The sequence below is a fragment of the Mesocricetus auratus genome, unplaced genomic scaffold (genome assembly GCF_017639785.1).
Source record: "Mesocricetus auratus isolate SY011 unplaced genomic scaffold, BCM_Maur_2.0 Super-Scaffold_100018, whole genome shotgun sequence".
NCBI classification, from domain to species: Eukaryota; Metazoa; Chordata; class Mammalia; order Rodentia; family Cricetidae; genus Mesocricetus; species Mesocricetus auratus.
The window spans coordinates 5,358,343-5,430,431 of NW_024429199.1; positions in this window are offsets into that span (position 1 = coordinate 5,358,343).

Sequence of the window (72,089 nt, forward strand, 5' to 3'; positions counted from 1 at the left end):
TTGTCTTAGTTAGGTTTTTTTTTTTTTTTTGGTTTATCGAGACAGGGTTTCTCTGTGGCTTTGGAGGCTGTCCTGGAACTCACTTTGTAGACCAGGCTGGCCTCGAACTCACAGAGATCCGCCTGCCTCTGCCCCCCGAGTGCTGGGATTAAAGGCATGCGCCACCAACGCCCAGCTTAGTTAGGGTTTTATTTCTATGAAAAGATAGTATGACCACAGCAACTCTTATAAAGAAAATACTTGATTGAAGTGGTAGCTTGCAGTTCCAAAGGTTCAGTTTCTTATCCCTATTACAGGGAGCATGGCAACATGCAGGCAGGTATGGTGCTAGCTGAATCTTGACCAGAAGGCAGCAGGAAGTCGACTGACTGTCACTGAGGGAAGCTTGAGGAAAGCAGACCTCAAAGCCCACCTGTACAATGACATACTTCTTCCAACAAGGTCACACCTCCTAATAGTGCACTCCCCTTGGGGGCCATATTCTTTCAAATAACCCTGTCTGTATTCATCAAACTTACTGAAACCCTATTCTCTAGGAACTTTAAAATAGACACCCTGGCACAAACATGGTATGAATTCTGAGTCACTGCTTCATTTTTTTTTATGAGAACGATGCATGCAGGAACTGGAGAACAATACTAAGTGCATTTCCTCTTAATGCTTTCCTTGAGTTTCTCAAATCTATGTAGACACTCCACTTGATTTCTGATGAACTAGCAGGTAGACAGCCCAAATTATACATGAATGGTCAAACTCTTACCTTTATAGTACACCTGGAAATAAGCACTTAGGTACAACCTTAACAGGATAAAAACCTCCCGTGTGGTTTCAGTGACAATACTGAAACATTCACCCTACTGTCCTCAGCACAAAAATCAGCACAGCCGAGGACCAGGATCACCATGCTCTCTCTGAATTTCTCTCAAGGAGTATTTAAAATATACTTACTGTATGGGAGTGTGGCCTTTGATCACTTTATGTGGAACATTTTCATGGTGACCTTCCCACAAATAACTTTTTTCTCTTTCTTTTGTGTTCTTTCCAGGACACTTAGATACACTGAATTACAGAGTAAATTTTAGCCTGCAAATCAAAATATCTTTCAACTGTATCAAACTGCAACTTAACATTTCAAATATAATCATATTTTAACTTAATCCACACTATTTCATCACTGGTCTCTGTGTCTCTTATCTTTTGAAATAAAAGCACTTGCAGCCTATTTTCCAAGTCATATACTTGGGGTAATCTATTTTTTAGTTCTTTCAAGATGCCAACAAGTTCCACTTTCCCTATTTGCTAAATATGTTCCCAATGTTGTGTTCTCTGTTCTGACCAGAATGCCTTGGGTCAGACTACCTTATGTCTTATTTAGAATACTATAAATCTTTCTAATTCACTCAACTGATCCAAGTCTATCAGAGTATCCATTGTACAGCTTCCAATGTGTGCTCTAATACATAAACTTTTTGAGGCAAAGTCTGAAAATGTTGGTGTGTAGACAAAGATGCTGACAGTCTCTCTCGTTATCATGTGTCCAACTCAAAAGATAATTCACCCAGTCTTTCAAAGTCCCTGCAATTTTCTAAGAGTAGTGTGGTTCCTTGATTAGTAGATTCAGTACAGATATTGCTTTTCTTGCCTGGACCATCTTAATTACATTGCCAGTTTTAATGGATTCTAATTAAACGGAGTTAGAGTATCATCTCTTAAAACCTTTAAATGCTTTTATTTGCTATGATTGTGTAAGTTGAGTGGGTGTGGGTGTCTTGGTACATGGGTGGAGGGTGGGGATCCGAGGACCACTCTGTGCAGTCTGCTCTTTCTTTCCATTCCTATGTGTAGTCTTACAGTGGAATCTGGTTTAATGGCCTGGATTACTTTCTAAAGAAGTTTGTTCTAGAGTTCTGGATTGTGTGCTTCATTCAAATACTGCCACTGAGTCCATACTATGCATACATTTAATTAAACGTTTTGCAAATTCTTGAATGTTCCTGACAATTGCTGCAAGGTTTTTTGGCGGTGATGAACCTAGCAATTGTTTAATTCTCCATGGTTGCTGAGAATGTTTTAGCTCTTTAAATTAAGAAAGTAAATGGATAAATAAATAAAATGAAAGGAGAAAGTTATTTTGAGATGAAATGATGGAGAAGAATTCAAGAAATGGTATATTGTGGTGTAATGTATTCAGTTTTATTTTTGGTATTCATGAATAAAGATCCTTTTCCCTATAGTTTTCCAGAATAGTACATAAGCACTAATTGTGTACTTGGCAATAATCAAATATAAAGTTGTTATGTTACTATTTTTTAAATAAAAACTAAAATTTATGACATGTAAGTAACAAGATAATGCGTGAATGAATGATGGGGAATGTTTCTCTTACTGGATGATAAATGGAAGTAGCCAGGCAGAGAGTATAGGTGGGGCTACCAGAGGAGGAGAAGGCTGGAAAAGGCAGAGAGAAGCTGTCAGAGAGACTCCATGCTGTTGGAGGAGTAACATGCCAGATTAAGAGTAAGCCACAGCCTCATGGCAAATACATAGTTTAACAGAAATGGGTTAATAATTAAGATAGACAGGATCCAAGCACCCCAGATCCCAGGTCTTCACTAACAAGACCAGGGGGCCAGCAGGTCCAGGGGTCCAGCAGGACCAGCGGGTCCAGCGGGACCAGCGGGACCAGGTAACATAGGCCCTGCATCCAGGCCTGCATTCCAGTGCCTGGGAACTGCTATAGAGCCTCCCATCCTGGCAGGAGCATCACTTCACCCAAAGAGACCAGGGTCCAGGTGGAAGAATATGCATCCCAGATTCCTAGGCTTCTTCTCCACCCACAGGACCAGAACTATCAGAGTATTGGAATTGCTTGCACTCACCAAAGGTGAACTCTGGTCCCCTAACCACCAGACCAGTAAGAGGCTCTTTCTGCATCCACTAGAAGAAGAGATGGGAAAGAGACAATACAAAAACACACTTAGCAACAGAAAAACAAATATGACAGTGCCAGTTTCTAGAGACTCCACACGAGTAAGAGTCCAACATTACAATGCAAATGAAGCAGAAGAGAATGACCTTAGAAACAACTTCATGAAAATGATAGAGGCCTAAAAGAGGATATAGAAACATCCCTCAAAGAAATGGAAGAAAAAAACAACCAAGAAATGCAAGAAATGGAAGACAAACAAACCAAAAAATCCAAGAAATGGAAGAAAAAACAAACCAAAAATGCAAGAAATGGAGGAAGAAAACAAACAAAAAATGCAAGACATAGAAGAAAAAACAATCCAAAAAATTCATAAAATGCAACAAGTGGATGAAAAGATAAACCAAAAATTGCAAGAAACATTTCAAACAGTGCAAGGTTTGAAAACTGAAATAGAGACAATAAAAAAACACAATCTGAAGGAAGGGTGGAAATCGAAAAGCTGGGCAAAAACACAATCTGAAGGAAGGGTGGAAATCGAAAAGCTGGGCAAACAGTCAGGTAATATAGAAACAAGTATTACCTACAGAATACAAGAGATGGAAGAGAGAATCTCAGGTGGTGAAGATACACTAGGAGAAATAGATTCAACAACCAAAGAAAATCTTAATTCCAACAAATCCTTAACACAAAACATCCAGGAAATATGGGATAACATGAAAAGACCAAACCTAAGAATAATAGGTATAGAAGAAGGAGAAGAAAACCACCTCAAAGGGGTAGAAAACATATTCAACAAAAATATAGAAGAAAACTTTCCCAACCTAAAGAAAGACATGTCAATGAAGGTACAAGAAGCTTACAGAACAACAAATAGAGTGGACCACAAAATGAAGTCCCCTTGCCACATAATAATCAAGAGCCCAAATATACAGAATATAGAAAGAATATTAAGAGAAGCTAAGGGGAAAAGGCCAAATAACATATAAAGGCAAACCTATCAGAATTACACCTGCCTTCTCCATGGAAACTCTGAAAGCCAGAAGATCCTGGATAGATATTCTACCAACACTAAGAGACCATGGATGCCAGCCCAGACAACTATACATGGCAAAGCTCTCTCAATCAGTATAGATGGAGAAAAAAAGATATTCCATGACAAAACTAGATACAAGCAATACATATCCACTACCCCAGCCCTACAGAAAGTTCTGGAAGGAAACGTCCAACCAAAGGAAGTTAACTACAATCAGAAAAACAAAGGCATTTGATAATCCCACCTTACCAAGAGCCAAAAGAAAACAGGGGTGGAATTCCACACATAATTCCACCACCACCAACCATTCTAAATCAAAGAAGAATAAGCAATAAATGGACATTAATATCCCTCAATATTAATGGCCTTAACTTACCCATAAAAAGACACATGCCAACAGAATGGATTTGAAGACATAGCCCATCCTTCTGCTACATACAAGAAACACACCTCACCCTCAAAGACAGAATTACTTGAGAGTTAAAGGTTGGGAAAATTTTTCCAATCGAATGGACTCAAGAAAAAAGCGGCGGGAGCAATCCAAATGTCTAACAAATTAGACTTTAAAATAAAATCAATCAAAAGAGAAGAAGGTTATCATTACATACTCATCACAGGCAAATCCACCAAGATGACGTTTCAATTCAACATCTATGCGCCAAATAAGAAGGCATCCACATTCACTAAAGAAACATTACTAAAACTCAAATCACATATAAAGTCCCACTTATAGTGGGAGACTTCAACACCCCACTCTCATCACTAGACAGGAATACCAGACAGAAACTCAACAAAGAAACAAAGGGTCTAATAGAAGTTATGATCTAACTGGGATTAACACACATCTATAGAGCATTCCATCCACATAAAAAAGAATATACCTTCTTCTCACCACCACATGGAACCTTCTCAAAAATCGACCAAATACTTGTCAACATATCAAACCTCAGAAGGTACAAAAAAATTGGAATAACTCCATGCATCTTATCAGACCACCATGCTTTAAAATTAGAATTCAGCAACAACAAAATTGCAGAAACCGGACAAACTCATGGAAATTGAATAATGCACAACTGCCCCATTCCTGGGTCAAAGAAGAAATAAAAAAAAGAAATTAAAGACTTCCTAGAATTCAATAAGAATGAAGACACAACATACCCAAACCTATGGGACACTTTGAAAGCACTGCTATGGGGGAATTTCATAGCACTAAGTGCCCACATGAAGAAACTGGAGAATAGTTATACTAAAGAATAAGCAGCACACCTGAAAGCTCTAGAACACAAAGAAGCAAACTCCCCCAGGAGGAGTAGACACCAGGAAATAATCAAACTGAGGGCTGAAATCAATAAAGTAGAAACTAGGAAAACAATACAATCAATGCAACAAAGAGTTGGTTCTTTGAGAAAATCAACGAGATGCACAAAGCTTTGTCCAAACTTACCAAACATCAGAGTGTGAACATGCAAATTAAAAGAATCAGAAATGAAAAAGGAGACATAACAATGGACTCTGAGTAAATTCAGAGAATCATCAGGTCATACTTTGAAAACTTGTACTCCACAAAATTTGAAATTTAAAGGAAATGGACAATTTACTAGATAGCTATCACTGGCTAAAATTAAATCAAGAAAAGATAAGCAACTTAAATAGACCTATAACCAATATGGAAATAGAAGCAGTCATCAAAAGTCACCCAAGCAAAAAAAAAACCCAGGTCCAGATGCCTTCAGTGCAGAATTCTACCAGAAATTCAAAGAGCAGCTTTGCCAATTCTTCTCAAAGTATTTCATGCAATAGAAGCCCAAGGGTCTTTGCCAAACTCTACAACGTTTCAATTACCTTGATCCCCAAGTCACACAAAGACACAACTAAGAAAAAGAACTTCAGACCAATATCCCTCATGAACATTGATGCAACAATCTCAATAAGGTACTGGCAAACTGGATCCAAGAACACATCAAAACAATCAATCACCACGATCATGTAGGTTTCATCCCAGGGATGCAGGGATGGTCCAACATAAGAAAATCCATCAATGTAATCCACCATGTAAACAAGCTGAGAAACAAAAATCTCATGATCATCTCACTAAAAGCAGAAAAAGCCTTTGATGAAATCTAACAATCCTTTCTGATAAAGGTCTTGGAGAGATCTGGGATAACAGGAACATACCTAAACATAATAAAAGTATATAGAGCAAACCAACAGCCAACATCAAACTAAATGGACAGAAACTCAACACAATTCCTCTAAAATCAGAAACTAGACAAGGCTGTACACTCTCTCCAAACCTTTTCAATATTGTACTTGAAGTTCTAGCCAGAGCCATACGACAACAAAAGGAGATCAAGGGGATACAAGTTGGAAAGGAAGAGATAAAACTTTCACTATTTGCAGATGATATGATAGTTTACATAAATGACCCAAAGAATCTACCAGAGAACTCTTACAGTTGATTAACACCTTCAGCAAAGTGGCAGGCTACAAGATCAACTCAAGAAAATCAGTAGCCCTAGTATATACAGATGATAAAAGGGCTGAGAAAGAAATCAGAGAGATATTACCCTTTACAATTGCCACAAACAACATATAATACCTTGGGGTAATGCTATCCAAACAAGTGAAAGACCTCTATTGCAAGAACTATGTGTCTTTATAGAAAGAAATTAAAGAAGACACCAGGAAATGGAAAGATCTCCCATGCTCTTGGATAAGTAAGATCAAAGTAGTAAAAATGGCAATTCTGACAAAAGCAATGTACAGATTCAATGCATTCCTCATTTAAATACCAACACAATTCCTCACAGACCTTTAAAGAACAATAATCAATTTTTATGGAAAAAAAAGACCCAGGATAGCCAAAACAAACTTAGTCAACAAAGCAACATCTAGAGGCATCACCATCCATGACCTCAAGCTCTATTTTAGAGCTTTCATCCTGAAAACAGTTTGGTATTGGCACAAAAATGTACAGGTAGACCAATGGAATCAAGATGAACACCCTGATATTAGCCCATACATGTATGAACATCTGATCTTCAACAAAGAAGCTAAAAATATAAATGGAAAAAAGAAAGCATCTTTAACAAATGGTGCTGGCATAACTGGATACTGGCATGTATTAGAAAGCAGTTAGTCCCATGTCTATCGCCATGCACAAAACTTATGCCCAAAGGGAACAAAGACCTCAACATAAATTCAGCCACACTGAACCTCTAGAAAGAGAAAGTGGGTGGTACCCTTGAACGAATTGGTACAGGCGACAGCTTCCTAAACATAACACCAACAGTACAGACAGTGAGGTCAAAAATTAATAAATGGGACATCCTGAAACTGAGAAGCTTCTGTAAGGCAAAGGATATAGTCAGCAAGACAAAAAGGTAGCCCACAGAATGGGACAACATATTCACTAACCCCTCATCTGACAGAGGGCTGATCTCCAAAATTTACAAAGAACTCAAGAAGCAAGTCTCCAAAACACCAAGGGATCCAATTAAAAAGTGGGCTACAGAACTAAATAGAGAATTCTCAATAGAGGAGTCTAAAATGGCTGAGAGGCACTTGAGAAAGTGATCAACATCCTTAGCCATCAGGGAAATGCAAATCAAAACAACTCCGAGATACCATCTTACTCATGTCAGAATGGCTAAAATCAAAAACACCAAGGACAATTTTTGCTGGAGAGGTTTTGGTGAAAGGGGAACACTCCTCCACTGCTGGTGGGAGTGCCAACTTGTACAGCCACTTTGGAAATCAGTATGGAGATTCTTTAGAAAAATGGGAATAAACCTATCCTAATACCCAGCAACTCCACTCTTAGGCATACATCCAAAAGATTTCCATTCATACAACAAGGAAGTCTGTTCCACTATGTTCATAGCATCATTATTTGTAATAGCCAGAACATGGAAGCAACCTAGATACCCCTCAACTGAAGATTGGATAGAAAAATGTGGTACATTTACACAATGCAGTACTATTTAGCAGAAAAATACAATGGAATCCTCAAATTTGCAGGCAAATGGATGGCACTAGAATAATCCATCCTGAGTGAGTTAACCCAGTCACAAAAAGAGAATCATGGCATGTACTCTCTCATATATGGATTTTAGACATAGATTTGGGGAGTTCCAGCCTACAATCCCATGGCCAGAGAGTCTGGGAAATAGAACCTTCATTCAATGGCTGATGGAAGCAGAGGCAGACTCCCACAGCTAAACACTGAGCTGAACTCAAGAAATCCAGTGACAGAGAGGGAGGACTGATGAGCAAAGGGGTTAAGACTGGGCTTGTTTAATCCCCAGAAACAGCTGACCTGACAAAGATTAGCTCTTGAATCCCAGACTGATCGCTGGGAATCCATCATCGGACTGATCAAGACCCCCTGAATGTGGGTGTCAGTGAGGAGGCCTAGGTAATCTATTGAGCCTTGGGTAGTAGATCATTATTTATCTTGGCTCTGCAAATGGACTTTGGGTGCCCAGCCAACAATGAGAGTTGTACTACCTGGACTCTTGGGGGAGGGTCTAGGCCCTGCCCTGGTTGAAATGACAGACTATGGACACCCTCATGGAGGGTCTCACACTCCCTGGGGAAATGAGGGGATATTGGAGGAGTTGGTAGGAGGGCGTGTGAGGATTGGAGGGAAAGGGAGAGGGACCTGGAATTGACATGTGAAGCAATCTTGTTTCTAATTAAATGTAAATTTAAAAATAAACTAAAAATAATTCAGAGAGAGCTAGCCAGTAAGAATTCTAAGCCATTGGCCAAGCAATTTATAATTATTTTAAATGTCTGTGTGTTCATTCGGGGGCTAATTGGCTACAGAACCAGGTTAGAAAGAAATCTAATCTACAAGTGAATGTTTGTACTTCTACTTTAATTAAATTTATTTATATAAAGCACTAAAGAGATATAATTATTCAATTGAAGAAAATATTTCACACTAATGTTTTGGGATAAGCCGTTTTCTAAAATATTTTTAAAAAGTAAAACAAACAAACAATTCTTCAAGACAGTCTCTTCTTTTCTTGTCAGTTCCACTTAAACTTTGTTAATAGCCCTCTTCAGGAAGACAACCAGCTGTATGGGCTTGTATTTCTCCCTTAATTTTGAAAATTGATATACTGAAGGTAGGTTCTTCTGAGGTTGATATTTTTATCAAACTCAATACTCTATAACGCAGCAATCAAAACAAATGGCCAAGAATCAAGAATGGGAGAATCTGAAACACTTGTCTAAAGATTGAGTCTCTCATGCTGGAAAACAGAAGCCTGAAAACTCCTCAGTAGCCTGTAATGCTGTTTCAGACATTTTGGAATACAAAGAGCAATTTAGCTTCATGATCTGTGATGTGACATGCCATCTGTTTTCCCTCCCTGCACCTCATTTCATTGCATTCCTGGTGTATGATGAATCCTGTTCTCAGTTTACAGGTATGTGGACTATTTTGGGTCATGTCTAGGAATTTAACATTCTAGAAAAAGCAGAAATGTCTTTTTTTTTTTTCGAATTTAACATTCTAGTAAAAAGAGAATTTTTTGGGGGGTTTTCTTGGTGTTTTTTGTTTGTTTTTTGTTTTTTTTTTGTTTTTTTTTTTTTTTTTGGTTTTTCGAGGCAGGGTTTCTCTGTAGCTTTGGAGGCTGTCCTGGAACTGGCTCTTGTAGACCAGGCTGGTCTTGAACCCACAGAGATCCACCTGCCTCTGCCTCCTGAGTGCTGGAACTAAAGGCATGTGCCACCAACGCCTGGCAAGCAGAAGCGTTTTAAAGAGCCTCTTCATCAGACGACTTTGGAGACTCAGAATCCTCCCTAGGGAACAGTTACTACTCAAGGTAACTTTATTCACATGCATACATGCATTTGTCTAGGTATTGCATTTGTTGAATTTGACCTTTCTTTGCATGAAGAAAATTAAAAGTTAAGGACTTCAAGCAAAGAATGTACTTAAATAATGATCTACATTTTATTTGTGAGCACATGTAAAAAAATCAACATTCTATTACCTATTGAGGATGGTATTTAAGTTTAGGTAGTCTGATATTCCATGACTCTTTAAAATTATGGGTTGTAAGTGTTCACGGACTGAACTTTTCAACTGTAAACCATTTTTATTAAATAAGATAAAGCAGTACAATCTTTGGAGAATTTCTGCACATATTTTGCATAATGATTCATGATACTTCTGAGGCTTCTCTGGTAAGTTAATGGGCACTGAAAACAATGCCCAAGCAAACAGGTGATCTGAACACTAAAAGGCAGAATTTAACTGGAATGAATTAAATATTCCTCAAAGTGAATAAGTTGTTTTATATTGGGCTAGCCATTTGATAAGCCATTAAATGTCTCTAGTGACATTCTTGAAAATTCAGCAAAAACGTCACAATGATTCAATGACACTTGTTTATGGGGGAACTTGCTACATGACTGGCAATCTCTGCCTAGGTTGGATAAAAACAGGTACAGTGTAACAGGAACAGTGTAAAAATGACTGTATACAGCAAAGCATTTGAACCTTAATTTTAATGATTGAGTTGCTAGAGAAAAGCAAAAAATATGGAAGCATGGGATAAAAGATACTTGTGTTAGTGTGACTAAGAGAAAAATAAGAGGCTGCGAGACAAAAGAACCTTTTCACCATCAACAGGAGCAATCCTTGATAAGGAATTAAGATATTTAGCTCTTCCTGAAAATGTTGCATCATCATTGTTCTAAGTCAAGGCAATTGGCATTTTTCTAAGTCAAGGATGGGTGAGACAGAGTAATGGGGTAAAAAGAAATAAAAATAAGTGTATACATGTGGGAAACTGTCAGTTTTTCTAAGATGCAAAAGTAAAACAGGAATTAGAAGAATGGTATGCAAATGACATAAAGACAAACATGAAGGAAGACAGAGAAATAATGAAGTTTTATAAGTAAAACTTGTTTGCAGGGCAAACATAAAGTCAATATGAGAACTTATTAGAAGAACAGTTTTATTATTTTCTTTCATTTTTGTTTTTTATCTAAATGATCACATCTCCATATATACTCTACCACCTCCTTGGAATCATAAGCAATTTGCATTTATATCAAGAATTTGGGTACTCTGTTTTACTCAATATAGCAAAGATTACAACAAAAAATAAAATGGCCCAGTCTCCAGAGTAGGGATAATACCCATGTCAAGGGTTTGTAATGAGGCAGTATAAATGTTGGCCTCTAAAACAGCTGGTACATAATTCATATTGTGCAGACACTTGTGAAAATGACACAAATGGTATCATGAGAGATGATGATCTTTTACCAATATAGTCAAGAAAGAAGAGAAAGAAGGCATTTAGCATTTGTTTTGTAAAGGGTTAAATAACGCTCAGTGGAGTTGGATGGTATCATTCAGAATTCCCAGCAAAGCTGCCTCTCTGACTCTACTCCCTGGAAACTCTGCAGAAACTTGTAGCAAATACAACTTTCTTCCTTCTTGGGTGCCTTCTCAGTACCTCCTTACAACTCATTCCAGTTTTTTTATGTCAGCTGCCAGTACATGGAGACACTCACTGCCTGGAAACACAGTGGCCAGACCAGCCCAGGAATGCAATCTTCATTCTCCTTTCTGTTCTCCACTGCAAATTTTCATTCCTTCCTATCAGCTTCTACTATATAGAAACATATTCTACCTAGGATCCCCAGTGGCCACATCTTGCAGGGACTCAGAAGCATGCCCTACTAGGCAACCCACAGCCACCATACTTTCCTAAGGCCAGAGAGATCAACAGAAACAAAGGAATAGAACATCCACCCATCAAAGACAGGACCAGGTTTGGACACCTAGAATCACAGTCATTCCAAACCCACAAATCTAGATGTCAATACAAAAACACAATCATTAACGCCCAAGGTGGTATGTATGCACCAGAACACCCCAACTCTACCAGAGTAGGCCTTGAGAAACACTCATATATTGCTGTTGGGAGTGTAAACCAGTGCAGCCACTATGGAAATCAGTGAGGCTATTGCTCAGGAAGATGAGAATTGATCTACCTTAAGATCCAGCTTTACCACTCTTAGGAATAAACCCAAATGACTCTTCCCATTCCTTGGCAAGCTAGGAATGCATCTACCTCAAGATCCAGCTATACTGCTCTTGAACATATACCCTCAGGACTCTACATCCTACTACAGAGACACATATTCAACTATGTTCATTGCTGCTCAGTTAATAATGGCCAGAGATTGGTCTAGATGACCATCAATTGCATGAATATATAAGGACAATGTGGTACATTTATCCATTTTTAAAACAAAATCACTAAACATGCAGATAAATTGATGGAGCTAAGTGAGGTAACTCAGACTCAATAATTGAATATAGTTTATATTTGCTTATATGGGACTGTCAGATTTAAGTTTTCTATAAGTATGCCACAGCACATATAACCACATGTATGTGTACAGCAATAAACTAGTGGGGAGGGAATTGTTCCCTCCAAAGGGGAAATAGATATATAATTATCAGTTGGGTGGTCTGGAATGGGAAAATTAAATGGAGATGGGGATGAAAGAGAGGGTAAGGTAGGGAATATGGGTGGGGAGGGAGAGCTAAAACTTAGAGCCATTTCAGGAGTCAGATAGAAATCTACTATAATAGAAGCATCTTAAATATGCATAAATAAAAAACAGAATTGGAATTGCTATGGAGTTAGGCAGGATCTGGTATGAACTGGGAGAAGGTAAAGAGTGATAAGAATATTTTGTATTAAAAATGTCTGTAATCACACATATGATATGTATGTATATGTAAAGTCACTTGATTTTTGCATTTTGACCCATTGTGAGTCTATTCAATCAAATAATTTTTCTGATTAAACAACGTGAAACTAAAGGTTACAAAATTGACTTATAGTCTAGCTAATAACATGTAAATAACAAAGGGCAAAAAGTTGTATATTTATTCAGTTGAGTCTTCCTCCAAATGCCTCCATCAGCCTTCATTTTCTCAGTTCTCACTGCATACCTTTGCCTATGAGTCAACCCATGTTTCCTTGAATTATCACCACATTTCCCTGACCACCATTTATGGAGCTCTCCTTTTACTTCATCTTAAACTGCTCATTATACAAATTTATTATATAATTTCTTATCTAAATCCATTGCTTCATTTAATGAAGCCTCAATGTATAGAGCAGCTTCCTCCAACATTTAGTTTTCATCACTTCTCTGTCTTTTTTGATCTCCCCTTTATTCTATCCAAGAGAGTTTTCTTACTTTGTTTGAATTTTGCACTTTGGGAATTAATGCTTCATCAAGCACTCTTGACCCTCAAAGATCAAATTACATTGTACACTGTAAATGTTTCAATATACACACTGATTTTTGTCAAATGGAAGTTCTACTAAACAATGTTCAATTTTTCGAGCTATGATGTACTCAAATATCCTCATCCATTTTTCTGTTTACCAAAAGGTACACTCACTGGATTTCCCATTTGTAGTTCGCACATTCAAGAAGATGTGTAATTATAGCACATTCTTAATGCTGCTGATGTGAGAAACATTGGAAAATCCAGGTAAAACACACAGAACACTTCATGATTCTGGGTAACATGATGCTGCCATTGCTATTCTAGCTAATAAGATGACGTCCATGCAGTCATGCAGGAACTTTACTAGAATGATTTTTCTCAGGGTTTGCACCTATGTTTTCTGGTCAATTCCATCTTATTCTTCTAAGTTTACAGTGGGAAACCATTTTTCCCATGTCTATGTCTGCAACCCTAACTCAGCTGCCTTCAACAGTCAAGCAGGAAATTTAAATTTGTGAAGCAGTTCCATATGATGCAATGACAGCTCTAATAGAATTCGCCCATACAATCATACACTCACACACCACTGCTGATCCACAGGCAGGCTAACATCTGACTCTTCTTTTTCAGTTTTACTCAGAAACCTAGACTTCCCCTTTATTTTTAACACTCATTAAATTTTCAAATATTTGTTGACTGCCTAGTTCTCTTTGAACATACTCTAAATTCATATAATAATGCTACACTATTTTACTTTGTGTCTCTATTTCCCAAAATAAAGCTTTGCATCTGGTATTTCTGGATCAAGCACAGCAGATACAGGCTGATGGATGCCCTCACATGACTCTAGCTTGTACTTATTTGGGAGCCACAATTGGCTGCTTTTGAATAAATCCCTGGCACCGTAAACTGGCAAAAGTTAGGTGTGAGGACCAAGGACCAAGTTGGATGGAGAGGACATCTGTTAGTACGGTGTGGAAATTGATGGTGTTTGACTGGGTACCAGTACTGTCACCAATGTGGTGGTCCCCATTTTACTTAATCTTGGATGAAGATTCTAGAATTCAAACTGTTTTGTAAAACCACTTTGTGTATCTGAGTGCAAATTGACATGAGTGGGTTAAGCAAAGTTGATGCCAGAACCTTGACAATGTGAGAAGGAGGAATTCTCAGCTCTACTGTGATAGTATGACTTTCGTTTCAGCAATTGGCAGCCTAGAGCAGGCACCACAACAAGAATGCCAGTGTGAGGAGACAAGGCAGAGCCCCTAAGGGGCCATCACAGTGTGCAGCAGAGAATGTCAAGCTGGTTCAGCAGAAACTTTCCAGACTACTTGTCTTCTGGGCTTGAAATTTCTTATGAGACTTCTAGAATAGGCCCAGAGATAAGTTGCAGTGTTTGAGGATTTAGGTTGGGTTGAGGTTTTAGAAACTATGTATAAGGGCAGGGCAAAATAAATAAAGTTTTGAAACATCAATATCTCGGGTTTATTTTCAGGTTAGAGGAGCATTATAATTATTATTTGAAATTATACATAATACTTTATCTTTTATGAAAATTTAGTAGTATGTGGTTATTATTTTCAAAATGAATTTTATGAGACTGGAAACTAATAGTATGTATTGTTTGGATAATTTAGTATGCAACCAAATTTTCTCTATATGGAATTAGATAAACATATTCATATACATATACAAATAAGTTACATAGCTATATATAGATATATACCACACATTGTGTTTATATAGGCAAGTAAAATTATTAGCCATAAAGTGTTGCCAGATTCATTTTATAAAAAAGGAATTTGACGCTTTTGATATGCCTTGACTTCTGCATAAAAGTAGATATTGGGTTATGGATTACAACAACCAGTCCATATAAAACTATGTTTCCGTTCTCAAAGGTAAACTTTTTCCAGGTAATAGAGAGGGAATAGAAACTCCTCAGCCTGGGAGACGGAAGAATAGTGTTTGTGTTTTGTTTTGTTTGATGAGTTGAGAAGCTGGAGTCACTGTGGAGCTGCTTGAGAACTAAAGACATTATATGAAATAACAGCTGAAATAACAGCATCTGCAATAACCTCTGTTTTCCCCTCTCTAAAGAAATTATTCAAGTGCATTTTATAATTATACTGGTGTTTACTGACTCAAGCATTATTGCTACCAGACAGACATTACCACCGTAATTTTGGTAGCAGTAAATAGTGGAAAGGGGAGATTTCACAAACACCAGGAACCTCAAGAGTAGAGCAGGAAATGTCCACAGAGGTGCCAGCCCAGCTCAGCAAACATTTTCTCTGTTTACACGGAATTAAAGTGCTTATTTACCTCAGTGGAATTAAGCCCATAATCCCAGTAACAGTAATTTTGTGTACTGTTAACATTTTCCAATTTTGGAAACTGTTTTTTTTTTTTTTTTTTGGTTTTACGAGACAGGGTTTCTCTGTATTGTTTTGGAGGCTGTCAGTCCAGCCTGGCCTTGAACTCACAGAGAACAGCCTGCCTCTGCCTCCCGAGTGCTGGGAATAAAGGCATGCACCACCACCACCCAGCGGAAACTGGGTTTTAACATATATTTTAAAACTTCCAGATGCATGTACATATCCTCATACACGCCAATTGAAAACCTTTACAAGGCAAGAAAAAAGTGGCAATTTGAGTTATTATCAAAAAAGTTGTTCTGGCTCTGCTATTTAAACACTATGCAAGTAGAATAAATGTATTGACAGATGTATAACTAGTCTGGAAGTAGTTCTAATTCTGCCTTTTCCTTGTGTGTATAAGCATTTATCTACAGTGATTTTTACTATATAAACATTATGAGCGAACATCAAACAAATAAGCACTAATAAATCTGAATAAAATAATTTTAGTCTAAAATACTACAGTGATTATAATTTCTGCGAATAAGTGCCATGTGGCCAACTGTTAGAGAATCACTCTGATGTTCCATAGCATCTCAGCCATTGTTTCTGCTTGAGTGCTGTTGGCTGTCCATTTGGGGGATGCATTGGATGTAGTGCGGTGATGGTGAACACTCTCTGGTTCTAGATCTTCAAATCCTGCTAGTTTCAAGTTGATATTTCTGGCTGACTCTGCAAATTGGTAGGTAGGGTTAGGACTGATGAAGAGTGCCAAGAAGGCTTGCCCTCTTCTAGGCTACATGTGTACTATACCACGGACCAACGGCACCAAATATAGACATTACTAAGGTGTTAAGAAAAACTGAAGCAGAAAAGAATGCACTATTACAAACCATGCAAGAACAGTTCAATTTTCTCCTTTACAAACGTAATCTGGAAGATATAATTCATACATCAAGCATTTCAGAGTGTGCATGTGTTGGTGGACAGGGGAAGATTCCTAGGACTCACTATCCACCTAATTCATCTTCCCAGGCAGTGAGAGTCTCTGTTTCAAAACTAACAAGGTGTCTTGTCTGAGCAACCCCGGCCTTTAAATGCACCTGCACACACATGTGACATCACACACACAATTAGCCTGTTATGTTAATATAATTTTGATATCATGTTAATTATGTTGAGCCCTCAATAAACAATGATGCTTTGGGCAATTACACATATGCTCAATGCTCTCATCAACTTTATTCTGTGGGTGATTCCTGTTTCACAAAAAAAGGAAACCCATCAGTTCTATGACTTGTATACCTTGAAATGGCAAGTAAGGACATATTAATTGGGCTCAAAGATTATCATGCAAAAATACATGATCAAAATTTATTTAAATTTAAAAATTGTCTTAAATTAAAAAAAATAGAGAAATGGAAATCAAGCAAACAACACGAAAAATGAAAATAAAACAGCACTGACAACAGAAAACCACCACCACCATGATGTTGCACTTGGTCTCTTGTCTATGACACCACAGAATAGAGTATAAGTTTTCATAGTTGTTGGAATTAGGGGAATTCCAAGTCTGATTTATCTCAGGCAGATTAACTAATGCAACAGCTATCCCTGGAATTCTTGTACATGGACTCAAGCATTACACTGGACATCTTGCTATTAGCAATTAGAATAACATCTTGCAGTTTTGCTTTTAGATGTGAATTTTTAAAATTTAAGTAGTTTTTATAAAATTTGCTTTTCTTACATTCAAACACTGTGAGTCTGGGACAAACTCCTTTTCTCTTTTTGCATGGAGTGATCACTGCATGGTCTTAGAAAAATGTCTACCAACAGTAACTTACAAACAAATGAGATGGCTAGTTCTCTGTAAAATGTATAACCCCACATCTTAGCCACAGCAGCCTTGCCCCACCCAGCCTGTCATAATCTCTATTTCTTCCACATAACAGAATCGCTCATGCATTGCAGTTATAAATTTGAGATTTCTACTGATTCTATGTTGAAGTATAAGATTGATTTTTGATTTTTGGATCTATTGTCAAGTGGTTTGTAGGAACACTATCCATGCTTGATATTAGAGAGATCTCATTTTTATACTTTAAACTGTTTTGGCAACTTTCTCTGTCTTCACTAAAATATACATCACATCTTTTCACACAAACCTGTAGGTATTTTGAGACTATGGATACATGGCATCACTTTTCCCCTTACAGCTCTTGTTCATTCAGCAATGTGTGAGCCCTGTGAGTTATAGTTCACATTCCCTTTATTCTTGAAGCTATCTTCTAGTTTGAAATGAATTTTTCTCTCATGTACCAACATCTTAGAAACACTAAAAAACACACATTTTTCTGCATTTTCCAAAGTAATCCACACATTAATATTTTTGTGCATAGTTTTTACTTTTCTGGATTTCTGATGAACTTAGACATTGAAAATCCCCCATAGAAACAAGAAAAAATCAGATACAAATGATTGTGAATAAGGGATGGAATCATCAGAACCCAGTTAAAAAAAGGTATTGGCAGTAATGCAAACTCTAGTTTCTAATGAGTTTAATAGGTCTTCATGAAAGGAAACAATGTGCTTTTCTGAAGTGCACTAGCTACCAATCTTCAATAAATACTAAACTGGAAGCGGAGACTTATGCATAAGAAGACCTCTCTTGAGTTGTTGAGCAGAGATATCCAAAACATATAGCCTACTGCTATTCCCATAGTTACCCCCTAGACATGGAAGGTAAGTCTCTACTTCTGAAGATACCATGCACTTCAAAAACATGGCCCAGAGAAGCATGAGCTGGAAATGACCTGAATATTCCCTCTCTAATGACTAGCTTTCATGGGACCAGACTGATAGCTGAGAGGCCAGCATGGAACTAATCTAGACCCCCTGAATGTGGGTGTCACTGAGGAGGCCTCAGCATCCTTTGGGGTCTCAGGCAATATATCAGCATTTAGCCCTGTCATCCAGATGGACTTTGGGAGCCTATTCCACTGGAGGAATGCTGTCTCCACCTGGACACATGGGGGAGGGCCTAGGCCCTTTCCCAGATCATATGACAGACTTTTGAGATCCCCCATTTAGGACCTCACCCTCCTTGGAGAGTGGAGTGGGGATTGGAGGAGGGGTTGGGAGAGAGCTGAAGGGGGATGGGAGAGGAAGGGTGGGAGAGGGAGCTGGGATTGACATGTGACACAAACTTGTTCTTAATTTAAATTACATTAAAAATTAAAAATAAATAAATAAAAGTAAAGAAGTGACTGGCAAAAACACAATGTCTTGTGGCTGGAAGGATGGTCCTGTGGCTGTGAGCAAGTGTTCTTGCAGGCGAGGAGGACTGGCTCAGCCCCAAACTCACTCCTCACAATTGTCTGTAACTCAAGTTGCAAGACAGTGATCCGATGTCTGCTTCTGACTTCCTTTGGCACCAGGCACACACAGATACATATGCAGGCCAAACACCCAAACACACACAGTTTTTTTTCAAGTTGAAAACAGTTTCCACAAAGACACGTTCATTTTAAGACAGAGTTAGGTGTTTAGCAATTGTTCTAAGTGAATGAGCAAATTTTCTGAGCCTGTGTAATGTCAGTTCCAATTTTTCATACAGACCCACAGGGCTATGCAAAGTGCTGTCTCAACTCCTTTCTTATGGGATTCTTTATTGCATGTACCTCACTGTATTTCTGGAGTATCTCAGGTGCTTATTAATACATATTTTAAAAACTTCAGGACAGTAGCCTTATTTATTACTAATAAGTTAGTGCTGAATTTGTTTCTTTAAAATTGTGTACATCTGTAAGAGTTATGTCATGCAAGTAAAATATGATAGAAAAATTTATGAACTATAAGAGGTCTTTTTATATGAGCATATGAACAGTGTACAAAATATGCAATAAGTTAATAGGGTTTACCCAAAGTTCATAGAATAATGGAGTTTTAGTTGCCTTTTTATGCACGTTTACTTACTTTATTTAATGTGTGAGTTTTTTTCCTGCATGTATATGCACCATATATCTGCCTGGAATCCACAGAGGTCACAAGAAGCTCTTGAACTCACTGTAACTGAAGTTATATATGCTTAGAAACCACCATGTGCTATTAGGAACCATACTCAGGTCCTCTTCAAGACTAATAAGTGCTTTATCTCTCCATCCCCTTGTTTATTCCTTTTATCTTTCAATATTTCCAATCTGTATAAAATGTTTGCCTTGTTTGTACATTAAAGAACAAATATATAGACATATGTTGAACAACTGGTCAAAAGAAAATCAAGAATAAGATGTATCTGGAGTGAACAGACCATTTCATTAATTTTATAGGCATTTATTTAGAAAACTGTATAGTAATGCAATAGACAGAATACACATCAACTGGGTGAAGGAATAAACTAATGCCTAACATATATCTTAATCAACATCATTGATACCCTTTCTTATTAACAATAATTTGTGCCTTAAAGGTAAAACATATATTGACATATAAAAATTAGCTATCTATGATGCAGATGCAATTAATAGGTTCATATACAATTTTGACATTTGTACCTTGACATCAGAGTTTACTGAGTTTGAAAATTCATTGATTTAAACATTAGATATATTTTCTATTTTGTGCTTTCCTTCATTGTATGCCAGATAGAGTAGTGATGTGACTATGTTGTCATCTGATTATGTGGTCAGTTGTTTACTAACTTGAATTTACCCCAATATTTCCTCAGTTTTATACTTAGGTTTTTATTTGTCCTTATATATCAAAAAGCACAATGACTTTGCTCTCCTATGTTAGCCTAAGAATTTTCCTCTTCTTATCATAAAGAAAATTTGTTAAATCCTGAGCTGTGACTATAGTTCAATGTAGAAATGTTTGCCTAACACAAATCAGGATCTAGGTTCAATTTCCAGTGTCAGGGAAAAAAATTTTAAATTGCTTTTCACAAAACTAAAAGTCAATGTCTACTTAAAAGAGGATGGGGAAAAAGACATTTCCAGAGCCCAGGTGTTAATAATTACTATTCTAAAACTCATCAGAATATCTGGTTTCTTAAAAATTGATTAGGAAGATTGTACTCACAGTTAATAAAATTTCATCAGGTCCAACATCTGAATGTTTCCATAGTACATTCATTCTCAAAATAAACCCATATAAAGAACCTGTCAGGTGACTTACCCTAAAATCAAGGATATTAAATTTGCATGTGTCTATTTTTTACCACAACACAAACACAGTTTGAAAAGTAATTAGTAATGGCTATGATCAGATTGCTCCACAATGGTTCTGGGATCTTATTACAACATCTATGCTTCATACACACTAGTGTTAAAATATCCAAATGTGCCCGTTTACTTTGCTTATTATTTTAAACTTATTGTTATCCCAAAGGACACATATGATTAATAACATGAGGCTGCCATTAGATTTTCCGTAGAAGAGCTTAGAATCGGCAAATGATCTTCAAAGATGTAAAGAAAGGCCATCTCTTCCATCATGTTTTTTTTTCTTCCTCTAGGTACCCCATTTATGTCAACTGACTTTATGTAAGTTTAATTTAAAAGAACCCCAAATTTCAGAATCAGAAACATCTTTAGACAGTTTTTAAATCAAGCCCTTTATTCTATTCAAATGTCATCCTACTCTGTGTTATTACTGTAAGAGACACTGCGGCCAGATCTAACATCATTATGACAATGCAGCTTTTTCTTGGCAATTTGAACTGCAGAAGTTGCTCCTTGTAAATAGGCACTATAGTATCATTTCCTGTCATCTTCATATCACTAGTTTAAATTCTATCTTTTGGAGTCATGTGGAATAAGGTATATTACACTGGCTAAGATAACCTTGCCCAACTTTGTCTGGACCAACTGGTACACACAGATCATGGGGATTAGGATCCTCTATTACTTACTATATGCTTAGAAAATATTGGAAGGAGTCTCATCATAATTCCTAAAACTTGGCATGTAATAAAATTTCATTTTTGATGGGTTAGGGAGATAGCTCAGTAAAGTGTTTGTCATGCAAGAACAAAACCCTGAGTTTGATTTCTCGTTACTAATTGGTGAACATATGTCATAACTGCCTCCCTGACCCATTCTTTTCTTTCTTTTGGTGCTTACATAATGCCATTAGGAACCTCTTTGGAAAACATGAGTTTTGTACTTGCTGCTGTGGTAAGAAAGTTGGTTTCTCCCCTCTTAACAATCCCAATTATTCTTACAAAGTACTGCTAGCTTCACACACCATATAATGGATTAAACTATCAAGAGTTATTCATCTTAAAATTGAAATGTAGATATTTTGACCCAAATATCAATTTCTCTTTTTTTATCAAAGTCCCTGATGATTACTAATTCTACTGCCTGATTTTATGGTAAAATATTACTGATATTAGATAAACCGTAACACTTCTGACAAGATCAAAATTTGGGAAACTAAAGAAGACCTTTTTAATATGAAAGTGAAATAATTTTTATGATAACAGAAAACTATTGTTAATTGAGAAATAGGCGAAGCAAGCATTGTCCTTTCTTATGTACTTACAATATAAAGTGCAGCCTTGCACTCATGCACAGAGAGAAAAAGGACATAAGCATAAACACACAACGCTTGGAACCACGTTCACAAATGGAAACCAGCACATTGGTAAACAGTGTTTAAATTCAAACAGGCTTGGTAAATATATGACTTTAGGCAGCGTTAATTTTATCATTATGATATCCATGGGAAATAAACATAAAGGGCATGATTTTGATGTCCTGACTTTTGTCTTTCTCTTTCATTCTGGTACATGGAGAAATCCAGCTATCCAAAGTCTCTGTGTGAAAACCCTGACTGCTCATGATTTAAAAAAGCTCACTTCTTTCCTGTCAAGGCATAAAATAGCTCAAGACATCTTTCTCCTCCACACTTCTCGTTTGGTATTTTTACCCTCCTTTCCTGTTCCAAATGAGACAGTCCCTCTCTTAGTCTACCCTTTTTCAATCCCCTACCTTCAGTCCATCTATCTCCCAGAGTTTAAAAAACATAGCAAACAGATGACTCTCAAATCTACCTGAGCTGTCTTTAGTCGTCAGTTCTGTAAGTCACAATGTAACCTAGACCATTTTACCTGAAAAATCCAGTAGTCTGCCAAACTCCCTGACTCTTCTACAGAAATTCTCTATGTCTTTTTTTCAGAGCTCTGCTTTGCCCAATTTAAATTTAGACTTAAAATTTTTATATTCATATTTAATAAGAAGTACATATGTGTTAGATGTTGGGAATATGTCAGGCTAATCTGAAATCATCTCATTTGAGTTATTTGTATGAAATGAAGTTGAAAATGTTCTCAAATTCGTGGGTAAGTTCACCCAGAAATGTTGCTGTAAAAATGCAATGAATCAATGAGTTCACTAGACCCCAAATAAATGACAAATGGGTGTATTATTGTGGAACATCTTACACAGATAATAATAGAGAACCGCCGCACCTTCCTGCTCCAGAAGATGTGGTCCCCACCCTACTGATCTGATCTGTGATTCAAGAGAGAGAGAGAGAGAGAGCAAGTGAGCAAGAGCCCACCCAGGCTTCTCTTGCTTCTCATTCAGTCCACACCCGAAGCCACGCCTAAAGGGGTGTAGTCACTAGCACAAATTCACTGGCAAGGAGATGCTACTACAATGCAATATACTGTGTGTAAAAACATAAGGCAGTAATTAATATATAAAAGGAGTGTCACAAAAATAGTAAGTAAATATATTCAATAGAAGATGGCTTAGATATAGAATTTCTAATATTCTTTTATTCTATGAAATTTTGTACATGTCTACAACATATTTTGTTCATTTCTACCTCTGATATCTCCTGTTTATTCCTCCTCCTCTTCCTTCTCCTTCTCTGGGAATCCCTACCACATATCTTTCAAACTTTATGCTCTCTCTCTCTCTCATTGTCTCTCTCTCTCAGTGGCAGTGGTAAATTTTTGCTAAATTACATAGATTCAGTTCTGAAAGGAATACACAATTGATAATCCTATTTCCACTGTCATTTATATATGTATATATACATATATACATATTATATGTTAATATATACATACATACATATTCCATCAATTTCAGTTAGTGCTGTCCATTGATACATGGGTGTGGGATCATCCATTAGAATATGGGAAACCTGATAACAGTCAGACTTCCAAGGAAAAATTATGCCTCTTCTGATGCCAATAGCCATCAATTGTCCACAGCTCCTCAGGTATGGGGGGAGTGTTGTGTGCACCCTTTACAGATATACTAGAGTTTTGTCTACATTGATATTCTGCAGGTTAAAATGTCCAGAAGACAGCATTTCATAGCTTACATCTTCATCTTTGGCGCCTACATTCTGCCCCCTCTTCCTTAACACTTGCTGAACCAAAGGGGGTTAGTAAGTTGATAAACATTTCCCAATTTGGGTGGAAAATTCTCAGTCATATATTCTCTGGATACTGCCTGGTTATGAGGCATTGCATTAACTGCTATCTACTGTAAAAAGATTTTTTTCTTACTAAGGCTCAGAAAAGCATAGATCTATGCACGTAAACAATCACTTAGAAGGCAGTTTGATAACATGTCACATTGTTGAAAATAACAATAATATGTTTCCCATTAATTTCTGTAACATCCCAGGACTTGGTCTTTTGACCAGGTTTACAGTAGCATACATGGATGCCCTGTTGCAAAACAAGGCTTAACATCCAATCAGAAAGTGACTGGCTACTCCCAAGTCAGTTGTTTCACTGTTGAATCAGATGGTACATCTACATGGAAGGTCTATATTGTAACAAGAAAGATCCACTGCCGGGTAAGTCCACTAGTATCCTTCATCCCTTAGCAGTATGTATATTAACTTCTGGAATCGTGAAAGCTATCCAACAGGGAGGAAGTTTCCAAGTCACCTTAAGATTGATTTTTTTTATGTCTTTCAATAAAAGAATCTTAAATTTTTAGCAATCATGTCTTACCATGTAGTTATGATGGGTCATCAAAAGTAATAGTAATGACTTGTCTTGTATTGGAGATCTCTGTGTCTATCTGACCAGTAACTTATAGGGCGGTATCTTATTTCTAGCACTGGAATTTTTGTTTAATAACGTATATCTTATGAGAGTAGTATTGTCAACACATTCAGGGTACTCTTGTTCAAACAGAAATTCAAATTTTTCTTTTCCCCTTGACCTGCATTGAATGCCACTTTTGAGCTTTTAGGTAAAACCTTTAAAGACCAAAAGGCTATTAAATGTGTATATATAGAGATTGGTGCACTTTATAGTTACCTACTTTGTGGACTAGAAATGTTAGTAAACAGAATGGAGACATGGAGCTTGGTGAACAAGCTATTGACTTTCAATATCCTTATTTACTCACACTGAGCTTTCATGTTCCTTGATCCGTGAAAGCAAGTGAGAAGCTATATAAATTATGCACCATCACTGTCCCGCCTCATGCTAGGGTTTCTAAAAAGCCTTGCAAATCTGTGATAAAAGTGGAAGTGCCAAGTAAGCTCTTACTGTGATTGGCAAGAGTTTGCACACTGATTGTCTCCTTTCTGTTCCTTCTAGACATAGAGGAAGACCACTTCCCAGTCAGAGAATCTGAGAGTGTTACTTTCAGGACATGTCACTTAAACCACATTATAGATTTGTAAAGGCTTGACAAAAATGACCTTCCTCGGGACAAAGATATCGGGGATATATTAATGGCTCATTTTATCTACTTTATGACAGAGAAATATTTCAAAGAATAGGTTGATCAAAGATAACATGGAAATAGAAAGAAAACCTTGCTTAAAATAAGAATATTTATTATCAGATAACGTGCTTTGAGTGACTGGTTTAGTCATTTCTTTGTCATTTGGAATTTGTTAGAGGCTTACTGAGAAGGAGAAGCAGGTAGATTTGTCTGCAGGGCAGCACCTAGAACAAGAGATAGAACCAGTCTTCCTCCTTACATTGCAATAATACTTCAAGACTGCTAAAATCTAATTTGAAAAAATAGTTCTAAAATATTAGTTTATTTTTATCTTCTTAGTGATATCTGGTATATATGTCCAGTAGAGACAGACCTCAAGTTACAGGATAGATAAAATATTGTATTTTAATCCCTCTTTTTTATGAAAAGTGATTTATTTATAGCACACACCCCACAATTATCCCTGCCAGTTTGAATTACTGAGGACTCAGCATGATTGTTTACAATGCAAGAGTAAGAGAGCAATTACAGAGATTAGCACGAAACTATTCTTTACTGAGTTTCCCACCAGCTTGGGAAAGCTACCTGAGAGGAGGGAGAGGAAGAATCTGAGAAATGATTAAGGAGGTCATGGTGACTAAGTACCACAAAGATATCTACTTAAGAAGGAAGTCTGGGCTCTGGAAAACTACTGGAAGTGTTCCCTCTTTACTCATAACATAGTCCAACATGGTCATTTAATAAATGAATCAAAGGATCAGTTAAGTGGCTCAAACTAGATCTTCAAAGTTATAATTAAACAACAAACCAACTTCATATGTATAGATTTATTTACTCATATGTATTTTTATATCAGGTTGTGTCATAGACGCTTCATATCTATTTGTTCAACCCATCTTCTCAAAGATTCAATTAATTCTGTATTATATGTATGAAGGGGTATTACATTGTAAACTTCCTGAAAGTCATTTGACACAATGGCTTAAATGAGATTTAAGTTAAGGTTCATTTCTAGTGCCTTCTAAAAAAGATTATAGTGAAGCTGGGAAGAATATATACTTTCCAAGGAAAATTAAACCTTCATAATTGAGAAAAAAAATTTAGTGAGTAAGTGTAGCTCATATAATACTTTGGAAAGCTGATTTTCAGTTTAGATAAAATTTGGTTAAATGAGAAAACACACCAGCATGGATGACTACCTAGTTATTTTCCTTGAAGGGGCAATTATAAAGGAAACCCTGACTTACCGCTAATACACTTTAATGTGAGGTTTGGTAGGTGGGCGCAGCGTGGGAAGCTGGAGTGTTCCACTGAGAATCTTCAATGCAGCTTGTCTCTACTCAAGAGCCTCAAACAGGGAACTGGAGCAAACTGGGCATTTCTATATCTCTACATCACCAAGTCTTTAATAAAAGAGGAGCCCAGTGACTTTGAGCATTAAAGCAACTCCTGTTCTGAAGCTATGCATGAGTAGTTAGAGAAAAACAAAACAAAACAGAAGAGTAGAAAGACTAGTAGTGTGCAGAAAGAGAGAGGTGATAAAGAGGGAGATGTGAGGAGAGGCAGGGAGATGGCAAGGCTGAGAACAAGCAGGGAAAGGGAAGGAGGCAGAAGGGGAGGAAGAGGACAAAGGGAGATAGAGACCTGAAAACCATTTTCTCACACTGATTTTAGCAGAAGCTACAGTACCTACATAAACAGAATAATACCCCAAACCCTAGAACAAACAAAAGCAAACACACACACACACACACACACACACACACACACACACTTCCTCAGTTTTTTTTCAGAGTGACTAAATAGAATACTTAGTGACACTGTCATAGTTGACTGGGTTATGTGCCCTTTTCCACAGAACTGACCCTTGGAAAAAGTGTACACACAGGGAAGGCAACCACACACAGGAAATTCTCTTCCTTCATTAACCTGAATGGCTAAGTAGATAAGAACCAAATATTGTGGCTCAAGCTATGAATGAATAAGTCAAATACAACCTAGGTACATAAAAGAAGCTTGTATAAGCAGAACTTAAGGTTTAGTTTTGGTAAGGATTACAATTATAAGAGATAAACATCTAAAACTTATCCTTTCAACCAAGGATAAAACCCATCTTCAAACTTTTCCTCAAAATATTGTTGGCAACTCTTTTTTTTTTATGTTCAGGGAAAAGAGACATTATGTCATCATTCATCAAAATGGACTATTTTGTAATCATGGTTTTCCAAAGCATGTTATAGATTTTGAAAACTATCTTTCTCATGAATTACTTAAGTTGACTGGGATAGTAAATCACAAACTGCTGTTTACTTACCTCTATAATATTCCAGGTAAGGGTCCAAACTGAACTCTTAGTTATGTAAGGTGTGCTAAAACTTATGTAGGACTACTGAAAAGACCAACATATTTTGTTACCAGCAGATGTATCCTGCAACGCAGGCTCCAATAAGATATACTAATGAAAACTAGTCTAAAATTTACCTACTTCCCTGATTTTGTTGATGGTAGTCAGGGGATGGGTACTAACTATTGATTTATGCTCATCTCTGAGAAGAATGAAACTTTCTCAGTTTTCATACAGTGTTGATCAAATTTAGGGCAGTTTCAGAAATGTTACTTAAACATTTTCTACAATAGTCATTAAAAATGTCAGGCATGGTACTGTTTGCCTGTGAATCCTGGCACTGGAGAGCCTGTGGCAAAAGGACTGCAGGATATTCCAAATCTCTTACTTCAAAAACCCAAGGCATCAGCAATAACGATAAGAAAAAGCAGAAGGAGAAAGAGTAGAAAGAAGAGAAGTTGGAGGAAGACAGGGAGGAGGAGGAAGAGGAGGAAGAGGAAGAAAAAGCATAGCATCATAGGTGTTTGATTACAGAACTAAGAGTTAAGAGAATTGCTATGAAATTGGACTTCCCAATAAGCCTAATGACACAAACTGAGAAACTAGGAATAGTCTTCAGAAAGGAGCTGCGGAGCAAAAGAACTCAGGGGGCTATCACTATAAGGTATTGCTTACCCCCCCAATACTCAGACTCAACCTGACACTGACCTTGAAGAACATACAATATGGATGCATTTCATGTTTCTGAAATATATGGGGTTCATCTTTAGAATATATTTTGTGGCATCAAGAATGATATTGTTTATCGCCTCCTTGTGTCTCTACCCACCGTCTCGTTTTCTCTATAACCTCTGTGTTTTCTGGATTCTGAATAAGAAACCAACATGGCTGAACATTAGCTATATGCCATGACTAAAATAATCTAACCAGATTATATCCTATTCTTATTTAAATTTACCATGCCAAATACTAGTCAGAGGGAATGTTTCTAGTAGGAACTAATTATTTTCTGCAGGGAAATGTTTTAATTGGGAAATCGCAGACCCCTATAGGAAGTATCAGTGTGTTCTTTTTCTCCAGTAAAGCAAGTGCCAAAAGTGCTAATAGATGTAAATACCAATTGAAATCATGCATGTTCTAGAGGGGAGAATAGGAATTTTCAACCCTCAAACCAAGTGTACACAAATTCTGTAGAGTTCTCTTGGCTCTAGATTTATCTTTGCATTCTACTTTTTCTCTCTTAGTTCACCATGATAAAAGCACACACATCTTGAAACTACTACCCTTTAGTGAAGGATAGAGTTCCTCAATATCCACTAGCATTCCTTGGAAGCTTTTGTTACTTACCCTGCCTTTAACCAACTTCAAGAATGAGAGGAGCATCCTCCATGTAAAACTTCTAATCCTCCCCAATTCTGTATATTCATAAGGAATGACAATGCCCACAGAAAATGTATTCTTGAGAGTGCCTTAATTCTATCATTTGAGTTCTGTAGTCTTAGTTAGATTCTCCGGTATGTGACAGAATTCCAGAAGCAAACAATTTTGGGGGAGGAACAATGTGTTTTGCCCTCCAGTATCAGAGGTGGGCCTGAAGTGATGCTGAAATATCATGAAAGGAGGAAAATGCAGAGAAGAGTAGGTCACCTTGGGTAACCAGACAGCAGAGAAAATGAAAGGCATGAACCAAAGGCAACATTCACTCTTCATACCCTTTCTTCTAGTGACACAATTCCACCACCTTAGTTCTACCACCACCTTAGCTCTCCCACCTCCTGATAAAGCCCTACTAACATGAACCCATGAAGGGATTAATTAATTTATTATGTTTTAGCCCTTGTGATCCATTGGCTTCTCAGCAGCTGTGGAGCAAGCCTTCAATACGGTACTTTAGGGATATCTGTTCTTATCGAAACAGTGTTCAAAGAGAAAGCCGAGGGTTGGAAAGGGGAAAGAGTCTAGCCTAGAATATTAAAAATAGGTACATCTAAATTTTCTACTACTCTGTATTTTATTATCTTAGCTTAAAGTGTTTTGTTTTATTCATTGAGTGTCTATTCTACGGTGTTGCTGAGAAAGGAAATTATCTATATGCAGAGGGTTTCATATAGCTCCAGCTATCCTCCAACTTATAGCTAAGAATGGCATGTACTTCTGCTAGTCATTATCTAGCATCTTCTAGTATCATCTAGCATCTTCATGTCACTGTCTCTGATAGGCTGATGTTCTAGGCATGCACTACCGTATCTGGTTTTATGAGGTTCTTGTATCAAATTCAGAGCTTTCTGCGTGCTGTGGAATATTCTACCAACTACATTCTCAGTCCCAAATGCTGGATTCTAACCTTCGTTTTTTTCCTCTTCAGGCTTAATGCATGATAGACACACACGTGCTCTCTTACTGATCTATATCTCAGCCCTTCTCCTTTTTCTTTTCTCTTCTTTTCTTCTAGTTTCTTCACTTGTTCCTCTTTCCTTCCTCCTGTCATCATCCTCCCTTGCAAAACTTACTTAAAAGTTGATATCCGTGTTATTTTTTCCATTCTGGTGAAGATATGCAGCACTTTTATTTTTATAATGACTCATGTGTGCTTAGGTGTGCTTGTCTGCTTTAAACTCATTTCTCATAAATTACCAGTATGGCATATGAAGAAAGTATTTTTCAATATATTATTTAGCCCTTTATTAATTCATGAATCCTTTCATAGCAAAGCAAGAAAACCAAATATAGCTAACACCAGCTATTTACTGAATGCTGATAGGATCCTTGTTTTTGGTGCTTATTTACATTGTTTCTGGTTAGGTTGAAGTGGAGCAAATAATGTAGTCAAGTGATGAAGAAATCAAGTAACTAAATAATCTAATTTATAATAATAATGAATTCTATGAATTAATAAAATGTAAACCTATGAGGGCTGATATTAAAAGAGTACTTTTAGAAGAAGTGGTCTTTTAAATTCATGTCAGAAAGGTAGACATTGCTCCATTGGCATTATAACTAGAGTAACTCATTAAAACAAACGAAATAATGTATATAATATACTAATTTATGAAGAAACCTAATTTTTTACTGGGATAGAAAGGAGAAAGGCAGCAGGAAGATAAGGTAATGGTTAATATTATCAAACTCAAAGAGTCTAAGACCAGTTAGTATACAAACCTCTAGAGAATAACATAATTAGGTTGAGTAAGAAGGAAAGATCCACCTTAACTATGTGTGACATTATGCTATTGGTTGACGTCATGAACTGAATACAAAAGAATATAGTCTAAGCATGAACAATCTATTTGCATCAGAAGATGGTGTACGGCTAATTGTCTCAAACTCCTGCAACCATGACTTCAATATGATAACACATTTGTACCCTCAAGCTATAACCCCAAAATGTACTTACCACCTTAAATTCTTTCAACACATTTCAGCCAGGAGACAAGAAGAAAATATATTAATACAGAGTTTTAAATAGAAGTTTGACAGTCCAATTTGCCTAATTTGAAGATCACTCAGGCTGGGCGGTGGTGGTGCATGCTTTTAACCCCAGCATTCATGAGGCAGAGACAAGCAGATCTCTGTGAGTTTTAAGTCAGTTTTGTCTACAGAGTGAGTATCAGGAAAGCTAGTGCTGTTATCACAGAGAAACCCTGTCTCAAAAACCAAAACCAAACAAACAACAAAGAAAACAATAAATATATCTCATGTTGCTTTGTAAAGCATGGATATCAGTTGTACCACATCATAAATTTTTAAAAGGGCTTGCTGGCGTCTTGAGTGACTGCATTCATGTACTAGGTCAACTGGAGAACACAAAACAGAAAGAGTATTAAGACATACTTGGTGGCGCACACCTTTAATCCCAGCACTCGGGAGGCAGAGGCAGGTGGATCTCTGTGAGTTCGAGGCCAGCCTGGTCTACAGAGCGAGTTCCAGGACAGCCTCTTAAGCAATACAGAGAAACCCTGTCTCGAAAAACCAAAAAAAAAAAAAAGACATACTAAGTTAAGCATTATATGATAGACAATGGAGATTCAGGTATCAAGGCTGTTAACAAATCTTATCATAGTAGTTTCTGTGCTGCTGTTCTTTCTGTTGATATGTCAGACAGCAAACTAGAAAATGTGACTGCTTTTTTTCTCTACAGAATCTATATTTTACTCTTCTTCCAGTGTTACTCCCCTTAAAACAAAACTGTCAGATGCTTGTGATTCCCAGTGTATTCATTGAAAAGCAGAGAAAGGACTTTGGACCCTTCCACCAATGTTTGAATACTTTCATGCTGTTTTTCCTATGAAAAATGTAACCATTAGAGACTTCCCCTCTATTTCCCAGAGAAAGATCTGGCATAACATTTGAATTCTTTGGAATAGAAATACTTTCTAGAATGCCAAGTATAGATTGATTGCCAACTGTCTGCTGCATGCAATAATGAACAAAAACCACAATTTCTAACAAGTAAAAACTTAGATTATGGTTGAAAATATGTCTCAACACAAGATTCCAGGTGACCCTAAAAAAACAGCCACTGCTTACTCACGAGCTGTTTTTAATCACAGAGAAGAACTACATACATATACATTGACAAAGACATCTTTCCTGTTATTGTAAGCATATGTCATAATATTCATAGACCCTGTGTGTGTGTGTGTGTGTGTGTGTGTGTGATTGTGGTGCATGCGTGTGTGTGTGTGTGTGTGTGTGTGTTTGTATGGGTATATGTGTTTGAATCATATGCATTTTCTGTGGACTACTTTGTACATTTGATTACAGAAATCATTTATGTAGAGCTTTGGAATAGATTCCCATAAATACACAATGGCTACTTATCTTGAAACAACCTTGATTACTGGAAGTTGGTGTTGCCTTCTCAGTGACATCTAATCTGCATAAACATTTAAAATTTGCAAAATCTGCTCTTATCATGCTTTGATTTCTTACATTTCTATACTACTTTTATAATTTTAGTAGACTACATGCATTACTTATTTCATTGAATATACATTGCATTTTCCTCCATGAAGAGCAAGAACAGAAACCTCCTTGCAATTGATGATTTACTTCAAGTATCAGGCACATCGTTGGTACCCAATGTTTTTGCATAATGCTTTTTTCTGATATATTTCCACCCAGAAGAAGAAGAATGAATAGCTCTTTAGGTAATGATTATAACACCATTCTATGAGAAAGCAATACTTTTAGGATATCCTATCATCTGGAAGACCTGGTTCAACTCCTGGGCTTCAATATTCAAACTGTCTTCCAGCTTCTACATTTCTCTTATAGTAATCTAATATCTCATCATGGAAAAATTGAATGTTATTTTATGTATTATTACTCTAAAAACCAAATAAATATTTCATGTGTACTGTTTGGTTTGTGGACTAATAAGGCATAATGGATTACCTCAAATGCAGCACACCATTTAAAACTACCCACATTTTGTTCTATGTAGGCATTGTATTGAAAAGGACAGCCTGGGCTCAGCTGGATTCTGTTGGGCTGGCTCTAGGTTGTGGGTTGGAATTGCGTCTGCTGCGTGTGTGTGTGTGTGTGTGTGTGTGTGTGTGTGTGTGTGTGTGTGTGTGTGTTTAGGGCTGACCACTTGGAATTGGATAATCTATCATAGGGCTTAGATCTTGCTTTTTCAGTAACCACTGATTTTCATTAGCTCTTGGTCTCAGGGCATGACCTTGTGAAATTTTCCCTATCCACAGTGATATGTCAACTATTGTAATTACACAAGTCTGGTTTAAGCAGTCATGTTGCTACGATTACATAGGTGCAACTTCCCTATCTTGTCTAGAAGACACTGTCCCACAGCAGTTATCCTGGTCCTCTGGCTATTAAAGTCTTTTCAACTCCTCATTCAGAATGCTTCCTGAACCTTAGTGTGGGGGTGAGTTGTAGGCTGGATAACTCATGATCAGTTGTTTTCTGCATTTGAACAGCAATGGATTTCTACACGATTTTTATTTCAGCAACATCTTCAATAACATTCTGACATACATTTCTCTCTTCCTTTTTCTGTGTTCATCTATGTGATGACTAGATGACCCTGAGTACTCACTTCCATTCTACCTTATTAAAGCATCAGACAATGTTTTTAACTAAAAGAATCAACTCTGCTCCCTGTACTTTAAGATTTATACTTCCAATACTAAATTAGTTTTGAAAATAACTTGCATAGTTGTTTTCAAGTAAATAGTAAAGGTGAAGACTGTGAATTGACCTTGAGATTGCATCTACAACATCCATAGCACACTGGTTATATTATCACCTTCAGGCTTAGTAATAATAAAATAAGTATTCAATGAAAGACTCTTATATATAATTTATTTTAAGTAATCAGATCTCCAGAATTTCATGTTTAAACTTAAATTTCTTTCTCTCCATGGGAAGCAGACACAAAAATAGTAGCTAATGTTGTCTAGTAGTATATTAGAAATTATTCACATTTTGCATAGTATATCAAGAGCAGTAAGAGTTGGTTTTTTAAGCATCCAAATAAGTTAAAGTTCATCTAAATTTAAACTTCCCACTATTTTATTTGTTTGATGTAAAACATGGTATTTTTCATTTTAATAACATTCTACTTTCCTATCTGTATACCTTATCTGTATAGATTCACAAACACATTAAATTTGATAACTGACATATTAAACAGATAGATGTAACAGAAAGGCATGCATAGACATGGGAAGGGGGGAATGATCAAATCTTGATGCTCTGGGGAATAATTAGGTATGCTCTGAAAGAAGTAAGGGTAATGAAGAAATATCAAATCTGATAAATATAGTTTTAATTTACTTCAGGTCTTGGAAAAAAATCATGTGGGCATGATGTTTAAAAATAGTACATTCCTGTTATACCTAAGTGCATTCAGCCCAGTATAGTGAACCAGCTACATAAAGTACCTCAGAGTCCCCAGTACAAGGCTCCTGATCTCTAGGATTAACTTCAATAGAGCCATGGATCCCTGATCAACATGCTTCAAAAGTCGCCAATCACACATGGAGGGAGGAGTCTTGCAGCCCAACAGGTACATCTTCTCTATGATCTCATCAATATCAAGATATCTTATGTGGTGAATGAATTTGAAGATATTTAAAGCAGAAAATCATGATTCCTTCTATAATAGGTACAAAAGTTTCCAAAGTCAAGCAAGCAACCAAAAAACACAAAAAGAATGTTTTCATATTGTGAGATTTTCAAATAAATTTATAAGCAAAAGAAGAAAAAGAAAAGAAAAATACATTACATGAGTACTGGAATATTGTGTTACATAATATCTGGAACCTATATATTCTTCCTGACCCTCCTTTTCCCCCTGTCTATATGTTTTTCATCCATTTCATATTCTGTTTTTTTTCTTACATCCAGGAATCATGGAAGAACTAAAAAGAGGTTTCTTTTCTTCAATTATCCATGTAGCCATCTTAGAGAGGCATAGAGATCTACTTACTTTGTGTCATAGCCACTCTCTGTGCAAACAAACTCTACCTAGATTATGGTTTCCTGTGAATGTCCATCATCTATTTATTGTACATGGCCAAACCCTAAGTCTTTAAGCAGGGCAAATGTATAAGGGCACTTGCTATGCAACAAAACAGTATATCCTGTGGTATATCTACTGATGTGTGCCAGGTAGTTGAACCATAGTGTGAATAAATATACTAAATCTGTTCTTAAGTAGAAATCATTCCATATAAACACTTTAGATTGTTTGTTGACTGCAAGGGGGATTATTATTTTTTAATTCTTGAAATCTATAAGCTATATTTGCTAAATCTTGTGATCAAAGCAATTTTCTTAAATGGGATGAAATTCAATTTGCTTATCTGGGAAATACTTTTAGAATATGAATCTGCTTCCCATAAAGTAGCAGTAGATTTAGCATGAAACCCAAAGTAATCATTAATAATTCAAACAACAAAGAATACTTAAAACATTAATGGGGAAATTAAGGACAAAATCGCATAAAACCCTTAGCATAGGAGATATATGCTGTATCACCAATGAAATTCTCAAAACAAAATGAAGTAACAGTGAGTAATCAGAAAACTACTGTGAACTGCTGAAATGGTGGAGAGTTGAAAAGGAGATCCCACAGCAGGATGCCACAGACTAAAAGACAAGATAATCTTGAGTGGTAGGGGATAGGCATTGTTGTGCTGTTCTTTCAAGTTATTCACTCTTATTTGTTTCCACTTATCTAGTTTTAAGATTATCTTACATGAAGCTTAGAAAATTCCAAAGGATTTTTTGTATTTTCAATTAAGTTATAATTATTGTTAGTTAAGAATAATACATGTGAAAAGAGAGTTAAGAATATTCCAAAATATCTGGACATTTGTCACTATGAAAGCAAAATATGATATAATTTCATTGAGAAACACTAAAATTAATTAGCAATACTTGATGGACACCTAAAAGTTTATTTCTTTTAATAACTCCTTTCTAGAGCTCATAGTAATTTTAGATTTTAGTATGTTCATCATTTGTTTGTTGGATATGAAGAATACATGCATATGCTTTCAATATGCAAGATAATATTCATGAATTTTGGATTAATTTGTATTTATTTCTTCAAGAGTTCTTTAAGGTAAGGAACATACATTTTATGACAGCATCAGCAGAGATGCTACCAACGGATTGAAACAAAGACCATCACTGTGAAAAGACACAGGAATAGAAGAGTCTTAGTATCTAATTCAGCATGAGTTGAAATAACTACGTTATCCTAAGAACACAGAAAAAGATGAACATGTTCTCAAACATAGTGGCTTTCCTTTCTCTGGTATTATGATGTTCATATGCTCAGATATTTTTCACTATGATGAAGCTAAAGTTTCACATATTTAAGATTTCAATTATTGTTTTATATTTTTAAAAGTTCTTAAATTTATATATGACATTTGGGTATCATTAATTTTTTCTTCTTTTTTTCTGAAGATATGTTTTTATTTAAATTAGAAACATGAATGTTTCACAAGTCAGTCCCAGCTCCTTCTCCCACCCTTCCTCCCTTGTCCCTCCATCAGCCCTCCAGCCCCCCACCCATTATCCACATCATTCCCCAGGGAGGGTGAGGCCCTCCTTGGGGTGGATCTCTAAAGTCTGTCATTTCATCCTGGGCAGGACCCAGGCCCTTCCCCATGTGTCCAGGCTGAGAGAGCATCCCTCTATTTGGAATGGGCTCCCAAAACTCATTCATAAACCATGGTAAACACTGATCTATTACCCAAGGTCCCAGTGATTTCTGTGACCTCCTCACTGACACTACATTCATGGAGTCTGGATCAGTCCCCTGTTGGCCTCTCAGCCATCAGTCTGGGATTCAAGAGCTCCCACTTATCTGGTCAGCTGTGTCTTTGGGTTTCATCATCATGGTCTTGACCGCTTTGCTCATCACTCCTCTACCTCTGTCACTAGGTTCCAGGAATTCAGTTCAGTGTTTAGCTGTGGGTACCTGTCTCTGCTTCCATCAGTCACTGGATGAAGGTTCTAGGATGACATATAGGATAGTCATCAACCCTATCATCAAGAAGCAGCTATAAGTATAGTCTATCCACTATTGTTTAGTTTGCCAGTTGGTGTAGATCTCTGGAGATCTCATTAGTGTCAGCTCTCTCCTCAAGCCTATAATGACTTGACCTATTATGGTATCTCTCATCCTGCTCTCCTCTATTCTTACCTCGACTCAACCTCCCTGCTCCCCCATGCCTTCTTCTACCCTCCTCTTATCCCCTTCTCTTTTTCTTGATTCCCTCTCCCCTCCCCCAATGTTCCCAATCTTCTCAGGAGATCTTACCTCATTTCACTTCTCTGGGGTATCATGCGTCTCTCTTGGGAAGTTCCTTGTTTCCCAGACTCACTGGCACTGGGATTGTAGGTTGACATTCCCCTGATCCATATCTAAAATCCATATATGAGTAAGTAAATACTATGTTTTGTTGGGGAAGTCCTGTTATTTGTCAATAAAACACTGCTGGCCAATAGGAATCTAGATAGGTGGGACTAGGAGTCCAGGAGAACTCTGGGAAGGAGAAACACAGGAGAGTCGAGATGTAACGCCATGGGGGTAGGAAGCCCAGAAACTTCTCCGGTAAGAGACATACTTAGATTAACAATTATGGGGTAATTACTTAAGTCAGAGCTAGCCAGTAAGAAACAAGCAAGGCCAACAGCTTCATAATTAATATAGCCTCCTGTGTGTTAATGGCGGCTCTGGAATCAGGCTGGCAGAAAGGCTTCTCTCAATGAAAAAGCTTCTCATTACAAATGGTGTCAAGAGTGGGATGAATTTCCACGCAAAATAACAAAAGCTTTAAAGGAATTTTAGAAACAGAAGAACGGAGAGAAGCACAGATTTTTCGTAGCAGCATTTTCTCAGGTGGGCTCTGTTCTGCTAGCGAAAACCCGAGATTCACGTGGCTCACTTATGGGAGTCTTCCTGACTCGACATAAAAAAAAAAAAACAGCAAGGTTCTTTTAAGAGACTCTGCTAACAATTGAAAAGTTGTACATACAGCTGGAAGTGGCAGTGACCACATCTCCAAGCCGGCAGCTGGAGTCACGCTTACGCCTGCCATCTTGGAAACGGCAGTTTAAACTGCCTCGGTTTTAACAGATAAGACATGTGGCCAGAAAAACGTAAAGATTTACAGTAAAGTCAGACTTGGATGAACAAAACCTCTAAAGGTTTACAGTGTGTTTAAAAATATACATGAGATTGAGAGAGAAAATAAAACGACAAAGTGGTAAATCAATAGAAAAGCCGGCTTTGTGGTGGCCCGCGCCGGTAGGATTTGCTCCAGAGGCAGAGGCAGGCAGATTTCCAAAGAGAAACCCTGTCTCAGAGAAAAATAAATACAAATAAAAGAAATAAAGCAATAATAGATAAATAAATAAGCCACGCAAAGATGGAAAATACACAGAGATTCTGGATACTGTACGCTATTATGTTTTTCAGTTTTTTGATTGCTCAGGAAGGAACAACTGCTAAAATACACTTGATTATAAATGCTGCTGAATTGATTCAACTTATGTCTTTTGAAAATGCCTTGACTTCAAACTTTAAGTATAAGGATATGTTACTTGGGAAAGGAGATTTTGTTTATGTTTCCACAGAAAATGAAAAGCTGAGGATTCCTTCCAGGCTTCTGTGGTTTGATGAACCAAGACCCCCGGAAGCAGTGGGCCAGGTGTTCCAACAATTGAGACAGCTAAGATGATGGAGTCTACAGACCCTGAAACTAAGGACTTATACAGGTTTCTGAGTTTTGTCATGATCCCCATGGTATGAACAGTGCCCCTGTCCAGCATGAAGCAGTTTAGAATGAGCGACGTCCTAATTCCCTTCTTATTTATAAACCTTTGTTTTCATTTAAATAGGATTGTTTATAATTGGTTAATGATCACAACCAACCTCCTTTTAATGGTTAAAAAGGGGAATTATGGTATGGGTATGGTTTTTCATTTATTGAGACAAATTCAAGGTCAACTTTGTAATGTGTATATTTCTCCTCTTGATTAAGTATTGTGCTTATACTGATCTTTTAAAACGTAATACATAATTAAATATAGACTATAGATAGTTACTTATAATAGTCAGAACTTATAGTTAGGTATGTTAGGTTTTCTAGATAAACAGAAATATATTTGAGATAGATAAACAGTCTTCAAAACTCTCAAAGACCTTCAGAAAATGGCATTTAAAATGATTTAGGGTTTTTCTTGACAATGAGAAATGTCTGCTCCTGACTGCACCAATGACGTCTGAGAGGAAGATGGGAATCAAAGAGACTCATTATGGAGTTTGCTTTCAACATGGCAAGATTAGCCATTTGGGCAAGAAACTGCTCTTGCCTAGACTGTTTGACTGTTGCTGTATAAACAGGATATGCACGATCCACAGGAAAGTGACTGCTGAACTCAGGCTTACAGGGTTCCTGCTTCATGGAAGAGTCTAAGAGACTTTCTGCAGGACAAAGAAAAATGACTGACAGACTGCCAATGCAGATGGACAGTTTGAAATTTCCTGCTTTCCTGAGAAATCTTCTGGACACATTGTGGCCTATGGGCTGAAGATGGATGCCCCGACAATACAGAGGAACTTCCGGGTGACTGTCCAGGTAGCAAGATGTCTCTGTCAATCCTAGTGTTTATATATTATCCTTCTGTGATGGATATTGAAGACAGATATAATTATAGTTTTCCTTAGTTATGATAAAAGATAAGCTACATATAGAACTTTGAACTCACAAGGATGGGATGGATGATATTTTCTTTAAATCTTGCTAAAATATTGTAACTATGTTCTTATTTGATAACTGTTCTATTATATACAATTTGACTATGTTAAAGTTAAGACCGTTCTTTTTGTTTAAACAGAAAAGAGGAGATGTTGGGGAAGTCCTGTTATTTGTCAATAAAACACTGCTGGCCAATAGGAAACTAGATAGGTGGGACTAGGAGTCCAGGAGAACTCTGGGAAGGAGAAACACAGGAGAGTCGAGATGTAGCACCATGGGGGTAGGAAGCCCAGAAACTTCTCCGGTAAGAGACATATTTAGATTAACAATTATGGGGTAATTACTTAAGTCAGAGCTAGCCAGTAAGAAACAAGCAAGGCCAACAGCTTCATAATTAATATAGCCTCCTGTGTGTTTATTTGGGACTGATGGCGGCTCTGGAATCAGGCTGCCGGGAAGGCTTCTCTCAATGAAAAAACTCTCATTACAATGTTTGTCTTTTTGTGTATGGGTTACCTCACTCAGGGTGGTTTCTTCTAGTGCCATCCATTTGCTGCAAATTACAAGATTCCATTGTTTTTCCCGCTGCATAGTACTCCATTTTGTAAATGTACCACATTTTCTCTATCCACTCTTCAGTTGTGGGGCATCTAGGTTGCTTCCAGGATCTAGCTATTACATATAATGCTGCTATGAACATAGTGGAACAGACATCCTTGTTGTGTGAATGGCATCTTTTGGGTATATGCCTAAGAGTGGAATTGCTGGGTCTTGTGGTAGACTCAGACCCATTTTCCTGAGGAATCTCCATGCTGATTTCCAAAGTGGCTGTACATGTTTGCACACCCACCAGCAGTGGATGAGTGTTCCCCTTTCTCCACATCCTCTACAGCACAAACTGTCATTGGTGTTTTTTATTTTTGCCATTCTGACAGGAGTAAGATGATATCCCAGAGTTGATTTGATTTGCATTTCCCTAATGGCCAATGATGTTGAGCACTGTCTCAAGTTTCTCTCAGCCATTTTATACTCCTCAATTGAGAATTCTCTATTAAGTTCAGTCCCCCACTTTTTAATTGGATCCTTTGGTGTTTTGGAGACATGCTTCTTGAGTTCTTTGTAAATTTTGGAGATCAGTTTTCTGTCAGATGTAGTATTAGTGAATATCTTTTCCCAATCTGTGGGCTGCCTTTTTGTCTTGCTGACTATGTCCTTTACCTTACAGAAGCTTCTCAGTTTCAGGAGGTCCCATTTATTAATTATCAATCTCATTGTTTGTGCTACTGCTGTTATGTTCAGGAAGCAGTCTCCTGTACCAGTTCCTTCAAGGGTACCTCTCACTTTCTCTTCTAACAGGGTCAATGTGGCTGGATTTATATTGAGGTCTTTGGTCCACTTAGACTTAAGCTTTGTGCATGGCGACAGACAAGAATCTATCTGCAGTCTTCTACATGCCAATATCCAGTTATGCCAGCACCATTTGTTGAGGATACTATCTTTTTTCCATTGTATAATTTTAGCTTCTTTGTCTTTATCTCAGGGTTTTCAATTTGATTCCATTGCTCTACCTGTCTATTTTTGTGCCAATACCAAGCTGTTTTCAGGACTATATCTCTATAATAGAGCTTGAAGTCAGGGATGGTGATGCCTCCAGACAATGATTTGTTGTCTTGGCTATCCTAGGTTTTTTGTTTATCCCTATAAAGTTGAGAATTGTTCTTTCAAGGTCTGTGAAGTATTGTGCTGGGAATTTGATGGGGATTGCATTGAGTCTGTAGATTGCTCTTGGCAGGATTTCCATTTTTACTACATTAATCCTACCTATCCAAGAACATGGGAGATCTTTCCATTTTCTAGTGTCTTCTTTAATTCCTTTCTTTAAAGACTCAAAGTTCTTGCGATACAGGTCTATCACTTGTTTGGTTATCGTTACCCCCAGGTATTTTATGTTGTTTGTGGAAATTGTAAAGGGTGATGTTTCTCTGATTTCTTTCTCGGCCCTTTTATCGTCTGTATATAGTAGGGCGAATGGTTTTCTTGAGTTGACCTTATATCCTGCCACGTTGCTGAAGGTGTTTATCAGCTGCAAGACTTCCCTGGTAGAGTTCTTTGGGTCACTTAAGTAAACTGCTATATCATCTGCAAATAGTGAAAGTTTGACCTCTTCCTTTACAATTTGTATCCCCTTGATCTAAATTTGTCATCTTATTGCTCTAGCTAGAACTTCCAGTACAATATTGAAGTGAAATGGGGAGAGGGGACAGCCTTGCCTTATTCCTGATCTTAGAGGAATTGCCTTGAGTTTCTCTCCACTCAGTTTGATGTTGGCTGTTGGTTTGCTGTATATAGCTTTTATGATGTTTAGGTATGTACCTATTATCCAGGATCTCTCCAAGACCTTTATCGTGAAGGGGTGTTGGATTTTATCAGAGGCTATTTCAGCATCTAGTGAGATGATTATATGATTTTTTGTTTCTCAGTTTCTTTATATGGTGGATCAGATTAATGGATTTTCGTATTGAACCATCCCTGCATCCCTGAAATAAAGCCCACTTAATCATGGTGAATGAGGTTTCTGATGTGTTTTTGGATCCAATTTGCTAGTATTTTATTGAGTATTTTTCCATTAATGTTCATGAGGGATATTGGTCTGAAATTCTCTTTCTTAGTTGTGTCTTTGTGTGGCTTGGGTATCAATGATATTGAAGCCTCGTAAGAATAGTTTGGCCAAGACCCTTCTGCCAAGGTATAACCTCTTCTTTGAATTTCTGGTAAAATGCTGCACTGAAGCCATCTGGCCCTGGCCTTTTTTTTGCTTGGGAGATTTTGATGACTGTTTCTATTTCCTAAGGGGTTATAGATCTATTTGAATTGCTTATCTGTTCTTGATTTAATTTTGGTAAGTGATATTTACCCAGAAAATTGTCCATTTCCTTTAAATTTTCAAATTTTGTCAAGTACAGGTTGTCAACGTATAACCTGATGATTCTCTGAATTTCCTCAGAGTCCGTTGTTATGTCTCCCTTTTCTTTTCTGATTTTGTTAATTTGCATATTCATAGTCTGTCTTTTGGTAAGTTTGGATAAAAGATTTTCTATCTTGTTGATTTTCTCAAAGAACCAACTCTTTGTTACATTGATTCTTTCTATCATTTTCCTAGTTTCTACTTTATTGTTGTCAGCCATCAATTTAATTTATTCTTGGCATCTGCTTCTCTGGAGTGAGTTTGCCTCCTTTTGTTCTAGAGCTTTCAGTTGTGCTGTTAATTTTCTAGTGTGACTATTTTCCATTTCTTCAAGTGGGCACTTTGTGCTATGATCTTTCCTCATGGCACTGCTTTCAAAGTGTCCCGTAAGTTTGGATATGTTGTGTCTTCATTCCCATTGAATTCTAGGAATTCTTTAATTTCTTTTTTTTATTTCTTGTTTGACCCAGGAGTTGTGCAATAGTGTATTATTCAATTTCCTTGAGTTTGCAGTGTTTCTGTGGTTTGTGTTATTGTTGAATTCTAACTTTAAGGCATGATGGTCTGATAAGATACACGGGGTTATTCCAATATTTTTGTACCTGTTGAGGTTTGCTATGTTGCCAAGTATATGGTCGATTTTTGAGAAGGTTCTGTGTGGAGCTGAGAAGATGTTATATTTTTTGTGTTTGGATGGAGCATTCTATAGATGTCTGTTAAACTCAAATGGGTCATAACATCTATTACGTCCTTTGTATCCTTTTAAGTTTCTGTCATGTGGTCCTGTCTAGTGATGAGAGTGTGGTTTTGAAGTCTCCCACTACAAGTGTGTGAGGTTTTATATGTGCTTTGAATTTTAGTAATATTTCTTTTATGAATATGGACGGCTTTGTATTTGGGGCATAGATGTTCATAACTGAAACTTCATCTTGGTTGATTTCTCCTTTAATGAGCATCAAGCCACCTCCTTCATCTCTTTTGATTTATTTTAAAGTCTAATTATTAGATATTAGGATTGCTACCCCGCTTGTTTCTTGGGTCCACTTAATTGGAATAGCTTTTCCCAACCCTTTACTCTGAAATAACGTCTGTCTTTGAAGCTGAGTTGTGTTTCTTGTATGTAGCAGAAGGATGGATTCTGTCTTTGAATCCATTCTGGTAACCTGTGTCTTTTTATGGACAATTTAAGACAATTAATATTGAGGGCAATTAATGACCATTGATAGCTCATTCTTGTTTGCTTTGGAATGGTTGTTGTTGTTGGAATTGTATGTGGATTTTCACCACTTTTCCTTTTGCCTGTTGATAAAGTGGGATTATCTATTTCCTATGTTTTTCTGGTAGTAGTTAACTCCCTTGGATTGGAGTTTTCCTTCCAGAATTTTCTTAAGGGCTGGGTTAGTGGATATGTATTGTTTAAATCTGGTTTTGTCATGAAATATCTTGTTTTCTCCATCTATATTCATTGAAATCTTTGCTGGGTATAGCAGTCTTGGCTAGCATCCGTAGACTCTTAGTGTTGGTAGAATATCTATCCATGACCTTCTGGCTTTCAAGGTTTCCATGGAGAAGTCAGGTGTAATTCTGATAGGTTTGCCTTTATATGTAACTTGGCTTTTTTACCTAGCTGCTCTTAATATTCTTTTTTATTCTGTATGTTGGGGTATTGATTATTATGTGTCAAGGGGATTTTTGGGGGGTCCCATCTATTTGGTGTTCTGTAGGCTTCTTGTACCTTCATTGGCATGTCATTCTTTAGGTTGGGAAAGTTTTCTTCTATTATTTTGTTGAATTGTTTTCTGGCCCTTTTTTAAAATTTATTTTTAAGTTTAAATTTAGATTAGAAACAAGGTTGTTTCACAGGTCATTTCCAGGTTCTTCTCCTGTTGGCTTTACGGACGCTGTAACGATACGCGACACACAATTAAGGAAAATAAGGCTCAGTATTTTATATAGAAAATTACTCACAAGATACCAAACCCCGAGAAGCCCAGCAGATCTCCGCTAGCGACTGGACCGGAAGCCGAACTCCAGGAAAAGAGAGCGAGACTTCCTGTGCGCTGTCTTTTATGCCTTCCCCAGTAACGCCCCTAGCCATGCCCAAAAGTGGGCTTGGCTAGTGACGTAGTTCTGCCTACATACGTATACGTCTTTATGTCCAGCCGTATACGTCTTTAGTCCTGCCTAAAGTGGGTGTGGTTAGCGGTGTGGTAAACCGCCCTTTTATTACCTCATCTGTATGCGCCTCTAGTAAGTCACATGTTTCATGGCGGCATAGACTTCCTCCTACAATTCCCCTTTTAGTCTAAAAAAAGGACAACTAACTTGTGTCCATGAACAAAATGTATCAAACATCTATTCTATCTAAACCTAAACTTATCTTAAAGAAACACCCAAATATGAACACCTCCTTCCAATCCCAACTCTAAAATAATGGAAAACTAACACTAACAGGTGTAAACTTATAATATCAATAGTAGGGAGAGGGGGCGTGGAATTCTCAAAACTACTTCCTGCTGAGATGGGACGATGATAATCTCATGGGGACCTGTGAAAAGAAAATGTTAGTATAACAAAATCGCAGTAGAGCAGACAGTCTCAGTATGGCAGGAGATGCTTGATTGAAGTTCCTGACTGGGGTTCTAGTGTTGATTGAAGCTCTTATCTTGAAGCTCTGGTCAGATTGTATCAGATGTGCTATTTCCGTTCCTTGGTCTGGAGTTGTGTCGAGTGATGTAGTTTCAAGCCAGTTTCAGGATAGTGCTTGTCAGGTGGAGTCAATGATGTGGGGCAATTCAGATGCCTCCAGTCGAATCAGGTGAAGTCAAGGAAGTGGATCCTCATTCTCTTTCGGAAGCAGTTGAAGATTGCTGTCAGGAAATCCCTTGTTCTCTGGAAAACTCGAACATTACTGTTAACAAAGAAATATTTTAACTTTCACATGTAAGCATACAGAAGAGGTGACAATAGGGAAGATGGAAAACCTGGAGGAAATTAGACTGTTCAGAAAAAGAAATCCATAGATAACAGTCCCTCATTTTATTTCTTCTGTCTTATATCAATGGCTCTTTGATATAATACAGAAATTCTGAATTGTATTTAAATAATATGCTTGGGTTTAGAGTAGGAGAGCCAATCCAACTCCAAAGCCAGCTTCAGTTAAATGAATGGGAATTGAGGTATGTGAAGAAATAAAGATAAAAGTGTACTATGAAAAAACAATATAGAGAGATTTAGACTTTGATACCACACAGTGAGATACTGTTTGTTTGATGGTCCTCAGGGTAGCTATTCATTCTTCTACAGGAATCCATAAGTCCAGTATTCTTTGCTGAGTTCACCTGTGAATACAAAAAACAAAACACTTCTCTTTCCTTTTAGGAGGTTACTTTACCCATGGTGGACTATGAATTTGTAGATGGGATGTTATCTTCCTCCTCCTGAGATGTTTTCTGTTCTGATCGAATTTTAATTAATTTTGATGGAATCCAAACCTTTTCTTCTCCTGTGGAAACAAAAGCATAACCCCTTCCCCAACGTAACACATATCCTGGTTTCCAGACTGAGGTCATAACATCCTTAAAATACACCGGTTGGTTCAGTTCAGAAGTCTTCTCTGTAGTCCAGTGTCTTTCTGCTGCAGTTTGTCCTTTTTCATCAGCATTAAGAAAATTCAACGTTAGTAAAGCATTGTGTAACCTGTGTCTAGGTGTCTTTGTTTTCCCTGGCTGTTTATGAAGCATCTCCTTTAAGGTTCGGTTAGACCTTTCAATTATTGCTTGTCCTGTGGGATTGTAAGGTATACCAGTTACATGTTTTATATTATAATATTTGAAGAATTGTTCCAATTTACTGGAGACATATGCTGGACCATTGTCAGTTTTTATTGTTTTAGGTATACCCATAACAGCCATCACCTCTAAGAGGTGTGTAATAACAGAATCAGCTTTTTCAGAGCTGAGGGCAGTAGCCCATTGGAAGCCTGAGAATGTGTCTATAGTATGGTGTACATATTTCAAACTGCCAAATTCTGGGAAGTGAAATACATCCATTTGCAAAAGTTCATTTCTGTGAACACCTTTAGGATTACAACCTGCTGGTAATGGAGTTTGAGTGTACAATGAGCAACTGGGACAATTTCTTACTATTTCTTTGGCTTGTTGCCAGGTGATAGAAAAATCCTTCTTTAAACCTTTGCTGTTAACATGGTGTTTCTTATGAAATTCTGAAGCTTCCAACACATTACCTACTAATAAACGATCAATTTCATCATTGCCTTGTGCCAGAGGACCTGGCAGACCTGTATGGGATCTGATGTGTGTTATATATATAGGATGAGTCCTGTTTCTGATGATTTCCTGCAATTGTAAAAACAATGAGGTTAATTCTGTATTATCAGGAACAAATTCTGCAGTCTCAATGTGCAGGACAACTCTTTCTGCATACTGAGAATCCGTGACTATATTGAGAGGCTCTGTAAAGTCTTTAAGTACCATGAGAATGGCATATAACTCTGCCTTTTGTACGGAGTTGTAAGGGCTTTGAACTACTTTACTTATATTTCCTGATTTATACCCTGCTTTACCTGATTTGTTTGCATCCGTGTAGAAGGTAAGAACTCCAGAAATAGGTGTTTGCCTCACGATACGTGGAAGAATCCAAATTGTTTTCTTTATGAATTTGATTCTCTCTGTTTTGGGATAGTTATTACTAATACTTCCCAAAAAGTCACTGCAAGCTATTTGCCAATACTCATTATCCTTCCATAAGGAGGAAATTTCCTCATTCGTTAACGGTACAATAATTTCAGCTGGGTCTTTCCCAGTCAGTTGACGAAGCCTTAATTTACCTTTTAATATCAAATCAGATATCTTTTCTATATATGTTTTCAATTTTTTATTTTGTTTATGTGGCAGAAATACCCATTCTAGAATGATGTCGTCCCTCTGCATTAATAGTCCTGAGGGGTATTCTCTAGATGGTAAAATAACCAGAATACAGTCCAGATTTGGATCCACACGGTCCACATGTGCTTCTAATATTCTCTTTTCTACCCATTCTAATTCTTTTTCAGCCTCAGCTGATAGTACTCGTGGGCTGTTTAGGTCTTTATCTCCTTTTAAAGCCATTTTCAGGTGTTTTAAATCATGCCCTTCTACACCAATAATCGTCTGTAATTGAGAGATTTCTCCTAATAGTTTTTGAAGATCATTAAGAGTCCGGTAACGATCTCTTCTGATCTGTACTTTCTGTGGTCTAATTTTCTGAGCATCTATTTTATAACCTAAATAGTTAATAGAATCTCCTCTTTGTATTTTTTCTGGGGCAATTTGTAATCCCCAGCGAGGCAAAATTTCCTTTACTGCCTCAAACATCTTTTCCAAAGTATCCTTATTTGAATCAGACAATAATATGTCATCCATATAATGATATATTAACGAATGTGGAAATTTTTTACGAATTATTTCTAGAGGTTTATTCACAAAATATTGACACAAAGTTGGACTGTTTAACATACCTTGAGGTAGTACCTTCCACTGGAATCTCTGTACCGGACGGGAATTATTATAGGTAGGTACTGTGAAGGCAAACTTTTCTCTGTCGTTTTCTTGTAACGGTATGGTGAAGAAACAATCTTTTAAGTCTATAACTATAATTGGCCAATCCTTAGGAATTAGAGAAGGTAACGGCATCCCAGGTTGTAGAGACCCCATAGGCTGAATTACCTTGTTGATGGCTCTAAGATCAGTAACCATTCTCCACTTACCAGACTTCTTCTTGACAACAAAAACAGGTGAATTCCATGCACTAGTTGATTCCTCAATATGTCCAGCATCTAGCTGTTCCTGAACTAACTTCTCCAAAGCCTCTAACTTCTCAGATGTCATAGGCCATTGACCCACCCAGACGGGTTCATCTGTCAGCCATTTTAATGGTAGAGCTTTTGGTTGCTCTGTAGGTTTGGCACTAGCATCTTGCTTCTGCACAGCCTGTACGTTTGGCATCTGTTTTCTGTACTGTCTTACTATATTCTTACTACCACTAAGAGCTTGTCTATAATTCCTAGCTGATACAGGAGGAATTTTAATCTGCGTATTCCATTGCTGGAGTAGATCACGACCCCAGAGGTTTATAGCAATATCTGCAACGTATGGCTTTAACCTTCCTCTCTGTCCTTCTGGCCCAATAAAGTCAATCCATCTAACGCTCTGTTTAACTTCAGATAGAGTTCCGATCCCTAAGAATTGAACATTAACCTCTTTTAAAGCCCAGTTTTGTGGCCAGGACTGCTGATTAAGGATAGTGACGTCACTTCCGGTGTCCAGTAATCCGTAAATCACCCTATTATTTACCTTAACCGGAAGTTTGGGTCTATGATATTGTATAGAAGTTTGCCAAAATATATGTTTTGTATCTCCTCCTGATGTAATTGATTCATCCTCTGGAGCTAATGTATTATCCAGTGCCGTATTATTTACAATGGGCAGTGGATCTTCTAATTGTCCTGGGAGAGGCTGTCCTCCACTGTCACTGGGAATGACCGGATAATCTTCCTCTTCGGGGCTCCATGGAGCCCCGGAAGCCCGTTTCCCTGCTGTAAAGATCTACCTTGTCTGTCTATTGTGGAAAAGCATTCATCAGTCCAATGGCGCCCCTTCCCACACCTCCTGCATAGACCAGGAGGCTTAGGCCTTCTATTTGATACATTCCTGGTAAAAGCATTATTTCTAGGAATGCGTTGTCTACAGTTCCTACTAAGATGTCCTATTCTACCACAGTTAAAGCATTTTGCATCTTTACGCCTATTTAAATTCTTTGAGATTGCCTTCCCTACCCATGCCTCTATATCATCACAGGTAGGGTATTTGGCATCCTGGTGCCTCCTCAACCCTGTAGAAATAGCTTCACCTACCCAAGCTCCTGTATCCTGACTTTTACATTCCAGGTTCGCTGTATGCAGAACCCATTCCTCCAATGGCGCTGATCTTATTTTTAATGGCCAAATTACCTGCCTGCATTGAGGATTTGCGTTCTCATACGCCAAAGATTCTATAAGAAGACGCCTGGATTCTGGGTTCGCTACCTGTACCTCTACTGCTCTGGATAATCTCTCTAAAAATTCAGTGAACCTTTCCCTTGGGCCCTGTAATACCTTGGTGTAGGGTTGCATTATCTCTCCTGTTTCACAAACCTTATCCAAGGCATTTAAAGCAGCTGTACGGCACAAAGACAACATGTGCTCATCATATGCAGATTGAACCTGCGTGTCAGCGTAAGGACCCTCCCCAAGAATCTTGTCTTGGGGTACTTCATGACCGTTCTGCAATTCCTGAATCTCAATTGCTTTCGCTTCTTGCCTCCACAAAGCTCTCCATTGAATTTGGCAAGAATTTTCGAGTACTGCAGAGGCTAATTGGGCCCAGTCTTTTGGGGTTACTTTATTTACAGTAGCCCATGAGGTTAGGAGCTCTCTGACAAAGGGAGAATGAAGACCATACATGACAATGGCCTCCTTAATATTTTTTAGATCCTTCATCTGTATAGGCTCCCAGTGATAAGCAATGGGACCATTTGATTGTTTTTTCGTTGCTGGTTTTTCTGATACAGATACTGGAAAAACCATAGGGGAACGCATAGCAACCTTAGGGAAATCATTCCGGCATTTGAGAAGCGTTGGGAAACTCCTGTCCTGACCTGTTGCCTGTATTTCTGATTCTGAAGTATCAGATTGAGCGTCTTCTAAATCCTGCAGTCTATTCATCATTGTTTCTCTGAGCTCTTGAAGTTCTTGGGACAAATGATTTTCTAAGGATGTCATGGAATCTTTCATTTTTTTACATTCATCGTTTACATGTGATTCCAAATTTCTAATAGTCTCATCCTTAGCAAGTACCTCAATAGCATGTAAACTGCCTTCTACAAATGATATTCTATCAGTTAATTTATCATTGCTCTCAGACATGGAACAATTCTTTTCTACTAGCATTTCAATTTTATGTTCCAGTCTTTGTAATTTGCTAGTGAAATCATCAAACATGGAACCGTGTTTGTCGTTAAATGTTTCCACATTATGTTCCAATTTTTCAATTCTATCTATGGAACACATTTTTCCTGAAAATAATTCAATTTTGTGTTCCGTCTCTTTAAACCTGTTCGTCAGACCTACATTATCATTTTTAATATCCTGAATATTTTCTACCAACCCTTTCTTACTCTCCTGCAATGAATTTTGCATTTCCTGAATCCTTTGTATTAAGATTTCAAAACTATCCTGCGATGACTGTATGACCTGTATAAGTTTATTCCTATTTTTGAGCCATTTCATTAACAAAATTATATTGATTATGAAGCTAATAATCACCATCGTGGGTAGGAAGTACCTTTCAGGTAGGTCCTCAACCCTTTCTAAAATCCCATCCATACAAAAAACAAGAAAATTCTTAACATCCTGCATCATAGTGTTAGCTGTTGACATTGTATAAAGCAGTTACGTTTGTTACCAATGGAGTAATTCAGGCCAAAATCAACAGGCTGCCAGCGAAAGAGCACGTGGCCGGAGTCAGCTGGCCGCCAGTAAAACAGCACGTGGCCGCGAGAGAAACCTTGGAATTCCGCCTAACCTTACCGGCAGGTAGAAGGTGCTGGTTCCTGGCGGCAGGAATCGTGCCTTGCCGAGCGAAGTAGTGAGGAACTTAGCGAAAGGAGAGTCCACGTGTGCCTGGTCGGGCCAAGAGAAGCCGCTTTCCGGGCGCCTGGATCCGGATTTCAATCCCACTCCTGACACCAAATTGTTGGCTTTACGGACGCTGTAACGATACGCGACACACAATTAAGGAAAATAAGGCTCAGTATTTTATATAGAAAATTACTCACAAGATACCAAACCCCGAGAAGCCCAGCAGATCTCCGCTAGCGACTGGACCGGAAGCCGAACTCCAGGAAAAGAGAGCGAGACTTCCTGTGCGCTGTCTTTTATGCCTTCCCCAGTAACGCCCCCTAGCCATGCCCAAAAGTGGGCTTGGCTAGTGACGTAGTTCTGCCTACATACGTATACGTCTTTATGTCCAGCCGTATACGTCTTTAGTCCTGCCTAAAGTGGGTGTGGTTAGCGGTGTGGTAAACCGCCCTTTTATTACCTCATCTGTATGCGCCTCTAGTAAGTCACATGTTTCATGGCGGCATAGACTTCCTCCTACATTCTCCCTTTCCCTCCCCTCCTCCTGTGCCCTCCCCCAACCCCCCCAATTATCCCCTCATTTCCCCAGGGAGAGTGAGGCCTTCCATGGGGGTGTCCATAGTCTGTCATTTCATCCAGGGCAGGGCCTAGACCCTCCCCCCAAGAGTTCAGGATGAGAGTGCATCTCACATTGTTGGATGGGAGTCCAAAGTCCATGTGTATACTCGGGATGAGTACTGATCTACTGGCCAAGGCTCAATAGATTATCTAGGCCTCCTCACTGACACCCATATTCAGGGGGTCTTGATCAGTCCCATGCTGGATTCCCAGGCTGATGCCTGGGATTCAAGAGTTAACCTTTGTCAGGTCAGCTGTTTCTGGGAGTTAAACAAGCCCAGTCTTAATCCCTTTGGTCATCAGTCTTCCCTCTCTGTTACTGGCTTTCTTGAGTTCAGCTCAGTGTTTAGCCATGCGAGTGTGCCTCTTCTTACATCAGCCACTGTATGAAGTTTCTGTTTCCCAGATTCTCTGGTCATGGGATTGTAGGCTGGCACTCCCCAGATCTATGTCTAAAATTTATATATGAGAGAGTGCATGCCATGTTTCTCTTTTTGTGACTGTGTAACCTCACTCAGGATAGTTTCATCTAGTGTCACACATTTGCCTGCAAATCTCAGGATTCCATTGTTTTTTTTTTCTGCTGAATAGTACTCCATTGTGTAAATATACCACTTTTGGCCTTCTTCTATACCTATTAGTCTTAAGTTTGATCTTCTCATGGTATCCCATATTTCCTGGATAATTTTTGTTAGGCATTTGTTGGACTTATAATTTTCTTTGGTCAATGAATCTAATTCTCCTAGTGTATCTTCAACACCTGAGACTCTCTCTTCCATTTCTTGTATTCTGTTGGTTATGCTTGCATCTCTAGTACCATTTTCCCAGCTTTTATGTTTCCAGCATTCCTTTAGACTGTGTTTTTTTTTGTTTCTATTTCAGATTTCAGCCCTTGCACTGTTTGAATTGTTTCTTGCAATTTTTGTTTTGTCTTTTGCTCCATTTCTTGCATTTTTTGGTTTGTTTTTTTCTTCCATCCCATCTCTTTAAGGGATTTTCTCATATCCTCTTTGAGGGCCTCTATCATTTCCATGAAGTTGTTTTTTTATGTCATTCTCTTCTAGTTCATTTGTATTGGGGTGTTCCAGTTTTATTGGTGTAGGGTCTCTGGACTCTGACGGTGTCATATTGGTTTTTCTGTTATTCCTTGTGTTTTTATATGGTCTCCTTCCCATCCATTCTTGCAGTGGGATCCAGAGGGTGCCTCTTCCTCTACTGATGGGTGTGGGAGCAGGGTTCCCTTCTGTTGTGTGTCAGCAAGTCCACAATTCTGGTAGGTCTCCACTTCCTTGTCTCATGGGTGCTTTAGATCCCCCTGGGATGGATGGGAGCCCCAGTGGTATACCCCAGGCACAGGAGTGTAGTCTGGAGACAGGCCCTGATAGTCTTTGTCATATGGGTAGAGCAGGAGACTAGGATGCTAGGGTGACTTTGTTCCTGCCTGTGGGATGGAAGCTGCTGTGGCAGTCCCCGAGGACAGGTAGCCAGTCTAGTCCTAGTTCGGTAGGTGGAGCAGGAAACTATGGTACCTTAGCTCCTGCCACCTCTGCCGTGATGGTATCCTCAGTGGCAGATCCCAGGCCCAGGCAGGTGGTCTGGAAATGGGCCCTGGTTTACCTGGACCCTTGGGTGGGGCAGTAGACTAGGGAGCGTTGGCTCCTGCTGCTGGGATGGAAGACGAAGCTGTAGACTCCAAGCACAGGCAGCCAGTCTAGTCCTAGTTCCCTGGGTGGAGCAGGAAACCTTGGCTCATGCCGCCTGTGCCGGGATGGATGCCTCAGTGGCAGAGCCCAGGCCCAGGCAGGCAGTCCCTCATATTAATTTTTATAGTACGAATTTTTGTAATTTTCTTTCCCCTAACCCTCATTCTCCTCCACCTCCCATCGATACCTTCCACTTAACTTGTAACCCTTCTACTTTCATATCTTCCCTTTGTGTGTGATCCATTGAGTTTAGTTACAGTGCTTTTTCCCAGTGTGGTTGTGGATTATTTACTGGAACATGGGCATCTCACCACGGATTACAGCGCTGAAGAAAACAGGAAATCCTTCCCAACAACCATTGATTATCAATGATTCCTCAGTGAGGGATGGGGTCTTGTAGGCCATTTCCTCAATTGTAATTAAATGATTAAGGACTCAGTCTTGCACAGAAAACAACAGCTGCAATAAGTTCACAGTTACAATGAATGTATCATGTTTAGAATATATCGCTGTGCTAAATTTCCCCATCATACCATTCTTCACACTAATTTTGTTCCATCTTCCACAAAGATCCCTACAGGAGGCAGTGTAGCTATCACCTGTGGTTTTGAGAATTCCACCATAATTTGTGATTGGCATTAAACACCAACTACTTTGCTAGGAAGGCTTACTGGTGAAGCCCGGGTTCAACACTCATCTCTGAGTGTAAGAATGAGTATTTAGATGACAATTTGATAACATAACAATTTAGCAGAATAATTGTAGTAGGTTTTTCTTTTGGGTGTATTACTTCTGAAACCATGGACTTTTGAGCATTTTTACAGTTCTCTCCTCTGGAGCAAGACTAAAATCTAATCAGATAGTTGGTTATCTCCATAATGATCATGCCACCATTGCATTGTAAATCACATGTTGTATGAGGCACCAGTACTCGCAGATAAGCATTGGAGAAACCAGGAATGTTTATCAGTAGGATTTTCTCCTTAATGGAGGAAATGAATACCTGTTTCCCACACAGAAGGCAGAGTGCATGTTGTTAATGACCTGGTGACCTTCACTATCTATAGAGCCAGACCTTACCCATATTCCCAGAATGTTTATACAGATTCTCCATCCCAAGAACTTTATCTTTAGCTTTGTTGCTCAGTAAATAGAACACATCATTAGGGGAGATGTCACATGTACTTTATATTCTGCTGACCTCTATGCTATCTTGATTAGAACAACACCAGATTCTAGGTTCTTAAGCTATTGAGCCCATCTTCATGATCACATAAACTTTGTAAAAGAGTTTAAATGAAGTCACACTTTAAGCTCTATTGTGCAAGCGGGATTGAGATGGCTCTTACCAGAAAACATCTTCCCAAAATTATATTTCTTAAGTATGTCTAAAATAAACTGCCTAAAGTCAGATGCCAGAAGTTTAAACCAGCCCAACTAAGTCAGGCTGAACCAAGCTTTCCTTCTTACCTCACACAGATCATTTCTCTGCTGTCCATGTTTTTGCAGGGACCCTGAAACATGTTGTTTGGCAAGATACTAAAAATAATGACCTCAGTATTGTAGCTTATAGAATTCATAACTATTTAAGACTGTCAATGACAATTCTCTCCCAGAAGTCTGTATAGCACCATTGGGCACTAACTGGATTCCTTGATAGCCTATCATCAAGTTTCCTGGTATTTTGGAATTTGGACTTACCATCAAGCTCTGGTTGATTGCCAGGAGCAATGACAAATGTCTTTATTGTTTAGATATGTCTAGGGCCACGTTGAGCAATGACTCATAGGAAGATACCACATATCTGGCACTGAGATTTTTGTTTAATAGTCCATGGCTTCTAAGAGGGGCATAATGCATGCATGGAGCTTACATCTGTTCAAACTTTTCTCTTTTTAGATTCTATTTTTAATAAGCTTATGATATAGTAGGTTTCCATATGACTTTCTCATGTATCTTTAGTTTTGGCAGTTGCCTCCCTGATCCTCTTCCCTATTTTCTCACTCATCTCCCCGTTTGGACATTTCTGCATTTAATATTTCTATCTCTTACACTTTCATGTCTGATTTACTCTACTATCCCCTTCCCTCCCTCGTTTGATCCTATTCTATCTTTATGACCTTTACCAAACCTCAATATTAAGCATACTAGTCTAAAAACTCATATACGGGATAATATGTGACATTTGTGCTTTTGTGAACTGGGTTCCTTCACTCAGTGTGATATTTTCCAGATCCAGTCATTCTCCTGCAAATTTTATAACTTAATTATTCTTTACAGTTGAATAGAATTCCGTTGTGAATATGTACCACATTTCATTATCCATTCATCTGTTGATGAACTCTAGCTGGTTTTCATTTATTAAAATTCTTAGAACAGTGATTTTTAGAAGATCCTTTGGAATGGATGAGTACCGAAATTCTGAGCTAATATTCTTGCCTCTTGAATATATATGTAAACTTTTCTTTGCTGTTTCTAAGAGTTCTGCCCTCAGATCTGCTCCTGCCTGACTTTGGTAGTCTTTGTGTCACAGAGCATGGAATCCTATAGGTTGTACTTCAAATATATCTGAATAAGACACCTTTCTGCTTATTTGTCTAATGGCCAGAATCAGGAGGAGACTGGATAACGGGAGAGAACGATCAGGGTACTTCATCCTGCCTTTGGAATTTTTTCAAGCAGCTTCATTTTCTCCATTGTTCCCACTTTTGTCAACAATTAATCTTGGCTTTCTGTGTTTCCAAATATATTAGACAACCACTGCTCTTGAACTGTAGTAAACTTTCCTCTGTTGTTCCTTATTCTAGCCTAGGGTAGACTTGATGCTTCCTATTACTGACAGTTTTGAACATGCCTTCCCAGATGTCAACTTATTATTTCTTCTATAATACAAAATGGTACATTAAATTCTCCCAAATTTTTTAAATGATTTTACTTTTTAAAGGATGAATCCACATTGAAATACCATTTTAGTCACTTGTCAAGTTTTTAGGTAGAAACTATACCGTTTCTAAGCAATGTAAGTAAAAAATTTTCTGATCAGTTTTGATTTTTATCATTAAAATAGTTCATAGCAACAACCTTGTAAAAGAAATAAGAACACATATGCTGTAATACAAGTACATAGCATGAAACCACAATATGGTCCTACCAGGATATTTGGGGCTCCTGATTTAACTAGGAAGTGTTGGAATGAAGATACAACTGAATAAGCTTTAACGTGGACACATGAGTTTTATTAATTCTTGTTGTAAAATACCCTAGATACTTTCCCTTATGCATTCAGTAATGAATAAATAATATCATAGCTTAATTTTTTAAATGTGTTTTAAATAGAATTTTTCACAAATCAGGGAAGGGGACAAAATATTTTAACTATTTTCCCGAGAAGGAGAAAGTTCAGAGTGATTAAACTTTATGTGAGAATTTTTGACTCATTTGGATTTTTTGTGTCTCATTAATGTTAATATATCTCTCTAGTGTGTTCCACTTAATTCTGCTTAATTGAGCAGATTTTACTACCTTATCTTTTCAGTCTTGTGGTTTATTTACATAATGGTTATATATTTTCTATAAAGGCATCATTCTATTGAAATTTGAAAATAATCTGCAAAACTCTGCCAATTAATTATTGCAAAAAGTGAAACAGGAGGTGTGTCTTGGACACCATTTCTTGGTTAACTTATTGAATAATTGCTATCTCCTTGATGAGATTCAAACACAGTGAGTATTTATTGTAATTAAATGCAAACACAGACAGTTTAGCTATGGCAACAGACTTGCTGGAAACTGAACTATCAACACACACACACACACACACTCTCATACCTCGTACACACACATATTCACACAAAATGTGTGTGTACATATGTTCCACTTACACCCCCAAAATATTTAATCTATGTACATAATTATTACTAATTGTACAAAATAATTCTCAGAGACAGAGTATCCTTAAGTTCAAAGACTGACTTACTTATCTTTATTTTTAGAGCTATAGTACAAGTCCAGAAGAGTTTGGCAGCTGCTGACCAATCAGGTTAAACACTAACACTTAATTTAAACCTCAGTTTGTAAAGCCTCAGAATGTTATACTGTATGCTAAACTTTGAACTACAAAAACACATCTCAAGCTAGAAAACTGGGGCTAGAGAACTCCACTGAAGGTGATGTATAATGGTTAGTGGGCTTGGAAGTCTCCTTGGAGCTGATCTTTAGTATCTGCTTCTTACAATATCATCTGTACTCTTTGTAGTTTTTCTTTTATCATTCCCCTAGCATTAGAGCTTCCTTCCTTTAGAAGCTAACATAGCCCACCTTTGGAAAACTGGTTAACATCAAATGCTTTCTCATCCTGAGTTGAATCTGATTTACACGTGGGTAATCACTAACCACAGTCCCTCCTTTTGAGTTTAATTAAAACAAGAATAATTTATGTCTCTTGAGAACTATTTGTGAAAACCAAATATTGCCTGAATGGCTTATTCACTGAGTTAAATACTACTAGATTCTATACTTGATACTCACAAGACTTGGCTTTAATTTCACCAGTTTGGATTACTATGTAATATTTTGGTTATATCCCAACATGTTAATTTATTTTGTGTATGACAACATACTTGACAAACAGAACTTAAGAGTCATGAGTTGTGGAATATAAGTTTAAGATGTGTCATTTTTTTCTACTGTGGAATATTTGTTTAATGATGCAAATATGTGTTGCATTCTTTTATGTTGCATTTGTTTAACTTTGTGAAACTGTTATTTTGCCTGCTTAAATACCTGATTGGTCTAATAAAGAGCTCTGTGGTCAATAGACAGAAGAGAGAATAGGAAGGGCTGGTAAAGAATAGGAAGAGAAGAGAGAGGAGGAAAAATGGAGAAGGAAAGGTGGATGCCGGGGCCAGTCACACAGCCACATAGTCAGACGTGGAATAACAAGGAAAGGAAGGATATAGAGAATAGAGAAAGATAAAGCCCAGAGGCAAAAGGAAGACAGGATAATCTAAGTTAAGAAATGCCAGCTAAAACAAGCAAAGCTAAACCTTGACTTTCACAAGATAATAAGTCTCTATATATTTATTTGGGAGCTGGGTGGCAGGTCCCCAAAGGGCAAAGAATAAGACAACAACAAAAACCCAACAAACAACCACAGTAATGTGATGTAGTTTAGCTCATCTTTAAGCATACTCTTGTGCTTGGTCACACATCAAAGCCATGCAAGTGTGGAACAGAAGGGAATTCTTCACTTCCTGACTACCCAGGAAGCAGAGATAAAGAAAAGAAATAGCCAGGGATAGCATGACTGTAAGGAGCCACCTCCAGTGACCTACTTCCTCCAGTTAAGTGCAATCGAAAGTTTCCATGATCTCTCAAAATAGCACCAGTACCTGGGAAACAAATATTCAAAACTTGAGCCTTAGGGAACATGTCCTACCCAGTCAATAACAAGCACATATCTCTTGTTAGGTTTCTAGTCCTGAGCACGGTCATCCTGGTATAGTTGTACTATAGAAAAGGAGACATTTAGGCAGGAGGGATGTAGCTCAAATGCAGAGAACTTTCAAGTCCTAGGTTTGATCCACAGCAGCAGGAAGCATGAAGGCCACAGGGAGGTGTTTCTGGCTTCATGGCCACATGGATATTTCTTTATCTGTCATCATTGTTTCATCTCATCTCTCATGCTAAGCTGCAGGTGGGCATAGGTTTACACTGCTTTTCTCCCATTCTACTGTAAAATCATGCTTTTCTTAGCAGTTATACTCACGTGTTCATTTTGAACTAAGTCAGTTTTAATTTGCTAAACTTCATCTTGTGTGTGAAGTGACAGTGTGAATGTTGTAATGAGACTTGGTCTGACAGAGAATCTTCAATAATCAATGACATCTTTCCTGTTTTTTTTTTCTCAGCACCCAGGTTGGTCACATGCTTTAGCTTTCTAGAGTTGCATATAAAAGGCCATTGACTCTGAGGTTTTCTTTTTTGTTTTTTGTTTTGTTTTTGTTTTTGGTTTTTGGTTTTTACGAGACAGGGTTTCTCTGTATTGTTTTGGAGGCTGTCGGTTCAGCCTGGCCTCGAACTCACAGAAATTCGCCTGCCTCTGCCTCTTGAGTGCTGGAATTAAAGGCATGCACCACCACTGCCTGGCAGGACTCTGAGGTTTAAAGCAACAGAATATTTTTCTGTCATGGAGGTTGGAAGTTTGTTGTCAATGTGTTGGTATCTGTCATCAGTTCTCAACACTTTGAGGGAGTCTGTTCCCTACTTCTATCCTGACTGTGGCTGTTAATAATCTCACATTCTTGGTTGGTTGGCCCATCATTCCTACCTAAACCTTCATCTTTGCATGATTTCCCTTTATGTAATATTTGCAGAGGTGGATAAGAGTGACAATTGTATTTACAATCATAACAATAATAAAATCTAGGTATATTTTAAATATTTAACATTGGCTTCTTAGTGTTTGGTTCATAATATCATTCCTAGTGATTAGTAAAGTGTTAAAATTATAATTTTAACCTCTATTCCCCATCTGTTGATACCCAGTAATTGATGTAAAATGAATAAAGATGATAGAATCCAACAATCGCAAACATGACAGAATATGAAAATTCTGAAGAGCATTTTTAAATATGCCTGTGTCTGTACACACACACACATACACACACACACACACACACACACACACACGTGCAAATGAAGGACATAGTTCAACTTTAGTTTTGTGCTATCCAAGCCATCCATCTTGATTTGCAGACAGGGTCTCTTATGTTGATTTGGGGCTTGCTTATCAAGTTAGGTTAGCTGCTCAACAGCTCCAGGGATCTTCCAGTGTCACTCAGATGTTCATATGGGTTCTGAGTAGCAAACACAGCTTCTTATACTTGTGGGACTTGTGATTTATAGACTGAGCCATCTTTCTGGTTCCAAGAGCAAGGCTTAAAAATGAGAAAGGGATGGATGTATATGGATGTATAAGCTTTCCTGGCAATGTGACAACTAGATCCGGAACTTGAAGTAAGAAGTGAAGATAAGAGAGAAACATTGATTTGTGTATGAATTCAAGTCCTCCATCTCTTAACCTACAGCCTATCAGAAACTTCCAAGCCAGTGCACTTCAATACATAACTGAAGGAAAATTTTTTCTTCACTTCACCTTAGCTGTTGACAAAATGGGGTAATTATTATATTCCAGGTCGAGTGATTAACATCCACACTTGATCACAGTTTAGTAAAAACCAGCCAATTTAAACAAAAAGTTGTATACTTTTATTGCCTCACCTTGAAATATAAAACAAAGCAAAGGTTAAAACTAGAAATGGGACCATTTATTCATAGAACAAGGCAGTTTCACAATTCCCTAATCCTAGCCTTCAGAATGCCGAGGATAGGCAAATTATAAGCATAAGGCTAGCTCTACATAATTAAGTGTCATTTTTCCTCAAAAGCCAAAGCAAACATGATGAAAAGTAGAAGACTCATGTACATGTATGCATCTCTGTGTGCACATACATTTATATCATGTATGCATAACATATACGGTATATACATTGTAATTCATAAATTAAATAATTTTATGACATGTCAAATCAAGGATCCACACCTGAGAGGCTATCAACTTTTTATAGGTGCTGGGAGAGAAGCTGTTTCTTTAATGATGTGACCCCTAGTAGGTCACTATGTGCTAGGGCAGGCACCACTCCCAGAACAGCTAGGCAATGCAATCTGAACCTAATGAGGAGGGAAAAAATATCAGAGCTGTGTGGTTACAGGAGGGTGGGAAGGACGGGTATGTGAAGGGTTGAGATTTGGAAAGGGTGGGTATGTTCAAAATATATTGTATGAATTCTGAAAAAATGTAAGTACATTGTTTTAAAAATAAAAATAAAATAAAGGAAAAGCGAAAAGCATGAAATTGAGAGAGGACAAGAGGACATGTTTGGGAAAGATGTGGAGAGAGTTGCAGGGAGGTAAGGAACATACACACCATTACATTTCATTCTATATATAAACAGAACCCTCAAATATAAATTTAAAAGGACAAAAAGAAAAATCTAAAATTTAAATTATTATTAATAACATCAAAAATAAGAAAAATTATTAAACACAAGGGATTCTTTGAATATAAACAAAAGCACATCATTATAAGAATATATGATAAAGGTAATAATTACCCAGGGACAAGCATCACTAGTTACAATATGTTATTTGAGACACTAAGCATTGACCTAGAGTTCTGAGAACAGAGAAAGGAATGGAATAAAATTATTTTTAAAATGCAAAGTTTTTCCAGTGTTAATGGGAGTATGTTTAAGGACCTTTGACAACATCAACGAAAATCTGAATAAAAATCCATCCTAGGAATAACTTTGTAAAAATCGTACTTGCAGCCACATTGGTAACCATATCAATAGTGAGCTCATTCTATTTACTAATAAGCTTGAGTCAGTTTGTTTACACTATACAGTATAAATGCAACAAAATACTGACACGTGGGAGGGTTTGGAGGGAAGAAAGGGAAGGGAGAAATGTTGTAATTAAGTTCTAATCTCAAAAATAAAACCAGCAAAGACAAAAACAAAACACGCAGTCAGCTGTGGTGGTGCATACACTTCTCTAATCCCAGCATTAGGGAGGTAGAGGCAGAGGGATCAGGAGTTCAAAGTCAAGTTATCCAAAACTAAATAATAAGTTTGAGGTCAGCCACATAAACACAAGACCATGTCTGAAAAAGATAAAAACAAAAATAGAAAACCACATCATGCTGAACACTGTAATCATATACAAATTTGTAAGTATAAAATATACAAAATAATAACAAGATGAAACATAAATAAAACAACTATTTGACAAATTCACATTTTGGTTAAGGTTCAGTTTACTGTTGATTTTTGGTTCACACGAGGCTTTCTGACGTTTTCAGTCCTCACAAAGATGTGACCCCAGTGTTTGGCAGGAGCTTTTGTATGATTTCAGGCATCCCTTTCTATTTCTGTATTTTCCCCATATTATCTGTCCAACCCAGGTGCTTCAGGACAGTTAGGCAATTTGCATGTAATCCAACTTCTTATGTCAAATGTTCCTGGGAAAAACAGAAATTCTATTTTTCTTCCAAATGAATAGTTTGTTTTAGGTTTTTAATATACAGTAATCAAGATTGAGACCTAGGGCAACACTGAGTGCCAGAGGTTAGGAAGGGGAGGGAAGGGAAAGAGACTCATCGGTGAACGGGGTTTGGATTTGCTGAGTTACGGCAGTATGGGGTGGGGAAGGGACAGTGTGTTTCTAAGCAGTTCAGTGATTGTAGATCTGTATGATGTACTATATGGTTTTGAAAATTAGTAGAAAGAATCTTGAATATTTTCACCAAAGAAATGATGAATATCTGAATCGCTATATTTAACAAAATTATGAAATGTGTGTATGCATTGAGACATCACATGATACTTGACTAATGTACATAGCATGTTTGTTTTTTATGAATCATTTAAAAATAAACAGCTTTAAAGAATGACAGAAAAGTTGTAAAGAGCATAGATTTCCCCATGGACTCTGTATCTTTTCCTCTAAATCTGACAAATTAATATAATTTATGTATCATAGCTATTGGTACATTACTAGTAATTATTCCATATTATTCTATATCTCTTTGCCTTTTCCCTTTTAGCGATTAATGGTAAGTTTTCTCATAAGATTTTCTCAGTTGAATTTAGACAGTGTTTTTCTAAGAGTAAGACTGGGACCACATTCATTTGGAGAAGATATTTTGCTATAAACCAATAAGGAAACTAGATATTACTTGTTGTGTTAATTAATTTCTTTTAAGAGGGAGTATTTTGTCGGTTACTCTGTACAAAGTTGTTTTATTCCTTGCCGTTGATGATTGAAACAAGTCACCACGTAGCCCATATCTGAGGAATAAGATGTATGCTCTGCTTCCTCTTGGAGCACTCAACATTTGTATGTGTGTGCATAGGTATATATGTGTGTATATACATATGTATGTACATATGTATGTGTGTGCATAGGTATATATGTGTGCATATACATATGTATGTACATACATACAAATAAGTGACGTATATCCTATATCATACATACATAATACACACAGAGAGAGAGAGAGAGAGACAGAGAGAGAGAGAGAGAGAGAGAGAGAGAGAGAGAGAGAGAGAGAACACTTATTTGTAAATCTTCACAATGGGAAACACTCCTCTGCAAATTAATTTTCCGCCATATTAGGATGTACTCATACTTTGGGTTGTATTTCTATGACCCATTAGTTACTCTATTATTCAAATTCTGACCACTAAGAAGTCTTTTTGTTGGTGGATGTAGAAAGAGTGGAAGGGAAGGAGAAAGTATAAAGAGTATTTACTTGTCTGGTTATAAAGTAAGATTAGTGCTCTGTTGCAGTGTTTGGTAAATGTATCATTATTATTATTATTATCATTATTATTATCATTATTATTCCAGAAAACTAGATAATAAATATTTTAGAATGGTTGGTCTATGCTCTGCTACTTAGTTACTGAGGTAGGAGCTCTGCCATAGGTAACATAAACACCAATAGCAACTAAATCAGGCCACAGACCACACAATATCAGTGTCTCCTCTTAAGTATTTACTTTGCAGTTAAAAGACAAAAGGTGGTGCTGGCACTTCATTGAGAAAAGGTGATTAAACATGAGGGGTTTTAAGTGAACTCAATTTTTAAAGCCATATTATAATAAATGATAAATTGATGCTTAAAGTTGATGTGATAAAACTCATCGACTTGCACATATTATTTAAAAAACTGGAGGCAACTGGTGTCCCTATGTGACTGTGTCACTTAGAGCAACAGAGGAAACAATTCACAAACAATTGTGTCTTGGTAGTGAGACTGAAGTGGAAAGAATGGAGACTACCCCCTTTCTGCACCAGTTTCTCTCTATCGAAAGAATCCCAAGAATAAGTTTATTGATATAAAGTCTTGATAAAGATTTTGAAACATCTGACTTGACAAAGATTTGGAAATAGGATTCCTATTTAGTAACTGACTAAAATCCATTGATTATCTTTGTTGTTAAAATTTGTGGGAACATTACAAACTTCATTGTTCAGAGAATATACAATTTCATATTATTTATAAATCCATCATTAAATTTAGACATCACATCTAAGTGTCTGATTTTGCCTTGTTTTTCAAAATATAAAAAGACTAGTGGGCAATGTCTTGGTCTTAGCAAATTTTCACTTCAAAGGACTAAATATCATTTGACCATGACTGTATAAAAAATCAATTTTCATTGCCATTTCATCATGGAAAAAAGTCATTTATATCTGCTTGTCTTTAATATGATGGAAATTTCCAGTTTTGCATTTTCTGTAGTGGTCCTTAGCAATGACTCACTTTTTATATGTACAAGTTTCATTGAAACTTCAGTAATTTATCGCATCACAATTTTTCCTGACTAGAAATTTTATTTCAGACCAACATGTGCTTTTTAATAACTTTACCTTTAGAAATTTACATCTTTATTTTACAAATACTCCTTTTCATGTAAGAAAGGCATTAAAGACAAGGAGACATGGGATTTCAGTGTGTCTTTGACTGGTATTGATTTGAATTTGAATTGTGTTGTTCAATGAATCATTATTGTTTTTTTGTGTTCAACCAAGTATATATGATACACAATTTTCCCAAGATGATTTGAAATAAAAAATGACATCATTTTAGGAAACCATGGCTATGTATTGGTGTTTATTGGAGATTATTTTATTAACATTGACTAATAATTAAATCATGCATCATGAAGTTGCCAATTATTATGACTATCATAATTCAGTTAAATTTAAATTGCTTTATCTATGCTCATTTTATGATGAGAAATAAAATTACAATATGAGTGCTCTTTGAATCAAAGTGCTCTCTGGAATTAGAAAAGAGTTTTGTTTTTACAAGTGTTTTCACTTTTTGAGATTATATGTCATTCATTTTAAGATAATTCAAATCAAATTTAATTTTAAACCAAAAATAAAATGATGTTCCTCTACAGAATGATAATCTAAACTACCCTTAAGTGTCACAAGCAGAAATTTTTCTAATTAATTGACTTGAACTTGAATTATTTAAACTGTCATTTCTATCACACTTACCATTGTTTAGTTCATCTGTTAAACAAGTACATATATTCTATGTCTTTTATTTTTCACAATACTTCATAAATAGGTGCTATCCTCTTTTATCTACATTTGGAGAAATGGGTCTATGATATTTAATATTTTATATACAGGGTAGACATTTGGAGAAAGCACATTTTACTGTACCATAAACATTTTCATCTTTCTGCTTCTGGTCACTGTAGTAGCTTCAAGATAACTCACCCTGAAAACTGTCTTGTCCCTTTGAAAAATCTCCAGTCCATCCTCTTCTTAGCATTCAAGATAGTATTTCTGAAATACACACTCATATGGGAACTATCTCTTTACTTCTACTAGGTATTAAAGCCAGATCACCAAGCTTGTGATTTTGCAGTCATCTCACAGATTTTATACCTTCTGTCTTTACAAAAGGAAAGAAAGAGATCAAGGTAGAAAGAGAAGGAAGGAAGGAAGGAAGGAAGGAAGGAAGGAAGGAGGAAGGAAGGAAGGAAAGAAGGAAGGAAGGAAGGAAGGAAGGGAGGAAGGAAGGAAGGAAGGGAGGCAGGAAGGAAGGAAGGAAGGATAAAAGAAGGAAGGAAGGAAGGAGAATCTACAAGAGTTGGGCTGCAGAAAAACAAGTTGATATAAATGAAAACTCAGAAAATAAAGATGTTAGAATTTTATCAAAAAAAGAAATACACACTCATGTTATTTTCTTTAATTTTACATAATATTTTTTGAGAATTTCATAGAATATATGCTGATTTACCCCTTGATCTAACTCCCCTATCACCCATCTTTCTACATCAAGTCCAGTTTGTGTTAGCCCACTAACACTAGGTGTGTGGCTTTCCCTGGAGTATGGCTGATGTGAAAGGTCTTAGGTGTGGGCCTTGTCCTGCAGTAAGGTTCATGTGACAGGTCTTAGGCATGGGACTTTCCCTGGAGTATGGCTGGTGTGACAGGTGTTACATACTACTGAAATGATTGTCTCCTCTTCCAGCAGTGATGAAATGTCAATAGGCACTCAGCTAGGGGTAGACTTTCATGCCTACTCTTCCATGTTTGACTTTGTCCAAGTTGACTCATACACAGTCACTATGAGCTCCTCTGGGCAGCTGCCCTATTGTGTCGGGAAAACCCCATTTCCCTGAAGACATTCACTCTCCCATGGCCCTTACAATTTTTCTGTACCATTGTCTGCATAAATGTCCCAGTCTTGAAGGGAGGGCTGTGATAACACACATCCTGTTTACAGTTTAAGCACATCTTCATGTCTCTTCCATTTGGATTTTCTGTTTCATTTGCCTAGAAAAGTGGTTTTCAGAATCCCTAATGCTGTGATCCTTTAATACAGTTCCTCAGGTTGTGGTCACCCCTAACCATAAAATTATTTTTGTCTCTACTTCATAATTGTAAATTTGCTGCTATTATAAATCATAATATAGATATCCATGCTTTTGATGGTTTTAGGCAACCAGTATGAAAGAATTGTTTGACCTCCCACGTAGTTGCAACCTACAGGTAGAGAACCACTGACTAGAACATTCTGTCTTTTATTTTCTTGCATGTTTCCATTTCCTACAACTGAATCTCCTTGAATGTAAGACTGAGTGATGATAGTGCTTGAGTAATAATATTTATAAGTATTTGTGAATAGTTGGCAAATTAAAGCAATTTGCTTTTAATTAGACCATTTTGTCTTCTGTAGCTCGTCCCAAGTATAGTAATAAGTGTGAAATGAATCTATTTGTATGGATATTTTGGGTGTCTTAGAATGTTTTCTAACTTCAAATTTAAGTGAAAATGTTCTTCCTGAGTGATTGCATTCACTTTAGCTACAACATGAAATCAACATGCTATGTCATATAAATTTTATCTCTTGCCTGACAAACACATAAAAAGCTGTAGGGTAGTACAGACAGAATATGCCCCTGATGTTGATGCTGTAGGGAATGGAAGCCAGATGAAGTCCTGAAAAGATGATTTTTTTAGCCCAGGCATCTTTCCTAAAGTAAAATTATTTGAGGGTAGAAAAAATTTCATTTCCCATTGCCTGCAGCAGTGATATATAATGAGAAGAATCTGCCACGTGGATTTCCTTGACTTGGACTTTTAAATGCTTATAGAATGCTTCTGAATGCTTTACAATGAATCAGTATGAACTGATTTGTTGAATATGCTTATTCTGTGACTTTTCTTAGAATAAATATAAGAAGTATACTCTGAAGTATCAGGTTTGTAATAAGGAAAAAGTTACCACCCAAAGGTTTTGTAGAAACTGAAATAATCATGAAAGAATTGATTCTTATAATGAAGTACTCAATTCAATAGATGCTAAATAATTGCTAATTAAGCATTCTCTTTTAAGGAAAATAATATGATGTTTTGAAACATGCCCTAGCTGTTTATTTTGTAACATGTCACAAACATATTGATATCACAGACTGTTTCAGATATTAAAAAACTTGAAGCACATGAGAATACAACAAAAAGGTAGACTAATTATAGTGTCTTTTTTTTTTTTTTTGGTTTTACGAGACAGGGTTTCTCTGTATTATTTTGGAGGCTGTCAGTCCAGCCTGGCCTCAAACTCACTTAGATCTGCCTGCCTCTGCCTCCCGAGTGCTGGGATTAAAGGCGTGTGCCACCACCACCCAGCTAATTAGAGTGTCTTAAACATATCATTTACTTTGTTTATATGTTACATGTTCCTACATAAACATGGCGGTGTTTGTGTGCCAGACACTGAAGGCTATGTACTTCTTAGTGATCAGAGGTTGAACCTAAGTCATGTTAGACTGACTTCTGCTCCTTTCTGGGATCTTGGGCACTTCTGTTCTGCCTGTAGAATCTACCCTTAGATCTCATTTTTGCCTTAATATAGCTGGTTGTGCTGACTTGGGGTGGGGGACAGGTGTGGTAGAAAAAGTCTGTGAAGGAGAAGAAATCCTTAAAAGACCAGCTATTCTTGAAAAGTTATTGTTGATTAAGCCTTGTGTTAAGTTTTCTCTTCCTAGACTTCCAAAAAATACAAAAGAAGTGAGCAGAAGGACAGTCGAACATACGTGACAAAAAAGGGAGATGCAGAGGATTTAAGCAGAAACTACAGCTCAGGCGTGAGGAAGAGAAGTTAATAGGTAAATTAACTAAAACCAAGGATTGTGAGGAAGCATTATGGAAACTGAGTAGTTCATAAGCTAATGCCAAAATGCAGATTAAATTGAATTCAAAGTGAATTTCCCTGTGTGGGTGGACATTGTTTCTCCAAGAAGACACAGGTTGTTAAATATAAATGCAGTACAGGGCATGGGAAACGTCCTTAAAAGCATTTCTTTGAACAGAGGCCCCAAAGGCTTCCAAAAAACATAGACTATTTCTATATCCCTTGGTTATCCACTGTAACTAAATGACAAGACCCAGAAATGTGGGGAATGCTCTGATGGGGGAGATCTCTGGTGAGTTGGGAGGGAAAATGAGGGTTATATATGATCATATTTCATTGTGTTTGCTTATAAAATGTTAAAAATAAAAAACCTGTAAAAGGAAAGTGAGTTTACAATTTGAAATATGTACCCATATGCAGCCTCTTAGGATATTCATGTTATTAAAGCAAAAAACTAAGGAACCATGTATGAACTCTGTAGGCATCATTTCCTATGGTGGGAATTGAACAAACTTGTAGAAAAAGTAAGGGCCTGCCTTTGAAAGGAAATGGGTCTAAAACATGCAGTCATCATGCATTCACCTCAGAAATTCAATGATTAAGCAATCCTACCTAGAAAAGCTTAAATATCAAACTAATATCATAATAAAGTAAATTTGAATTTTATTAGTCAGCTTCTATAGGGACAATCAGTTTTTGGTCATTTGCCTAACATGTATTGATTTAGTACTTACTCTATACTTATATAGATATGTTCCTAATATAAATCAGCTACTATATGATCCAGATAAATGTAGTTATTTTAAATGTACATGTTGGATGTCAGAAAAGAAATTGTTCGAGAGTCATTTCATTGAAAACAAAACTATACTGTGGTTTTCTGTAATTAAATATGATTAAGCAGAAAACTCAATTTTTCTTCAGTCATGGGTTCCTTAAGTCATATTCCTTAACTAACTGCAATAAGAATTAATTTGCCAACTGGCCCTGGAAGGACTGAGCGACCAGGAGCCTGCTGAGAGAGCAAGTCTACTCCTGCACCCACCCAGGCCAGAGGGCAGAGGGCAGAGTGCAGAGAGCAGAGGTGAACTGCAGGCCCCCATCTTGGTTCTGGCTTCCTTCAGCTTGCCATCTCTGGGATCTCTGGGCCTGTGGCCAGCTCTACTAGCACTGGGAGGACCCAGAGACTAGGAGCCTGCTGAGAGAGCAGGTCTATTCCTGCCCCCACTCAGGGCAGAGGGAAGAGGGCAGAGGGCAGAGCTCCCCGCTACCTGGAAAGGAATGCCTCAGACCCATCTGCACCCACCATGAGACATGTCAGTGTATTGGACCTGCTTGCACCCACTGGAAGAGAACCTTAAACCCTTACTAATCAGGAAATGAAGAGACTCCAACTGTACTCACTGAAAGAAGGGATGGATAGATGACAATATAAGAACAAATTCAATGACAGAAAAACCAATATGATGCCCCCAGAGTCTATGGACTGTACACCATCAAGATCTGAACATCACAACACAGATGAAGCAGAAGAGAATGACATTAAAAACAACTTCATGAAGATGACAGAAACCCTAAAAAAAAGAAATGAGAAAATACTTTAAAGAAATGAAAGAAAAAACAAACAAAAAATTCAAGAAATGGAAGAAAAGACAAACCAAAAATTGCAAGAAACAGTTCAAAGAGTGCAAGGTTTTAAAGTTGAAATAGAAATGAAAAAAACACAGTCTGAGGGAATGCTGGAAATAGAAAAGATGGATAAGCAATCAGGAGCTACAGATGCAAGCATAACCAACAGAAAAGGAGTTAGAAGAGAGAATCTCAGGCATTGAAGATTCACTAGGAGAAATAGATTAATTGACCAAAGAAAATCTTAAATACAATAAATCCCTAACACAAAATATCCAGGAAATATGGGACACCATGAATAGGCCAAACCTAAGAATAATAGGGATAAAAGAAGGTGAAAAAACCCAGCTCAAAGGTGCAGAAAACATATTCAACAAAATCATAGAAGAATACTTTCCCAACCTAAAGAAAGACCTGCCAATGAAAGTACAAGAAGCCTGCAGAACACTAACTATAGTGGACCACGAGAAAAGTCCCCTTGACACATAATAATCAAAACTGCAAACATGCAGACTAAAGAAAGAATGTTAAGAGCAACAAAGAAAAAAGGCTAAATAGCATATAAAAGTGAATCTATCAGAATCACACCTGATTTTTCCATGCAAACTCTAAAAGCCAGAAGGTCCTGGATAAATAGTCTACCAACTCTAAGAGACTATGGACACGGATACCAGCCCAGACTAGTATACCCAGCCAAGCTTTCAATCACTATAGACAAAGAAAACAACATATTTCATGACAAAACCATACTTAAACAATACATATCCATTAATCCAGCCCTACAGAAAGCACTGGAAAGAAAACTCCAACCTAAGGAAGTTAACTACACACACAAAAACATAGGCATTAGATAATCCCACTTTACCAACAGCCAAAAGAAAACAGGGGTGGAAATTAAGACACAATCCCAACAACAACAACAAATCCAAAACAAACAAGAATGAATAATCAGTGGTCATAAATGTCCCTAAATATTAATGGTCTTAACTTACCAATAAAAAAAAACACAGGCTGACAGAATGGATACAAAGTTAGAACCTATCCTTCAGCTGCATACAGGAAACACACATCAACTTCAAAAACAGGTGGTACCTCTGAGTTAAGGGTTGGGGAAAGATTTTTCCAATCAAATGGATTCAAAATACAAGTTGGTGCCGCAATCCTTGTATCAAACAAATTAGACTTCAAACTAAAATCAATCAAAAGAGATGAAGAAGTTCATTTCCTATCCATCACAGGAAAGATTCATCAGGATAAAGTCTCAATTCTGAACATCTATGCCCCAAATA